General features: G+C 45.9%; 1 protein-coding gene across 1 annotated transcript; it reads right to left on the bottom strand.

Moving 5' to 3' along the window:
• Positions 1-42,810: 42,810 nt before the first annotated feature.
• Positions 42,811-53,776, bottom strand: Thoc3 (THO complex subunit 3). Its single transcript, XM_075969605.1, has 6 exons — positions 53,431-53,776; positions 52,513-52,669; positions 50,914-51,118; positions 46,308-46,469; positions 46,116-46,216; positions 42,811-43,863 (listed from the first exon to the last, which is right to left on the bottom strand). Exons 1-6 carry the CDS (start codon positions 53,695-53,697, stop codon positions 43,700-43,702), a joined length of 1,056 nt encoding a protein of 351 aa, XP_075825720.1. The 5' UTR covers positions 53,698-53,776; the 3' UTR covers positions 42,811-43,699.
• Between the last annotated feature and the right edge of the window lie 11,422 nt (positions 53,777-65,198).

The following is a 65,198-nucleotide window of genomic DNA, read 5'->3' as shown; positions in this document are numbered from 1 at the left end:
GTGTATTTATTTGGGAGCTGGGTAGTGGGCCCCCAAAGAGTTTAAAAAAAAAACTACATAGACTCATGAGCCTAAATAAACCTTATGTCTTTCTGAGTTTCCTGTCTCAGGTATCCCAGCATAGAAACAGAAAATAGAACAAGCCAATGACGAGGAAGGAATCACAACAAGCTATGGGCATATTGGGCTTGACAGGAAAGAGGGGCTACATCTCCAAAGAGCTTCAGGGGGTGTTCAATACACTCCAGGAGTAACATGGGGCTGGGATTTGAGAGTATGGTCCAGGAGATGTCAGAAATATACTATACAAGACCAGAACCCCTCTCTCCACACAGGCACACCAGCATCTAGCATTGCATCCAGGATCAAAGAGCATCCCCTCCCCAAGATTTTCAATAGGGCACACTTGGAAGTTCAGCAATGGCCCTTCTCTTCCAGAGCTGGCAGCAGGCAATGCTGTTATGGAACTCTCTCAGAGCAACAGAGCAGAAAGGAAGACTAAAAATACAGAAGATGTCTGTCTTGGTACATCCAGAATTCTATAATAGAATGCAGTCATCCCTCCATTTGCTAGGGTGGGAGGGTCCAGAACCCCCACGGATGCTAATCTGAACATGGCAGGGACTCATACACACAATGGCATGGGCATGTGCGTGTAACCTATGCACCTCTCCCTGAGTACTGTAAATTGTTTCTAGATAACTTAAAGCCCCTGGCATCATGAAACGGTCTGCAACAGTTATACTCTATTCTTTGGGGGATAATGACAAGAAAAGTCTGTGCGTGTTCTATTTTCAACCCAAGGTTAGTAAAATCCACACATATAGAACTCACAGATATGGAGGGCCGATGGTATGTGGTAGTTTGGAGACCGCTGGGTGGAACCATGGGGCCAGGACACCCCTGTGAGCTGGGCCAAGGCACTCCCTTATCAGATCCACAATAGGGCTTTGAGTTTCCCATTCCCTAGTTACCTGAGTCACCATAGAGGAGGATGGGGGGGACTGCTTGGATGGAATCCCCAGCAGCCAGATTTGAGCTCAGTGTGAGGAATGGCATCCTCTTACCACCAAGCTGCTCAGAGGCAGTGTTACCGTCTCGGGACCAGAGAAGGCAGGGATTTAGGAAGTACAAAGAAGTCTCTCAGTAGTCCAAGACTTTAGGATCCTTCAGATCCAAGAATCCTAGAGCCATAAGAAACCCACTATCCCTCCATGAGTCTCTGCTTCTCCATAAAATGGCAGCAGAAAGATGCACCTGCGACTTTGGCGTCTGGAAAGAGGCATTGCACGCGGGAAGCTGAGCAGACGCGGCTTTATTATTCAGGAGCCACAGTGCTGATTAGCCTCTCTACCGAAGCGACAGAAACTCACAGTGCGGCAACTGGCCTGCTCAAGGGGACAAGGCTGGAGCAGCTCATCTTGACAAATGGCTTTTGTTTACCCACGACTGTCAAACGCTCCACGGTGTGCGACTAATCACCTAAAAATAACAGCACATATGTTCCCTCTGTGGAGTGTTCCTTGTTAACATGGGCCGTGGGTGCTGGGGAATGGGGTGAAGACAGTTTGCACCCTCTGAGACAAGCATGAAGACTCTCTTCTTGCAACTCACAACCCTGTAAGAGCTTCCCAAGGATCTAGTACCCATCTTCCTGCCCCCCACACCCATCCTGCCCTCCAGCCCCATCAGTGCCACACAAACCCATCCTCTCTTTTGCCTTCCTGTCCCTGAACCCCAGCCACTGTCCTGGGCCATGCCTCCTCATGTGGTAGCAGGGCTGCTGTCACAGTCCAGTCCCCTTGCAGCCCTTCAAATGCTCTCTCCTTCAGAGGATCTTTGTAACAGAGATCTACTGTGTCAGCCTCCAGAGCAGAAGCCCCAGGGCTCCCTGTTCTTAAGGTTATACCAGTCTCCCTTTTGTGATGATATTTTGTTCATGATGTAACAAATAAAGCTTGCCTGAAGATTGGAGTGCAGAGCTAAGTCACTAGTTAGCCATAGAGGCCAGGCAGTGGTGACACACACCTTTAATCCCAGCACTTGGAGGACAGAGGCAGATGGATCTCTGTGAGTTTAAGGCCTCCTAGGGCTTCACGAGATTGATCTAGTCTAAAAGAGAAACAGAGTCAGGCAGTGATGGCTCACACCTCTAATCTCAGTACTTGGGAATTGCATTCCTTTGATCTCAGCACTAGAGAGGTGGAGACAGGAGAGGATATGGCCGGGCCAAGAGAGGAATATAAAGTGGGAAGAGACGAGATGGGAGCCCACCCCATTCAAGCTGGGCACTCAGTCTGAGAATTTGTGGAGACAGGATCTTGCCCACTTTGATCTGAGGATTCAGTAGAAGTAAAAGGTCTCTCTAGTGGCTGGCTCCTTTACTTCTCTGATCTTTCAGCATTTACCCCAATATCTGACTCTGGTATTTTATTATTAAGACCAATTAGAATTCAGCTACACTCTCCATAGCACGTTGGAAGAGCAGGCCATCGTCAGTGGTGTCCCACAGCAACTTAGCGCACCAGACTCTCAGAGTCTTGGTTGTTGGTGATAGACCCACACTCATCTGTCTATGCAACTCCACGGTGTCCTCAGCCAGGTGCCCTGCTCTCGGTGACATTTGTCCTGTTGACCAGCTCCAGCCAGGACCATGACCACAGCTCTCCACTGTATGTCACCTCCTGTGATCTCAACAGTGACATGTACACAGGAGCTTCTCCTTGTGATCTTTCCAGTTGTTCAAGTCAGAAGCCTTGGAGTCTTCCTTGTCCCCCTTTTCCCTCCCAACCCACAACTGACCCGTTAACACACGGGCTCAGATCTGTCTTCACCACATCCAGCTTCTAGAGCATCTCTTTGGTGCTGCCACCATTTCTTATCCCCAAAGTAAGAAAACAGGTTTCTGTCTTTGCTCGGTGATCTGTTCAAGACAGAGTTCCCACAGGATAGCTGCGAAGCTGCTCACTCCCCTTCCACTCTTTGCCCCACATCTTCCAGCACCTTCCATCTCAGAACAAAGCCAAAGTTTCAAAATTAGGAAGAAAATAAAAAGCAGGATACCCAGTTAAATTTGAACTTTGAAGATATTATGTTAAGAGAAATAAGGGAGACAAGTATTACATAAGCATATCACATTTATATGAGGAATCTGAAAATGTCAAAAAGAGAAAAGCAGAGTAAAATCTTAGAGTTTATCAGGGATGAGCCCAGCGTGGTGGCATGTGCCTTTAATCCAGCACTCAGGAGGCAGAGGCTAGTGAGTCTCAAGTTCAAGGCCAGCCTGGTCTATAGAAAGAGTTAAAGGACAACAGGGATACACAGAGAAATCAGTCAGAAAGAGAGATGGATGGGTAGGTGGGTGGGTGGGTGGGTAGGTGGGTGGATGAATTGATGAAAACTTTTCCCAGGGCTAGAGTTGGTAGGAGGACTGAGGAGGTGCTGGCCAATGTTGGTAGCTATAGTTACTAACAATATGTTGTATACTTCAAACTTGCTGAGTCTTTTTTAAATGCTCCCCGCAGAAGGATGATGGTGGGTGGCACAGGCGTAGACCACTAGAATCCCTGGGAAGTGACTGGGGCTAGCTGGAAAGCCACTACTCTTTGTGTTACAGTAAACAAAGAACAACGTCTTTAGAAGCAGAATAAAAAGAGGTCAGAGGCCATCCCAGTGGCTCAGCCTTAGGCAGAGAGTGCTCTGATCCCAGCCCAGGGGCTCAGCCTCAACCAGAGAGTCCCTGCTCCCAAAAGCAAGTGAGGGCAACTGCGAACGCTTGGAAGCTCCTCTGAGACAAAGCAGGAACAGGGGCTGTTGTAGGGCTTCTCTGAGTACGAAGTTGCAAACTCTTCCATGTTCATACCACAAACCCGTTCCAAAGACAGACAAGTCACACGATCAGGTCATCACAACATTAGTCCCACACCACTTTTCTGTATTAGCTCCTCGTTCCTGCGATAATACCTGATGGAAGCAACTTAAGGAAGAGAGGGTTAGTTTGGGCTCACAGTTTGAGGGCGCACAGTCCATCACGGCTACAGGATCATAAGGTAGCTGGTCACATTGTAAACACAGTCGGGAAACAGAAAGAGATGAATGCTGGGCTCAGATCTCTTTCTCCCTTCTATTATGTCTCAGGCCCCAGCCGATGGGGTTGTGCTGCCCACATTTAAGGGGGGGTCTTCCCACTTTAATCACCCTCATCTGTACACCTCAACTCTCACACAGGCATGCCCAGAGGCTTGTCTTCTCAGTGAGTCTAGAACTCATCAAGCTGACAGCCCACACTAGCCATCCCAGATACAAGGGATTCCCACTAGAAATGAAATGAGTGCTCACTCTTAAGTACAGTCCTTGAAGTCGTAGTTCAAGCAATAAAATAAGAGAAAGAAATCAAATGGATATAAGCAGGAAAGCCATCGTATTTGCAGGTGATATGCTCCTGCATAGAAGAGACTCTCAGAACTCATCAACAATTTCAGCAAAACATCAGGACATGAAGTCAACAGGAAAACATCAATCCTATTAGTATGCAGTGTGCCTACATACAGATAGCAAACATGCTGAGAAAGAATTTAGCCAAATAACCCATTCACAATAGCTTCAAAAATACCTAGGAATAAAAATAACTGAAGAACCAGGTATGGGGGACACATGCCTTTAATCCCAGCACTCAAATGGATCTCTGTGGGTTCGAGGATGGCCTGTTTCACCTAGTGAGTTCCAGAACAGTCAGAGCTATATCGTGAAACCCTATTTCAAACAAACACAGAGAAGTAAAAGAAATCAAGAATAAAAATCTTTAAATACTGAATAATGTGAAGGTGACACCAGGATATGAAAAGAACATCCATGCTCATAGATGGCCAGAACTACGGTAGGGAAAATGGCTGTACTGCCTAAAGAGATCTAAAGGATAAATGCAAGCCCCATCAAAATTCCAATGCCATTCTTCACAGAAGTAAAAAAATATAATCTAAAATCCATATGGTAGCACAAAGCAGCCCAGATACCCAAAGCAATCCTGATTTTAAAAAATAAAAACAAAAACAATGCTGTAAGGATCACCATGCCTGGTATCAGTTATACCACAAATCCACAGTCACAAAACCAGACCTGCAGATCGACAGAACAGAGCGGTGTGCCCAGAATTAACACACACAGCAACGTCACCTGAGCTTTTCTTACAGAGACTCCAAGACCATATTTTGAAGAAAATACAGCCTCTTCAGCAAATGATTCTGCAGAAGCTGGACATCCAGTGTAGAAGAATGAAGCTAGGGCTCTATGTATCACGGTTTACAGAAACCAAGTCAACAATGGAACAAAGACATTAATCTCAGACCCGAAACCCTGAGAACTGTCAAAGGGACATGTCAGGGGGAATACCACAAGATGTAAGCATAGGCAAGGACTTCCTGAAGAGGACTGAGTGGCTCAGGATGTAATGCCGTCAGCTGGGAAATGAGATTACATGAAATTAAAGGGCTTTCCATGGCAATGAAACCGTTAATTGAATTAAGAGACAGCCTAGGGGCCGATGCCTGCAGGGGACAAAGGCACTTGCTTCCGAAGCCTGGCAACCTGATCCCTCGGATCCACATAAAGGTGGTAGAAGAAACCAACTCTACAAAGTTGTTCTCCAATCGCTACCTACGTGCTGTGGCACACATGCCCCCACACAGACCATGCACACACACAACAAAAGAGAAGGAGATGCCTACAGAATGGAAAGAAAAATCCCTGCTGGCTATGTATCTGACAGATTATTAATATCTGGAACATATAATAGACTTTTAAAAACCTAAATACCAAAAAAAAAACCTCGATCAATAAATGAGCCAATGGAGTGAACAGACAGTTCTCCAAACACAAAGTACAAATGACGATGGAGCATATGGAAAAAATGTTCAGCATCCTTAGTCATCGGGAAACACAAATTAATATTCTGTGACTACTCAAGAGTCAGAATAGCCAGTATGAAAGAAGCAACAACAGCACAGGCTGGTGAGACTGCAGGGGGAAAGGGTCCCCTATACCCTGCTATTGCGATTTTGGGATTCAGTATGGAGGTTCCTCAAAGAATCGAAATAGAATTACTCTATGATCCTGTTACATCATTGCTAGGAGCACATGGCTCGCAAACAAAGACAGGAGATAGGCTCACACCAGGATCCAATTCAAAGGTACGCCCCTTGTTGACCTCCAGCTAGGCCCTGCCTCCATCACCACCTCCCAAGAGCATCATGTGCTGGGGACCAAGTGTTCAACACATAACACTTAGGAGGGAAACTGTAACATTCACCCATCCTGGTTGACACCTCTCCACAGCATCTAAGACAACAGGCGCATCGGCCACATTCCCTGAAGGAAAATAAAGGTGACAGCTGTGCAGGTGTTCATCAGGGCCAGGAGGCAAGGCATCTGAAAGAGCACCTTGAGAAAATCCCTTCTTATCCTATGGTCTAGTAATTTTCTTCCCCTATGCTAACTTCCTCCCAAGAGCACGGTGTCACATCCTCCTGATCCCCAGGGTCTAGCCTAGCTGTCACATGGCAGGTTCTCAGTGTGTGGGTCATCCAATGGAACCTGATGCCTAAGCTTCCCTGCAGGGGGCCAGTGTGAGTCTCTTGTCTCTGAAGGTAAGGAGAGTTGATGTGTAGGACCATCGGGATGGCTCTCAGGTAAAGGCACTTGCTGCAAAAGCTGGCAACCTGAGTCAGTCTCCAGAAGCCATGTCTAGGTGGAAGGAGAAAACCAACTTCAAGTTGGCACTCACCGTCACACCTTTGTTACGGCAGGCATGCTTCCACACACATCATACAAACATACACAACAATCATAACCTTTAAGTCAGGCGATGGTGGTGCACACCTTTAATCCCAGCACTCGGGAGGCAGAGTCAGGTGGATCTCTGTGAATTCGAGGCCAGCCTGGTCTACAGAGCGAGTTCCAGGACAGACTTCAATGCTACACAGAGCAACCCTGTCTCAAAACAGCAACAACAATAATAATAATCCTTTTAAACAACCCAAGAGTTGTTTAGCTCTACTGGATAAAGAATGATGAATGACAAATGAAAGCCAGGTGGTGGTGGCGCACACCTTTAATCCCAGCACTCGGGAGGCAGATCTCAGAGTTCAAGGCCAGCCTGGTCTACAAGAGCTAGATCCAGGATAGGCTCCAAAGCTACAGAGAAACCCTGTCTTGAAAAAAAAAAGATGCATGGAAAGAAGGAAAGCAAGCCAGTCCTCTCCTCTGGTACATGCTCTACAAAGGATGTCACCCCCATGGTCCTCAATGGCCCCAAGAAGCAGCTGTTACTACTGTATTACACATTCCCAGCCCAGAAGAGCAAGCAGAAGCCCAGGAGGACCAGAAGCCTTCTGAAGGACACTGTGGAAGGCAGAAGAGCAAAGGCAGACTCTGTCCCAAACCATCCAGGCCCAAGGCCATGACACAACACTGCTCCTCTAAGCCGCCTATTCCGAGGAGACCTATGGGGGAGTTTTATTTCCTGGATTCATTTCCATAATGGCCCCATATTCTACATGGCCCCCAGAGGAACCAACCAGTCAGCAGTGTGAGTCCCTTTTCCATGTTGGAGAGGTTCCTAGTCCATTGAGAAGCTGGCACGGGGAGACTTCCTAAAATACAGAGTAAGGAGAGATTCTGGATTTCCACCCAAGGTTCTGAGGGACAAACCAGTCGACACCAGTTAGCACAGGAGGACAGTCTCTGCCTAAGCTCCAGTTGCTCTGAATCTCTCTTCTGTCCAGGCACCTTAGAGGCTATAGTTACACCGTCTCCTCTCTGCCTCTTACAACTGTTTCTTGGCCCATACCGGTTCTTCATGCAGCCCTCCATAGGCGCCTACTCTGAAGCACTTCTTTTGTCTCAAGAAAAAAAAAATGTTATCTGAATGTCATTCTGTACTAATGAGTCTACCCCACTTGGTCCCAGCTGGAGCAGCTAATGTCTGCTGATTAATTAGTAGAGCTCTCTGGGAGGCAAGAAGGGGAACAGGAGGGGCAGGCAGAAATGAAGAGATGAGCGTTTGCAGACCAGAATAGGTTCCTCTGCCCACCAGCCATCCACACCCCCACTCCACCCGTCCTCAAACCTGCAACCGGCTATGGAGAAGAAACTTGAAAAAAACGCCCCTCTTCGGTCGCTTCCTGTCCACAGTCCAGGAGAAGTGAGACACTTGGCTGCTGCCCCCAAATGCAGAGGGATGGGCCAGAGGCGAGCACAGGGCAGACACAGAGAGATCTGGGTCCCAGCTCTTCCCAGTTCTGCCCAAGGCAAATCTCTCTCTGGTCTCCCCAGCCTCATTTCCCCTACCTATAAAACAGGAACAAGCCAAAGTGTGGTAGTGCACACCTGCAATCCCTGCCCCTATCATGAGTTCCAGGCCAGTCTGAGCTCCATAGTGAGAACTTGTCAAAAGCAATAAATAAATTCAAATCTTTTTTTTTTTTAAAGAACAAAACTACCCCAGTACAAAAAGTTGGAAGCTCTCTGGAATGACAATATGGCTCCCAGTCCCAGATCTCCCGTTGCTGAGTGTGGCATCATTTGCCAAGCTACACAAAGTGGGGTTGCAGGGGAGCCTGAGCACAGTCAGGCAGCTACATTATAGTCAGCCAAGCTCCCATTATAGTCAGGGGGAACTACTGCTACTGTATCCGGAAACAATCAACGGATTAAGCAAAGTGTATGACTCAACTTACCTGGGTCCCTAAAAGGAGGCAGAGCAAATGGTGTAGTCCAGGAAATGGCCCTACTGAAACATCTTCTGTACTGTTCTGATCGAGGGTTAGCCAAGGCTCGTAGTGAGGGATTTCTTGGTCTCATGTCACACAGTTAACAGCTGAGCTGGGAGCTGAACACAGAAAATACCTGCCTCAAAACACAGACCCTTTCTTCCTGCTGCAATCCCTGCACAGTGAGTGTTTCAGTTTGATTTGTTGCAGCCCTGAGCCTGCAGGCATTGCATCCTAGCTCTGCATGATCAGGGAAGCCCCTGTGCCGTCACTAATCACTCTTTTCTCTCTCTCTCTCTCTCTCTCTCTCTCTTTTCTTTCTTTCTTTCCTTTTTTTTCTTTTCTTTTTTTCTTTTTTCTTTTGGTTTTTCAAGACTGGGTTTCTCTGTAACTTTGGAGCCTGTCCTGGAACTAGCTCTTGTAGACCCGACTGGCCTCGAACTCACAGAGATCCACCTGCCTCTGCCTCCCGGGTGCTGGGATTAAAGGCGTGTGCCACTACTGCCCGGATCACTAATCACTTTTAAAGGCTTGTCATAATCCCCTTCCTACTGTGGTGCAGAACAAAGGGGGCTAAGAAAGGGGCTGTATACAGGGCCACTATGGCCCATGTGAGCAGTAGCTAGCTCATTCTGGCACTTGCGTGGTTTAGTTTAATATTCCACATTTGGTCATTCACTCAGCAGGCATTCAGTGAGCCTAAAGCTCTGTGTTCTGGGATTACAGCAGGACACAGAACACACAGGGTGGCACTCCTGCCTTCCTGTCTCTAGGACAAAACAGGCAGCTGATAAGCAGGTTCAAAGGTCAGAAAGGCCAATGAGCAGGATGGGGGCAGTGGACAATGAGACTCCTTCATAATGTACGGAAGGCTCTCTGGTCAGGTGACATTAGAGGCTTAGATGTAAAGAAGTAAGGAGATCACCGTGATGTTCAAGGGCAAGTATTCAAGACAAGGAAACAGGGTGTTCGAGGGCCCTGTCTTATCTGTTTAGGTTGCTGTAACAAAATACCATCAAAGGATAGTTCATTGACTTAATCCATTTTGTGCTACTATAACAGTTTGCTACAGTGTCTTAAAGTTTCTATTGCTGAGAAGAGATACCATGACCATGGCAGCTCTTATAAAGAAAAGCATTTAACTGGGTGGCTCACTTACAGTTCAGAGGTTTAGTTCATTACCATCATGGTGGAATACGGCAGCGTGCAGGCAGACATGGTGCTAAAGCAGAGAGTCCTACATCTTGACATGCAGGCAACAGGAACTGAACTGAGTGGCCACATGAGTGAAGCTTGAGCAAATGAGACCTCAAAGCCCACCCCCACAGTGACACACTTCCTCCAACAAGGCCACCACACCTATTCCAACAAAGCCAGCCCTCCTAATAGTGCCACTTCCTTTGGAGGCCATTTTCTTTCAAACCACCACATATAGGCTAGGTCATTTATAAAGAAAAGGTTAATTCTTTCAGTTCTAAGGCCCAGGCTTTCCCACAGCACCAACCCCATCGTACAGGAAGGTATAAAGACAAAGGAGTGTGGGGATGCGAGGGAGGAAGGATGGAGAGAGGTTACTGAATTCATCTTTTCATCAGGACCCCAGTCTTGAAGCAAAAGCATTAAACAAACTATTGAGGAGGACAGAGCCCTTCTATCTAGCCCCATTAGACATCTCATCTCCCAGGACTACTGCACTGGGTGGGGGATGATCTTCAGCACACAGACTGGAAGATGCATCCAAGCATAGTACTTATGAACAGAAATGTATTGTTGACACTAACTATATTAATGAGGACCCCCTATAGCCTTTGCCTACCAAAGGCACCACCCCCTAACCCTGTCACCTTGGAGACTAGTGTTCAGCACGTAGCTTTAGAGGGTGGGGATGCTGTAAATCTCAGGCTGCAGCAGACCCTGAGGCTGGAGTGTTCCCGGGTTGTTCAAGAAATAATAAAAGGGGCTAGAGACATGGCTCAGAAGTCAAAAACAATGGTTGCTCTTTCAGAGGATCCAGGTTTGATTCCCAGCATCACACAGTGGCTAACAACTGTCTCCAACTCCAGTTCCATGAAATCCAGTGCCTTCCTCTGTCCTCCTGAATAGGCAATGCACACAAATGGTGCACAGACACACATGCAGGTAAAATAACCATATGTATTAAATGAAAATAACTAATTTTTTAAAAAATTTTAAAAGAAAAAGCAAAGAGGCCAATGGACTGGGGTAAGGGAAGAGAGAGGGGAAGGGGCATGACTGAGAGAGCAGATGGTGTGGGATTGGAAGCATTTGGCTTATTATTTACTTGTTTATATTATTTGCATTTCCTCACCCAACAATTTCCTGTTTCTGCCTAGAGAAAACCCAGACTCACTGGTATGGTACTCAAAGCCCTTTTGAATGGCTTCCCTCAGGCTGACCCTGAGCAGGTGTTTGGTATCCATCTGCTAGGCACTAGACTCCCCCAGGGAATGCTGGGGAAATAACAGTGTACAAAAGTCCCCCATCCTTGCCCTTCTACTATCTCACCAAGACAAACATGAACCAGGTAAGTGAAAAAGTAAGTGTGGTGGCTGAAGAGATGGCTCAGAGCTTAGATCACTAACTGCTCTTCCAGAGGACCTGGGTTCAATCCCCAGCATCCACATGGCAGCTTACAAGACTGTAACTCCAGTTCCAGGGGTTCTGGTCATGTCATCTGGCCTCCTTGGGCATCAGGTATGCATGTGGTGCCCAAAAATACATGCAGGCAAAACACTCATATGCATAAAATAAAAATAAATAAATCTATAAAAGTATAGTCCCCCTCCACAGCTGCATGCTCCCCATTCAGAAAAGACTCTGGGTCTGTATTGCACATGTCGAGATCCCTTTGTGCTTGTCCTTTTGTCCTCTGAACCATGTAATACAAGTTCTTACACGGCATGTTAGACATTGTTAGTCATCTAGAGATGATGCCAAGAAATAAAGCCTAGCAGGACAGCAGCTCAGGAGCAGAGCCCTCGCCTGAAGCTGTGGATTTGATCCCCAGCACCACTACGATAAAACATGGAAGGGCCGTGGGCATTCTCCCTTGGTATTGGCAAGGAATCTAGGAAACAATCCTATGTGGATAACAAGGGCCAACCATTGCTACCATGTGGTAACTGCTGGGGTAAAACACTATGGTTAGTAGCAGCCCCAACTGCTCTGGAATAGGGGTGAGTGATGAAGACCCTGATGAGTAGGTATGGGAGCTGAATCCCAAGAAAGATCCCAGGAAGAGGTGGACAATGACCCAGCTTAGCAGACAACGCGGGAGACAGTTGCAAGAGAGAGACAGGAGCTCAGCTTATTTTACCATCTAAGCCATGCCGGCACTTAGGACTCTGACGCTCGGGCCTTTGCAAGGCTTGGCTGCCAGGGCAGCAGCTCCTGACTTTTCGCTTGACTGTTCTAGCCCAGCCTGCTCCCAGGTGGGCATCTAAACAGAGCCAGCGAGGCACTTAGCAAACAGGCAGCGCCTGCTTGGCTGCACACTAGGTAAACAGGACTCTGCCCCGCACCTGCAGCCCGCAGCTGCACATGGATAAATATTTGCCTACAGATCTGTCTTGCCTAATGAGTGTTTGAGTATCTGCCAGGCAGGCCTGGCTCAAGAGAGCTGGCAGGCAGGGGCCAGTTCTGGGGGGACCCAGTGCCTCATTATCTAGCCCCACCCCCGGGTTCAGGATCCAGACCTTGGAGAACCACAGCAAGGGCCACAGACAGGGTACCCTCAAAGGCTTTCCAAGCTCTTCAGTAGGTTCAGGAACCCTCATACCAGCCAGCCCATGTACAAAGAATGATTCTGAGAAAGACACAGGGAAGTAACCAGCAGTGCCTTCCCTTCTCTTCTCCTCCTCCTCCTAAAAGCAATACATATGTACATTCTAGGAATAAATTAATCCCGTATCAGTTGGTTACAAATAACTGGCATGTTCCCCTTGAGCCTTTGGAATTTTTGCACTTCATGTATTATTAATATTAGGTTTCAAAAGACTGTGTAAGGTAATATATGCTCACACAATTGAAAATCAAGTTGTAAAGATTTCTTTAAAGATTTATTTTAATTTTTAATGAGTGGAAGGGGTACGGATGTGCGTGTGTGAGTTCAGGAACCAGCAGAGTCCAGAAGAGGGCATCCCCAGAACTGAATTCACAGGTGGCAGAACCTGGGTCGCCCGCAAGAGCAGCCCTTTCTCTTAACCAGTGGGCCCTCTCTGCAGCCTGGAAGAAGACTAATTAGTTGAAAAATTAAAGTCCCCTGGCCCCCTAGTCCTACTTCCCAGCTTCATCTTAGCTTTGGAAAGAAACATTTAATTTCCGTCTCAACGTTAATAGCACCGTATCCCCTCAACACCTTCCCACCCTTAGCATCCTGGGCGGCCTCTTTCTTTTCAGTGGTTGGAATTGATTTCGTGGTTTGGATATCCCGGTATTGATAAAGACAGTTTCCTTTCAGTGGGTAACTGGGACTGGTACTTTTGCTATGACAAATACTTCCTGCCCATTTACATCTACTTACCTCTGTGCAGATTCATCAAAGTCTATTTGTAGAGTAAGTTCTAAGCGAGAGGCTACGTGTGTGTCTCCTGCGCTTGAAGAGTCATGTAGCGATGCTCTGAAAAGGTTAGTGCGCATTACTCTCCTACGTCCAGCAGCCTGTGAACAATTTCCCCACTCCCAGATACCCTTTACTGCACTCACTGGTGACAGCATCTGCCCTTCTTGTAGTCTTAGTGACATTAAATACCTGTTAATGTCTGGTCTGTACATCCCACTTCCACAAGCTCGTTCATCACACTCTGCCTGGGTTTTGGGGTGTATTTTTTTGGTTTTTTTTTATGTAAAAGTATTTCTTTCCATTTCAGTAATACTTCAGGAGCAACTCAGTTTTTGGTGGATGTTGGGTTCTGCACTCCCCAGGGAGTTTCAAAGAGTATCTGGGCTCTGATGGGGTTAGATGTGATTCGGAGCTCCTGTGTGGGTCTTTCCTGGGGGAGTCACAAGCTGATGGGGCCTCCCTCCTATCATCAGAAACAACAAAGAACAACAGTCAGAGACTTCCGCCCCTTGATGAGAAAATGACGGCAGTATGTATAAGTCAGATTCAAGTGTCAGAAAAGTCAACCAAAACTGGCAACAACAACAACAACAAAACAAAAGAAAAAAAGGAACTGTACTGGTTCAGTGGGCATGGCTGAATCCAGGTACTCAAACACCAAACACAAACGCCAAACACAGGTACTCAAAAACTAGGCGCTCGCTCTGTCTACGGGCATCTTCAGCTCAGCTTCCCACTGCTGCCTTTGTTTGCAATCTAGATGTGCTAGAATAGCCCCAGAAGCTAGAGGCCCAGGGAGTTGCAACAAAGATGCTGGGACTGCTGGGGTTTGATCCAGTCTGCATCACATGTCCATCACAAATCTAATCAAGGAGAGTTGGGTAACACATTATACAAATTAGGCAGGGCGGGAGCTGAGCGATGAAGACAAGACTTACATGAAGCATGTGTACCTGAAAAGGGAGATGGGAAAATTCAACAGCCCTTGCCAAATGGAAGCTACAGATGTTGGAGTCGGCTCTAGCCTTGCCTCCTCTCTGTGGCCCCAGACAAATCACCTCCCTTGGGACCCAAAGATCCCCCATCTGTAAAGTCTGACTCAAAGTCATTCGCTGATTCTGGAACCTTCTGAAAACAGAAGAATGTTCTATATTTTAATAAATAATAGAAGAAACCCAATACAGAACAAATAAAGAGCTCTGTTGTATTGAAATTTTTATACTATTTGCTTAACCTAGTATTAACTGGGAAGGGTCAGAGTATGTTGCCATACAAGCTCCAACATTTCAGTCTATTAACAAATAAAGACTGGCTTCTTGCTGCTCACCAGCCAGTGCTTCTCAGAGAACTATGGCAGCTCTCCCCTATCTCCCCAACCAGTCACCCTGAGTCCCACCCTCCCCCCACTTTTATTCTACCATAGTAAAGACCTATCCTCTATGGAAGGGGAAGAAAGAACATTCACTGTAGCCCACACCCCAGCTGGACCTCAGCATCTGTCATATGTCTCAATTCACATGCCAGGGACTCTGGGAAAGGTAACCCCTGGTGAAGAAAAATGACCCATTTTTGGTACCTTTGCCATAAAGTATGTACCATTGGTTTCTTATAGGTTGTATCAGTCTGCTTCCTGCTGTGAGGACGGAATCCCTGTAATGATCAGCGGTTGAGAAGGAAAGGTCTAGTTCAGTTCACAGTTTTGAAGGCTTCAGGCTAACTCACTTAGCCCCATTGCTTTGAAACCATGGTGGAACATACGGGAAGGGAGGCTGGTTCACCTCGCAGGATCCATTTATCAGAGACAGAAGGAGGAGAGACCAGAATCCTAATCCCTCTGCAGAGTACATGTCAATGACCTAACTTCCTCTTAGCAGGACCCATCTCCCAAAGGATCTACCACTTCCTAGGAGTATCAAAGACCAGAAACCAAGCCCTCGGTATGTGGGCATTGAGAGGATATTTCCTAGCAGTATCACAGACTGGAAACCAAGCCCTCAGCATGTGGATGTTGAGAGAATATTTAAGAACCAAACCATGATATGGGTCAATCACAGAGTACAAGGAGAACTGCTGATGGATAAAAAGAATAAGGAATCAGCTGTGGGTGACAGATGTGTTGTATGACATCACTCTGCAGCCCAGAGCCAATGTTTTTAGGCTGCAAAACTTTCAAGTATTTTTAGCAGGCAAATATTTCTAAAACTTCCAGTTTGCCAAAGAATAGGAATTAAGAATGCTGAGTTGCCGGGTGGTGGTGGTGCACACCTTTAATCCCAGTGCTTGAGAGACAGAGGCAGGCAGATCTCTGAGTTCAAGGCCAGCCTGATCTGAAGAGCAAGTTCTAGCCAGGACTGCACAAAGAAACCCTGTCTCAAAAAAAAAAAAAAAAAGAAAAGAAAAGAAAAGACGCTAAGAGTATTCAAAGCTGGGTTTGTTTGCAATTTCAGGATTCTCTTTAATTATGCACATATAACAGAAAAAACTTTAGGGAGAAGAAACTATGTTGGCTGCTGCCAAAATACTCAATGTCAGCACATGACATGTTTAATGGGTCTTGCTTTGTATTCTAGTATCACTATTGCTATATAACAAACTATTAAACATAATTAACGGTGGTGCTTAGGAATCTGTTTGGAGGTTCTAGTAGGACAGCACAGCCAGTGGAATACTCCTGACAGACAACCACTCCTCCTCTCTTCAGGGAAAGTCTTCCTCTTGGACTGTGCACCGACTTCAGGAGACAGCCACATCAGCCAGCCACATCAGCTAAATCAATGCTGGCGGTCAATGGGGTGGCGGATATCACAACCAGCACACCCTCAGACCCATTAAGTGATTGGTGTTTAATCTTAACTCTTAATTCGACTGAGAGCCTTCTGTGAGAGAACAACGCCCACTTCTGGGTTTGGCTGCGAGGGGGTTTCCACAGACAATTAGACAATGAGGACCCACACCTGATCAACACTCGGGTGCGTGGATGAGTTTGATTGGGAAGTGGTAGCACTCTGGAAGGCTGGGCCTGGCTGGAGGAAGGGAGTCGCTGAACGTGCACATGCGAAGGGTACAGTTTGGGTTCTGTGCCCTACACTCCTTCCTAGAGCCATGTGGTCAACAGTCTCCTTCATTACATGCTGCTCCTTCAAACGGTGCTGAGAACTCTGAAATCATGGGTCAGAATCAACCCTCTCCTCTTTAAATTATTTCAAACATCTGTCATAGCAACAAAAAGCCTAACAGGTATTTGGCTCAGATAATAGGGATTCTGGTATGCCATCAACTGACCACAGGATTGGGGGCATGCAGTGAGGTCTGATCCAGAAAACAGAATGGAACAGGAAGAGACAGGGGTTCTACAATTCTCCCTCGAGGGCAAGACCCTAGTCTACTAGGAGTAGAAAAACTATCATAGGGAGTTGAAAGGTTGTAACAATAGACTACGGGTGAGAGCTGCCAGACTGGTGGATTTTCTCCTATGATTAAAGAATTACAAGGCAGGAAATGTGCTTGGAGCAAAGAAAAAGCTAAACTTATTAGCAACTGGGGTAGACTCCTTGAACAGGGGAGGGGCTCTCCGAGCGAGAGTCCAGTGGAGGGAACTTGGCCTGAAGATTTTATTGCCTTTTCAGAGTCCTCTCCCATGGGTTTTCCCCTCTATGCTGGTAGGCTTGTAGGAATTGCTAGGGCTGAGTACCTCATCAATTTATTGACTCCATCCATTTCCAGCCCCACCCCAACTATCCATAATCACAAAAGTTAACCTCTGATCCGATCCTTATTTCCCCAACCCAGTCAAACCTGGAACTAACTGAAATGATGGTCCCTCCTGGAGAAATGAACCTTTGCCTGCAGAAAACCCAAGTATCAGTTGACAGACTGGAGTGGGGCCATGCAGTCCATCACTTTACAGAGTTACATCTTTTCCTTGGTCTAGTGTATCCAACAAGGTCTTGCTCTGCTTTCCCTGATACAATCTTAACGCACCCATGAGCCCTCACCATTTCAATTTACCCCAACAAACTTATACGGTGGCTCCCTTTCTGTTCCCAGGAACGGCCACTTATCATCTGTGTTGGGTGGGGCTATCTGACAGATGGTGCCATTTCTGGATCCACCCAGGGCTACAGTTAACCTTCTCCCTAAAGATGGAGTCAAAGCTGCTTGTAAAATGGAGTCTCCTAGGACAGCAGTAGGCGTCCTGGAAAACTATGGTTTGTTCAGTGTGGAGTCACTTAGAGTGGAGCCTAGACTAAGATCAATACTTCCCTTTTACGGACCACAGAGAGCCCTTTGTCTTCACTTACCTGTTATGTCACTTTTCCCATTGGCTGGATCTTCCTCCTGGATACCCTGTGGCTGCCTCCCTTCATCTGGTCTCTGGTTAAATGACCATCAGAGAAGCCTCTCTGACCAAGTGATACCAAAAAAAAAAAATAGTTGAGCCTCACCCATGGAGCACCATGTCGTCCTTATTCCATCCTTCTCAGAGCATCTCTCAGCCCCTGCATACTCTATCATATTCTCAGAGCATCTGTTAGCCCCTGCATACTCTGTCATCTCAGAGCATCCACCAGCCCCCTGCATACTCTATCATCTTCTTCTCAGAGCATCCATCAGCCCCCTGCATACTCTATCATATTCTCAGAGCATCCATCAGCCCCCTGCACACTCTATCATCTTCTTCTCAGAGCATCCATCAGCCCCCTGCACACTCTATCATCTTCTTCTCAGAGCATCCATCAGCCCCCTGCACACTCTATCATCTTCTTCTCAGAGCATCCATCAGCCCCCTGCACACTCTATCATCTTCTCAGAGCATCCGTCAGCCCCCTGCATACTCTATCATCTTCCCAGAGCATCTGTCAGCCCCCTGCATACTCTATCATCTTCTTCCCAGAGCATCTGTCAGCCCCCTGCATACTCTATCATCTTCCCAGAGCATCTGTCAGCCCCCTGCATAGTCTATCATCCATTTTCTGTCTTTGTGTCTTTGCAAAAATAAAAACTAATGACAGTGCGGACCTGGTTTACATCATTGCAGTATCTTCAGCACCTTGAGCAATGGCTGGATCATATGCCAAGAATCCAAAGAGCACTTGTCAAATAAATGAATCCCACTTTATAAATGAGGAAATAATAAAGTTAGTAATAGAGCCATGACCCCTATGAAAACCTGGTATGAGATTGACTCTTCCTCTCATCTGGGAGGCAGTGTAGGGGACTTCAAGACAGTGGCTTTGGAACCAGAAAGAACTCTGCTTATATCAGTAGTGCCTTGACAAGTTGGAATCATTGACCCTTTGAGAATCTGCTGAGAGTTCAGGGCACTCTTCAAAATGCAGTGGAGAGCAAGCCTAATGTGTTCATCTTTAAAGTGCCGAGGACTTCTTGGTGCCTTTGCTGGGCTCCCAGATGCTGCCTTTGCTCATCCCTCTGGGCCTCACATCTGCTCTGAAGTAGGGCTGATCAGTTCAGCCAGTGTTGACTGCAGGATCCCCCAAGACTAACATGAACCTTCGGTGCTCAAGTATCCTCCAGATCCATTTCCCCTTCCCTGCCTGACCCGTGTGGCCATATGGGAAACAGATGCTGGAGACCTGGGTCCCAAGCTTGCCCACCCTCACCCCAGCTTGCTGGACTCTCAGACTCTTCCTGTCTGAATATTAAAGGCTCTGCAAGGAAAATGGGATTATTGCTCATTAGTGGAATAATTAGAGAAATAATTCAATTTCAGAATTTCAGCAAGAAAGAAAGAGAAAGAGAGAAGGAAAGAGGGAGGAAGGGAGAGAGGGAGGGAGGGAGGGAGGGAGGGAGGGAGGGAGGGAGGGAGGGAAGAAGGAAGGAAGAGAAAGAAGTGTTCTGCAGATGTAAACCTAAGGAGGTCAAGGATAATGAAGGTCCAATCCCACAACACACAGGCCTATTACAAAGTCTCCTTCTGTGTGTGCGGCTTCTTCCTTCCATTGTACTGCAGTCCCAGCAAGAGCCAGTTTTGTCTCCTGCCAGCCTTGCCCCAAGGGAGCTCTGTCGCCCAGAACACCTTCACCTGCAGTGAAGAACTGCATTGTTAGCCCACGCAGTTTCTGTTTTAATTATATACCAACATTTTAAAAAATGAAATGAGAGAATACACAAGGCAAACTGAGGTTTTTAACCTATCTTAGAAAACTCAATCTACACCCAAAGTTCAAGGTCCCGCATCTCGGAAGAGCCAGAATTACACACGAGCCCTGTTCTTATTTCCCTGAGACCTTCAACATCACCCCCAGCTCCCACAATCTCCACAGGTCCTATTCTTACCTGCTCCTCTGCCCACATGTTCCATGTAGTCTGGAATCAGTAGACCTGGGAGAGAGGCCCCTGTTTATATTACCAAATACTGCCTGGAGCCCCCTCTGCAAGCACCACGGTCTTCTGCCCAGGAGGGACCTCTGTGATGGAGGTGTTACCATTCCCCCATTATAGTGTGAACAAGTAGGTCCCCAGGAGAACAAAGGTGAAAAGGAGGAGACTGGGGAGACAGGGCCCTCATCCAAGACTACAAAGGTAATAAAAAGTGAATTTGAGACTCAGCCCTAAATTCCTGCTAATTAGAGACAAGGTTAAATGTCTAGCAAGTGATTTCCCTTATTTAAAGTGGCATTCATTATAACTACATTCTACTACAAAGACTGGGTCAATGGGTCTGTTTTCGAATCTGCACTCTGCTGAGTACTGATAGCTAAACTTTACCTCATCTGATTTTACATCTCTACAATAATGCCAAAAATTCTTTCTTCACTGGATTATTTCCTAATCCTTTGTTTAATTATGTAGAAAATGCTACCCTGGCTGGGCGGTGGTGGCGCACGCCTTTAATCCCAGCACTCAGGAGGCAGAGGCAGGCGGATCTCTGTGAGTTCGAGACCAGCCTGGTCTACAAGAGCTAGTTCCAGCTTCAAAACCACAGAGAAACCCTGTCTCGAAAAAAAAAAAAATGAAAATGCTACCCTGACCCAGGAACGAAGGCCAGGACATAATGCATTAATCCCAAATATTCAAGGAGAAAGACCACTAACCCAAATCATCATGGCCAAATTAATAAAAAACAGTCAATTAATCGAAGCAAGCTTTTTTATTTCTGTGCATGGGCTGACTCTCCCTAAGGTGGGGTTGAAGAAGTCAGCATTGGACACGGGGAAGATAAGGTTTTTATAGCTCAGGGGAAAGGGTTTTCCAAATAGGGGATTTGGTGGGCAAAATGGATGCGGTTATAGAAGCAGAACATAGCAAGGTGGTCATAACAAGGTAGCCATAACTACCTTTTGAAGCAACAGTAGGGTTTCAAGGGCATCGCCTAATCCTTGAGAAACAGGGGTTTAATCGTAAACAAGAATGAGCTCGTAGTTTGTTCTTACTATAAGATGGCTTCATTAACCCTTAGAAACAGGAATCAGCGGATCTTTTTGTTTGCGTATCTACTCATTAAAAACACCAAAGAAGCTGTTAAGAGGCATGAAACAGCAGTTTCTAAGACACTGACCATGAGGCTACAGAGGGCAGTGGTCTCTGAGAAACGTGAAATAAACAAGATGAAATCTGTGGCTACCCCAACAATATTGAGAGAGATTCCAGGCCACGGCCCAGAAAGGGGGAGCTGAAGCAGATCCCAGCAGATACCAGAAGTCAAGGAGCCAGACCCAGACAGCGAGGATCCCCACGTTAGAGAACAGACAACAGAAGGCTTCCCAGCACAGCAAGCAGGCCAGATGAGCTGGTGCAGACAGGGAGAGGACTGGGTCTGAGAAAGCTGAAGGAATTGCTCTCTGACATTTTCACAGGGATAGATACAGGACTTGGTGCCGCCAGTCAGACAGTAGAGGCTAGAACTTCATGGCGCATCAAACGGAGCACCCCGAGGGTCTTTCTTGAGTTATAGGGAATCATTCCCCAGAGACAAAACACTGCCCCCAACAAATCACAGAAGCGGGACTCAACAAGATCAAACTGTTTCCAAATAACTTGACTTCATTCCAGAGCAGGGATTAACAGGAACACAGACATTTCCAACAGTAACAAGATGTGTCCCATCTGCTATCCAACCAAAGACTATCAAGAAATACAAAGAGTAAGAATAAACCGCAAGAAGGAGTATAAGCCACGAATTGGAACTGAAAACTGACACAGATGCCAGAGTTAGTAAATGAGGGCATTAAAACAGCTAGGATGACTATAATCTATATAGTCAAAGAGTTAGGCAGCTATCTGAGCTAAAAATGAAAAACAGGGGAAAAAAGGACTTCTGAAGCTAAAAACTATACGGAGGCGTTTATAAAAAGTAGTGAGTGCCACGTGCACCACAGATTTGTAGACAAGGCACAGGCAGTCTGCTGTGTACACAACCCAAGTCAAGGAGATGAGCGCTAATATTCAAAGAAACAATAAAAAATTTTCTAAAGACGATAAAATGTGAATACCTTAAAGGCAGTCAAAGAAAAAGGGCACCTGGCCCTGCGAGCTTCAATAGCATAGACATCATGTCGGAAATAACACGGTGGAGAAGATGGTGGAACGGACCCGTCAAACAACCGCCAGTGTGGAAATCTTTTACATGGTGAGGATGTTTTTACAGTCAAAGAGAAGATGTTCAAGCGCTGAAGAATGCAGTGACCGTCAAACCCACGGGGGCCTAGGAAACGTTAGCAAAGGGCTGGAGACCGTTCAGTGGTGAAGAGCATTGGCTGCTCTTATAGAGGGCCTGGGTTCGGTTCCCAGCACCCGCATGGCAGCTTACAATCATCCGTAGCTCCAGTCTCAGGAGATCTGGTGTCCTATCCTGGACTCTGTACACTGATACACATATAGGCAAAACACCCACACCCATTAAATATATGTGTGTGTATGTATATATATACTCACACATGTGTGTGTGTATACATACATATATATGTTTTATGGGACAGGGTTTCTCTGTAGCTTTTGGAGCCTGTTCTGGAATCAGCTCTTATAGACCAGGTTAGCCTCGAACTCACAGAGATCCACCTGCCTCTGCCTCCCAAGTGCTGGGATTAAAGGCATGTACCACCACTGCCTGGCTAATTAATATTTTTAAGTGGTAACAGAAGCCCTTCAGGTAAAGGAAAACCATACTTACGTAGAAATCCAGAACTACACAAAGGAGCAGAAAGCACAAAAAAAAAAAACCAGAACCATGTCAGTGACTGTGTAAGATTTTCCTCCTGGTCCTTTGGAGCTTTTGTAAAACTCCAGAACATGTATATGAAAGAGTGCCAGGCATGGTTACGTGTATCTTTAATCTCGGCACTTGGGAAGCTGAGGGAGGAGGGCTGTGTGTAGCAGATCAGGTTGTGAGACCTAGGTACAGACCAAGTGCTGCCCTGTCTGAAAAAGAAGCAGTGGTCAGGGAGGTCACCTGCTTCCGCGCTGTCTCTACTTCAATCTGTGTATTTTCCTCTGACCACTACATGTATTAACCTTGAGGTCTTCAATCCACTTGGAGTTGCCTTTTGTGTAGATGGAGGTCTCCGCTGCATACTGCCAGGTGTAGATACTCGGCGTCCATATTTCCCTGTTGGAGAGGCTGTCTTCTCAAATGGTTGTGGTGGTTGTTGTCTTTGTCAAAACTCAGCTGGCTGTAGCTGTGTGGCTTGTATTAGGCCTTCTTGTCAGTTGATCTATTTGTCTGGCTTCGTATCTGTTCACTAACTCCAGCATCATTCCTTTTGCTCAGCATTGCTTTTGCTACCCGGGATGGTTCATGCTTCCATATGAATTTTAGGGTTTTTTTTTAATTTCTACATGAAATCTTATTGGAATTTTGATGACGATTGTACTGGGTGTATAGATCATTTCAGTAAGTTGGCCATTTTCACAACATTAATTCTCCCAAACTATGAGTATGAGAGGCCTTTCCAACTTCTAGTGTCTTCTTCAATATCTTGAGTGTTGTAAAGGGTTCAGTGTAGAGGTCTTTCGCTTCCTTCATAGATTTACTCCAAAGTATTTCTGAAGCAATCGTGCATCTCTAGGGTACACCATCACTTGTAAAGGAAGTTTCCTTCCACAACCAGCTGACAACAGTGATCGATGGACAGAGGGGCAAATTCTTAGGAGGCAGTTTGACAGGCAGGCACATGATGCCCATCTAATAAAGCATGATAATTGTTTCCCTCCTGGGGGCTATGGCTTCCCCAGACCTAGGTTGGTCCCCCTGGCTTATAGTACTAGAACTGAGCTCCCAGTCTATGGAGCGGACTTTAAATTCAAACAGAAAGCTGCTGGTTGAATCGAAAACCGTCTACGTCATTGCTGCAGATAGAGTCACGTCTTGGTTGGCATTTGATAGTGTTCTACACAGGGGCCACAGCCAAGCAGGAGTGCTGGAAATTCTCCACCCACACCCTGCGAAGTAGCTTCAGCATGAGGAAAGCCAGCAGTAGGGAGAGAGCCTCAGTTCAGTCCCACCCTGGTTTCTGTATCTTGTAACCAATGTATTACAACAACTGGAGCAAGAAGGTTTTATTCTCTAGTTCTAGCATGTAACCAAAGCATTGACAACAACCCCTTATCGGGCTTCTGGGGCCTCTCCAGCCAACCTCTCATAGGGAGGCAGCCTGTCTCTGGCATTGGGATTTTTTTTTTATTTGACAGACTTAAGGCTTTTGAGAGTGTCTCTCCCCCCAAACATGTGGGATAACCTTTTTTAAAATTGTACTGGATTTTTAAACTGCCTTTTAAAAAATTTATATAAATCTGTAAGACATTCAAAGGTTACTGTTATGTAATAAGGCTTTTTTTTTTTTTTTTTTTTTTTTTTACAGAGAGTGGGCAGAATCTCTGAAGGGCACAATCTTCCATTCCAAGTAAGTACCAACTGGTCTTCAACTAAGGGGATACCAAAAAGCAAACACTAGAGAGACCCAACAAAGCATGAAACATTCACACCACTTTTGCCAATTCTTTCACCAAAAGAGCAGTGTTGGGTATGGGGGCATGTTGCCAGGCTCCGCTCTGTCTACGCTATAATCTACTGACATTTTCCTTGAGCTGCCTGCCCTCCTCATCCCGCGAGCTGCCCTTGCCACAGGGCTGCTGTGCGCCCCTTTGCTCTAACAGTGTCAGCAGGGCCAGCTTGTACTGTTTGATCCGGCTCAGGCCCAAGGGCTGGCCTGGGCCTTCCACACCTACCGCTGGAGCTGGCTCCTTTGTTCTGGCAGCCTTTCCATCAGCCACACCTGGCTGCCGAAAGGGCCCCGGCCAGGGCGAACAGTCTCCGGCCAGGGCGAACAGTCTCTCCCCGCCCCCATATATTTTACACCACAGTCTCTGGGGGAGATAATTGTCCATCCCTAGAACTGGTTTACTCTTTCCTTATATAAACTGTTGCTCAGGGTTTAAAAGCTTCCGGGAAGTCAGTAGCACAGCACTTGGCTTTCTGCTGAATTTCTTCTCGAGATAATCCAGCTCCATTCAGACCTCCCACGTTTGGAACACTTGGACAGGCCAGCCTCTCCGTTTCATTTTTATTGTGGCCCTTCGATTGTCTTTACACTTTATGAACCCTGCATACTTTTAGATCGAAGCCATTCAGCTCTATTGGAGTTTCTCTGAGCTCGTAAAGACAATAGCATACCACCGGGGTCAGCAAAGTCACCAAAGCCTTAAATAAACCATTCCTGAGGTCTCTGCTGAATTAGGCTCTGTTTCAATTCTCCTGTAAACTGAGTATCAAGCACCTCCTCTCTCAGATCCAAGGCTCTCAGTACCAACTGTCCTTCCTTTATTGTCTTCCCACCCCTGATATTCACAGGGACCTCAGCAGGTGATAACCAAGGATCCCTAATGGCTCTTACGGGTCAATCCATCAAAGATTAATTTTCTTCCTATTGCTTTAGTGCTGTAGTCTTCATCTCAAAGAGGGCTGAGTGGTTACGCTGCTGTTCCTGTACTGCCCAGCACTCAGAGTGACCTCATCCGCTCCCATGGCCCACAGCCTTCTGAGCCAGGCTGTGACAGTATCTTTCGTTATTGTTTAAAGACTTTCTCAACTTAAGCTATGGTGAGACAGAGCACTCCCTGGCTCTTGCATCAGGCAATGTTTAGGATCTCCGTGTGTGTATTGGATTGTGGATTTTCCTTTTCTCTCTACTAATGGGAAAGTGCTTCCCTTTTCCTGTATCTTCTACAACTTTTAGCTTGCTTCCTTTTTCCTTGCTGTCCGACTCCTCCCATAGATTCCAGCTCTTAAGATTAATCTGATTTACGTTCTCTTTGCCTTTATGGTCCCAAGTCATAAGAGTCAAGCCAACCCTTCTACCTCATCCTCCTTTTTTCTTTCATTTCCTTTTCCATTAGAAGCAAGCATTGAGGCTGTTGTGTGTCCTTTCCCCGACTGTGATTTCTCCTCTATACAACCAGGCTCTCTCTGGGAAGACGGCTGAGCCTCAGCTGCATGCCCGCCTGCCCAAAGCAGGGCTTGTACACCTGATACCTCAGCCTGCTTACAGCCTGTCTCCTGTGTGTGTGTTTTGGAGACTTTAACACATTCTTTAATGTATAGCACATGTTGGCGGGGCCTCCCTGCATTCGAGAGGTAGATGCCACTCATGGAGGTAGCAGCATGCCACTTATATCAAGTAAAGGAAGATGGGCACCCTGGGATTCTGCCATACCTGTGCCTCGTTCTCGGATGTCTCAGACTTAGTGGCATGTCCTGTCACCCATCCCAAGGATCATGTGACTGCCATTGCAAGGAGGTGCTCTCCCCCATACTTCACGGATTTCCCTTGTGGCCTCCCTCACTCAGATTAACGTCAGTTGCAAGTCTCAGATCCTACTGTAGGAGCCATACGACCGCTCCTTCCCAACCCTTTTCTTGTTGTCGTTCTGTCTGCCTCTGTAGGTGTCATTTATGCTCAGAATGAAGTAAACAAACATCGTCTCACCTCAGAGAGGAAAATAACAACAGACCGGGTAACACCGGCACTGAAATCCACCCTGGAAACCAGTAAGTTTACTGAGGTTGCTTACACGAACATAGGTAATTCAGAGGCTGTGGCATCACTGAAAGTTCAACCCAGCATGGATGATAGTCATTAAAGCTGCACCTCTAGAGCCCTCTGTATGATGTGCAAGAAGCTCAACCGGTCACGGTCTCCCTCTCCTCAGCAGTCCTGACTGCTAATATAACCTTGGGAAGCAGGGACCTTGTGCATCTGGTAAGTTTCAGAGACTTTTGAATTGTTTACTTTCTAATGACTTTTTCTTTATTATTTATTATACACACAGTGTTTTATTGTATACACAGTGTCCAGCCTCCATGTATGCCTGCAGGCCAGAAGAGGGCACCAGATCTCATTACAGATGGGCAACCACGGTGCTGGGACTTGAACTCAGGACCTCTGAAAGAGCAGTCAGTGCTCTTAACCTCTGAGCCATCTCTCCAGCCCTGAATTGTTTACTTTCTGATCTCAACAGGTCTCCCTGCCAGACAATGTTTCAACCTTAGGAAATAGCTACATAACAGAACAATATTGCTTTAGTTGAAGTGTTTATGGGTTAAGAAAAATACCCAGTAGGTGGTGGTAGCTCAAGCCTTTATTCCCAGCCCTGGGGAGGCAGAGACAGGAGGATCCTGGTGAGTTCAAAGGCCAGTCAGGTCTACAGAGTGAGTTCCAGACAGCCAAGGCTACACTGAGAAACTTTGTCTCAAAAAAACAAAAAGAAAAGAAAAAGTATCCATCTTTCTATATTCATCCCATCAGCTGTGCTCCTTTCCAGAACTCTGAATAATACAAATACTCTTCACCCAGCCCTCTAATATCAACAACAGACATAACTACTGAATAATACAAATACTCTTCACCCAGCCCTCTAATATCAACAACAGACATAACTATGGTACAATCATCAAAGCCCTTACTGTTTTACACCTCCTTCTACTCCTTTCTCTAGACTGACCATGGCTCACCAGGGCTCTCCCCAGAGACTCTAGACTCCAGCCTCCACGCCTGCTACCGTTCTGGGTCCCATGATCCTCTCTGTTCCACCTCAGCATCTTCACAGACACCGCCCCCATGCTGCAGAAGCTTCGAGTCTTATAACCAACTGCCTCCTAGTTCCCACCTCATTGCATCCACAGGTACCTAAAGCCAAGTATGTTCATTGTTCCCACCCATAAAAACCCTTTCCTCCTGTGGTCTCTAAGCCAAGGGCACTGCCTGTCTGTCGCATTTCAAGGTCTGTTGACTTTCTCTCCACAGTTTCTAAAACCCCACCTCCAGGCCCCAGCTCTACAGCGAAGATGTGGTGATGTCAATTCTCCCCGGGGCTATTAGAGCAGGCTTTAAATACTCCTACTACTCCCAGGTTCTCTCCCATCCTACCACCAGGAGCAATCCTTCTAAATGCTCACTGACCTATGTCCCAGCCTGCTGAGAGCCCTGCAGTGGTTCCCAGATACCCACAGGGCAGCATTCTGGCTCCAAGTCTGGGCTCCCAAGTCCTCCTTTGACAATGTTTCTCAACTATTAACCAGATAGGTCACTCCCTAAGTCATCAGATGACATTAAATTCCTCCCCCTCCCAGTCCACCAGATGCTCTGCCTTTCCCATTGTTCCCTCAACCTAGAAGTTTCTTTCTGGTCATTACCGTTGGGAATTCCCACCCAAGAAGCGACTCTTTTCACCTGGTTGAATAAGCCTTCTCAGGTCCCCTTCTTGTATAAAGAGCCCCATCTACATACACATCCTTAAATACAGTTTTCTCTACAAATCCCCCCGTGAAAGGTGAACGCCTAAGAGAAAAGGTTGTTATTTAATGTGCTTGTCTCCCCAGTCCAGGGAGGACTTGGGGCTGGAGATACAATGATAGCTGGATGATTGGCTAACACAATAAATACATGTACTAATGGAGAGACAGAAGAAGAAGTAGACAGACGGAAATAGGAGCAGATCGTGCACCGTGAGGTCAACAGATGACTGAAAAGACACTGGTGGTTCGTGGGGGAATGAGTGGGTGGATGGAGAGAAGAAGGAAGGTGTTGAGGGAGAGAGGAAAGGACCCAGAAGGATGGAGGGGAGGGAAAGGGAAGGAGGGAGGGAGGGGAAAGGGAGGAAGAGGGAGTTTCTAAAACTTGAAGAACAGAGATAATCTCTTCAACTGTTTCCGTGACGCCCCACATGAAGCCTGAGCTTGTACTAGCAGATGGTGGAGTGAATGAATGATGAAAACCCCAGGCGACAGTAAGGCTTTCAGACTAAGAAGACCTGATCTCTGTTCTCAGGTTTCCTGCAAGGCCCTGGCAGTGTAAACAAGCATTTCTAATTTCCTCTGTATAAAATGAACCATCTGAATTGTGTAGTTTTCCCCCAATCACTCTGGTTCACCAGTTTGAAGCTGTCCAATCCTAGGACAACGTGGCGAGAAGAAGGGCCACACTGAGCAATGTATGCGTACTTACAATTTGTCCTAGTACAGAGCTGATCCCAGATCTCTGCCAGCAACAGAGAAGAATTAGCACATTCCAGATGACTGGCTGGCGAGAAGCCTTGTGGTGGCAATAAAAGACAAGCTGATGACAGAGCCCGAGGGGACCGAACACTGACACATACTACAGGGCTGTCCACCCCACGGAAAAGGGAAGGAGCGCAGGATCAAAGCCCCGGAGGCCCACCATTGCTGGGCAAGTGTGTCCTTTATCCAGAAAGGCTGGGTTTTGTTCCCAGAGCATGTTTCTGCCCTGATATATTGGTACCTGGACTTCTGTTGTGCTCAGGACTAGATACTGCGCTAAAACCCATCCATTACTAGTTACTGTCTGGAGTCCGGATATGCCCAGCAAGGGCTATGGGGCACACATGCAGGTCCCAGATAGACATCACCTCATCACCTTCTCCTAACAGCACTGTGAGGTAGGAGTGACAATCTTCATTTCAAAGAAGAAAAATGATGGAACTGATAAGGGCAGGCTTAGGTTCTGAACCAAGCACCACTGACGTCTGCCTATGATGGCTGCCGTGTCTGTTGGTAGCTGCTGATCATACAATGATTCAGAGATGTTGGGGTTTGTGCCACAACAAATGACAGTGATGCCTCCCAGAGATCAGGCCCTCTGCGAAGTGTTTTCATGCTGCCTTAAGCTGGCAACGGGAGTGATCATTCTCACCTTGCAACTGCGACACTGAGACTCGGATGGTAGGCGAAAAGTCCCAGGTGATAAACAGTAGAACTGAGTCCCAATCCAGAGAGCACCACCCACAGTGGGCCGGGTCCTCCCAGTTCAATCATTAATCAAGAAAATGCCCCACAGATTTGTCCACAGGCCAACCTTATGAGGGGATTTCCTCGACTGGCATTCCCTCTGCCAGGTATGTCTAGGCTGGCATCAAGTTGACAAAACCTAACCATCGACATACACAGGACTTCCATGAACACTGATCAGCACCCATGTTTGGCTTCAGCTGTTATGGTTTGGAAATATTCCCATAGGCTCATGTTTTGACAGCTTGGTCCCCAGCTGGGGGTATGGTGGGAGATGGTGGAAAGGTGGAATAGGAGGCAGAGCCGGGTCAGGATCCGGTCACTGGGGCAAGTGTTTGAAGGTTATACTGAGTTGTAGGGCCATCGCTCGTCACCAGGAGGTGGACAACTCAGTCCTCGACCTCTGCCATGTTGTTCTGTGTCACCTCAGGCCCAGAAATAGACTCAGCATGACCATGGACAGAAACCTCTGAAGCCATGAGCCAAAGTACTCTTTCCTCCTACAAACTGCCCTCAAATTTGACACAGATGTGGAATGCCGAACTGAAACAGCACTGAGTCCTGAGGACAGAGTCCGAAGGGAGATCCCTTGTGTGTCAAGTGCCTGGTTCCTCCCTACAGAGGAACAAAAGCTCAGAATCAAAGGTCTACTACCCTGATGGAGACGGCTGTACAGCCATGATGGCTGGCCTATGAGGAAGCTGGTCACAGTTCAGCCATGGACAAGAAGCAGAGGGAAATAAGTGCTGGCTCTCATCTGGCCTCTCCCTTTTCAGTCAGGGTGATCCCAGTCCACAAGATGGCCCCACCCACATTCAAATTGGGTCTTCTCTGTTAAACCGGTAAAAACAAAAAACAAATAAAAACACCTCAGAGAGAAGTGAGGTAGGGGTGTCTCTGGTGGGTGACTCAGGGTCAATGTCAAACCCAAGCAATCCAATGTTGGATCCATGCTTTTAAGTGACACCCACCCACACTGTGGGACCCAGAGTTCCCAAGAAGTGGGAGGTATGTTTGGCGATAGCCCTGGTTTTCTCCTTCCTAACAGTTAGTGTCCATTTACTCGCTCTGGGAAGAGTCTCAATAGAAGTGAAATGGACGAGTCCCAATACTTTAAAAAAGAAAAAGCTGAAACTTTGGAGTCAGGCACGCTGGTTGGAATACCTGCTTGGACCATCTTTGGGCCCTATGCATCTTACTAAAGCTTCCTATTAGTCTTGACTGTCAACTTGACTTCATTTACAATCACCAAGGAGACTCTCTGGGTACCTGTGTGAGGGGTAACTGAGAAAGTACGCTGTACCTTTAAGGAGCTCAGGGCTGACTCAGTGGTTAAGGGCACTGACTGCTCTTTTAGAGAAATCAGGTTCAATTCCCAGCACTCACATGGCGGCTCACAGCTGTCTGTAACTCCAATTCCAGGGGCCCTGACACCCTCATGCAGGCAAAACACCAATGCACATAAAATAAAAAATAATATAATATATATATATATATATATATATATATATATATATATATATATATATAAAAGAAATTCTTGGAAAAAAATTTAATGTACTTTTAATGTGGGGGCACCATCCTGTGGGCTGGGCGGGGGAGTCACAGCCCGACTAAAGAGGGAAAGGGAGAAGGCCAGATGAACACCGGCACTCAACACCCTCCACTTCTTGTCTGTGGGCACTGTGACCAGCTGCCACATTCTCTGGCCGCCATCCACGCCGGTGCATCCATGGGCTGCACCCACAAGCCATGAGCTAAAGATAAACCCAATAAGACGTCTCTAAGTTATGCTTTTCTCTCTCTTTTTTTTTCTGTGCATTTGGGTTCAGCCATAAAAAAATTAACTAATACAATCCCTCAAGCCCCACTTTCTTTGGGGCTGGAAGAGATAATATGTAAAACTCACAGACGGGGTTTTCAGAGCACCTTGCAGAGGGGTGCGCATCTCTATGTGAGGCTGTCTACAGATATGGGGTCTGGAGGTCAACCCCGGTGTGGTTCCTTGGGTCCTATCCACGTTGTTTTTCCAGACAAGTTGCCCTCTCTTAGACAGGGTTTTTCTGTAGCTCTGGAACCTGTGCTCCTTAGACCAGGCTGGCCTGGAACTCACAGAGATCTGTCAGGCTTGCTCCATCATGGCCTGGAGAAAGGGTCCCTCTTAATGGCCTCAAGTATGCAGATTTGGTTGGCTGGTCAGTGAACCCAGGGGGTCCACCTGTCTCTGCCTCCAGGGCACTAAATACAACCACGCTGAGCTTTTTTCCACATATTCTGGGGAACAAACCGAACAAACCGGAGTCTTTGCTATTGCATGGCAAGCACTTTACCCACAGAACTATCTGCCCGGGCACTTCTTGTGGATGTTACAGGATAAATCAATATACTGTGCTTGGCATGAGCTGTAGCTCCAAAACCTATGAAGGTACTTCTGTAGTCTTTCTTCCCCTCCTCACACTTCATGACCTTGGAAGGAAAACCATCTCTGAAATGTTCCAGTCAGTTGTTGAGTGGGCCCCTAGAAACGCTGCTCCAGGGCAGCCTTCAAAATGGATTAAGGATCAGTGGCTTACTTTAATACGCTACACACAAGATCAAAGAGTGCAGGGAAGAGCTGGGAAGCAGGGAGGGTGCAAGATGGAGCAGACCGCAAGTAGTTGGCAGAGCTGCAGGGAGCAGGCCCGCTTTCCATACAGCCTGTCTTCCAAAATTAAAACGCACACTTCACCTGCTACTGACCCCTGGCGTAAGGCAAGCGGGAACTCTGAGTGTTTTCCAAAAGCAACAGTACGTGCACAGCGGGGGAAAAAGGCTGGGCTATCCGAGGCAGGTGCACAGTCCAGACAAAGCTCCACAACAGGGAATAAAGGCTGAAAGCATAGACAGCCCCACTGCACCCTGGAGCAGTTTCCGCCTTGCCTCTGCTGCCCTCTAGCGGTCACACGGGGACCCAACAGACCCGAGGGAGGATCCCTGAGCTTTGAACCTGAAAACCACATCCCCTGTTCTCCTTCAGCCTCTAGCCTAGGTCCCTTTCTCCTTGGACTCTGCTACAGCCTCCCCAGGAGTACCAATAAGATAACAAACAGCCTCCTGCTGCTGGACGCTTGCCTGCAGGACCTGCTCAGGAGTCACAAGCAACCCAGAATTCTTACAACTTTCTTTGAAACTAGGTAGAATCTTGTTTACAGAGGAGGAACCTGAGGCTCCCAAAGGTTAGGGAGAAGGCCAAGGCTGCATATGTGTGGAAGACCTGCAGTGTAATTTGTCTTCATGCTGGAGCTGTGTCCTTGCACAGCAGCAGCAACGTTTCCTGGACAGTGCTGGGGATTTAAACTTGGAGACTCGGTTACTAGCTGATGGTGAGATTAGACAGCGGTAAAAATTAGGAGGCAGAGCCTAGTCAGAAGAAGTAGTTCACTGGGGCAGGCCCTTAAAGAGGATATTTCCATCTCCATCCCCTGTTTCCTTCAGTCCCTTCTCCTCCTTCCTCTCCCTCCCTCAGCTGAAGTAAACATTTCCTTTTTAAGTTCCACTGTAAAACTCCGGGGCCAGACCTAACAGCGGGGCCTAAGCCTCTTCAGCAGCTTCTCTGAGCTGCACGCTCTGCAGCAGCCTCCAGCATTTCTTCCTTCTGATCTGCGAGTCTCTGCACTACCCCAGGTGGTCTTTCTAACACAGAACTTCCGACTGCTTAAAGACCAGCAAGGCACTCAAGCTGACCCCTTAGCTCAACCACTGGCCCCTTCACAGCCAGCCAAAAGTGCTTCTCCGTCACCCCTCCTCCCCTTCTGCCAGAGAGAAGCTGGGCTGGAGCAGAGAGTCTAACAGAGGGGGTGCCTTCGGTGTTGTGTGAGAGCCCCAGGGTTGAACACATAGGAGAACATTCACACCTCACGGGTGGAAAAGCCCCTACTTAGGGATGTTGGAGTTTGCAAAACAAAATCCTGACGCCATGTGGCATTGCAGCCCAGGTGCTTTCAAGCCAAATAAGCCAAAATGATTACAACGAATTACAAGTCGAGTCAGGGTTGCACGCCTGAGGATGTCCAGACACCGATAGGGCTCACAGAGCCCCAATGCACAAATCTCATTCCGGACCTCCCTTGCTGTGAGCCACATAGGGAGCGCCCAGAGTCTGCAGATGAACAGGTAGTCCAGGAACAGGATGTATTACACAGGGGCTTCTTACTGTTAGGGCCAGAAAAATGTTATAGGACCATGGGTGTCTTATGGTTTCTATCCCTGTGAAGAGGCACCATGACCACGGCAACTCTTATAAAGCAAACGTTTAATTGGAATGGCTCACAGTTTCAGAGGTTCAGTCCATTATCATCATGATGGGGAGCATGGCAGCATGCAAGCAGGTGTGGTATTGGAGGAACAGCTGAGTGTCCTACAGCTTGCAGGCAACAGGAAGTGGACTGACACTGAGTGGTATCCTGAGCACAGGAAACCTCAAAGCCCGCCCCCACAGTGACACACTTCTTCCAACAAGGCCATACCCATTCCAACAAAGCCACACCTCCTAATAGTGCCACTCCCTATGAGATTATGGGGGCCAATTACATTCAAACTACCACAATGGGCATAAACTATATAAAATAGGAATACAAATATAAAACACTAAAAATAAAACAAATTTATTTATGTATGTATTTATTTATTATGTAGCGATGACTGGCCTGCCTCTGCCTCCCAAACACTGTGATTAAAGGTGTGAGTCATGACACCCAGCTAAGAGCGTTTTTTTAATGTTGGGAGGCGTTTTTTGGTGTATTCCTGTGCCTGGTGCCTGAGGAGGCCAGAAGATGGCATTGAATCCCTGGAACTGTAGGAATAGATAATTGTGAGCTGTCGTGTAGGTGCTGGGATTTGAACCTGGGTCCTCTGGAAGAGCTCAAACCCACTAAACCCCAAAAAATTTATTTAAAAATTTTTTTGGCATACATATGTTATCATTTATTAAAAACTAAAGCAAGGCCAGGTGGTGGTGGTGCACACCTTTAATCCTAGTACTTGGAGGCAGAGACAGGTGCATCTCTGTGAGTTCAAGGACAGCCTGTTCTAAAGAGCCAAGTTCTAGGACAGCCAAGGCTAAACAGAGAAACCCTGTCGAGAGAGAGAGAGAGAGAGAGAGAGAGAGAGAGAGAGAGAGAGAGAGAGACTAAAGAGAATTTTCATACCATTGCACTGTTTATTTTGTATAAAGAATAAAATATTAGCTGAAATTGTAGGCTATTTTCCATTTTTTACAGAGTTGATATTTTCATTTAAAATGGTCAATACTGAGAGCATCATTTCACATACTCAGTACAAAATGACCAAAATACATTTAGAAATTGTTGTAAACTCTATTCTAATTCAAAGTCAAAATTCATTTATTGATTTTTAATGAAATAAGTGAGAAAGTCAATAGCGATTTTTAAAATGAAATGTTCTAACACATATAATTCAAAGATAGACTAATATGATGCTTACATGCTGAGAAATATTAGAAAACATTGAAATCTTTGTTCTCCATAATTAAATCATCTCATTTAAGAGCATAAAACTTTGCCTGTACCATAAAAATTCATAACGAGCATAAGTCTCAAATCTGAGCTGTGATATGTGAGGACCAATCGTTGGCACTGTGTAGCAAGACAGTACACAACACAAAATGTACAGTTGTATGTTAAAAAAAAAAAGGAAAAGGAAGGAAGGAAGGAAGGAAGGAAGGAAGGAAGGAAGGAAGGAAGAGCGAGCTTCCATCTTCCATATCTTTTTATGTGTGGCTGCAACCAGAACAGGTAACTCATACTTAGGGTGGGTCTTGCCAGCTCAAACAAATCCAGTCAAGAAACCCCCTCACAGGTGTGCCCAGCTGCTTGGGTTTTAATGGATTACAGATGGGGTCAGGTTGACAACCAAGATTAGCCATCACAACCATGACCACACTGAATTATAACCATTTCTGTGCCAGCCCAGGAGCTCCTGAGATGGAGACTATTGATCTTCACATCTGAATCCTTAGTGCTCGGGTTGGCACCGGATAGGTATCGAGGCTGAATGGACTCGCGGGCCTTCACCTGTCTTTTGTCTTCAGCTCACCAAGCCAAACTTCACTTTCCTCTGGATACACAGTGAGCGCATTGGCATCTTCCCTGCAGAGAACCACATGAATCCCGAAGTCGACAGGAAAACCCCTACAGTTCCCGAGCTTTTTTATCTATGCCACTGTTAGGGCTCATCTACTTGAAGCTGGATTTGTGGTCCAAGGCAGAGTCATAACACAGCGGAAGGAACATGGGCTTCAAAGCAATGTACTGATCCTGGATCCTGGACACAACCCTAACCTCTTACCTAATGGATACCACTGGCTGCTTTATCACGCTTCCCCCCCCCCCCCCCCCCGTACGAGCCCAGCCGAGAGAACTCAGACACTTTCTAGCCGTCCGCAACAAAGACAGTGAGAATGTTTAAGGCTGAGCAAGCCCTGCAGCTGCCAGGCTGGAGATGACGCCGCCCATCACAGATACTCCAGAAAAAACTGCTCCAAACAGCATCCCAGGCCGTATCACCTGCAGCATCTCATTCTAGGAAGAACACTTTTCAAGTTGGCTCTAATCCCCATTCTGGGTGAAGTTGAGGCCAAGTTCTAGTTGCCTGCTCAGGGCATCACAGGGTGTTCTGACTCTTGCTCCATCTGCCCCACTCCCTGCCTGGTGTCCCTCCAGTGACATTAACAGCAGAGTAGGAAGATGCCTGTGTTTACCGCAGCACGGCAGCTGCTGATGGCGTGGTGACCAAGCATACACAGGCGATTCTGTTACTAGGGCACTGTTATCTGGGTGACTTTTTCACTCGGTCCTCTTTCCCTACATTACAAGAGCTGAAGATATTAGGTGTCTTTAAATCACTATGGGTCCAGTTGGCAATAATTTCAAACATTAAAAACAAAAAGTAAATCTTAACTACTAACTAAACAGTTTTGAATATATTATTCTTTTAAAAAGTCTGAGGGAGAGGGAACTGGGATTGGTATGTAAAATGAGAAAAAAAACTGTTTTAAAAAATATAAATAAATACATAAAGTCTATGGTGAATTCAATGACAGTGCCCCCACAGGCGTGGCCCCCAGTTGGTGGTCCTGTTTGGGAGGCTGAGGAACCTTCAGAAGGCTGGAAGGACTGTTAGGGATGGCTTTGAGTCTATAGCCTTGCCCCATATCCACTACACTCTCTGCTGTGTTTGTCACTGAAAATGCAATGCTCAGCTGCCCGCTCTGGCTGCCTGCTGCCGTCCTTCCCCAGCCATTCAGGGCTCTCTCCCTGTGGAACCATAGGCCAAATCTTCTGTAAGTTGGTTACGGCATTTTATCACAGCAATAAAAAGTAACTAATGCAGTGTTAAGGCTGTGTGAAGAGATACTGAGAAGCACTAAATGTCCATTTACAAATCCCTTCCCACTCCACACCATCCTTATTAAAGCCTACACTAGACTTTGTTTAGGTGATGGGCCCAGGCCATAATAAAAGCTCTTCTTACGGCAGCTAAGTCTACACAGCATGAGCACAGCCTAGCATGTGCTATACTTGCACATGCTATGATGTTATACTTGCACGTGCTATGATGCTATACCTGCATGAGCTATACCTGCATTGCTATAATGCTATACCTGCATGTGCTATGTTATATCTGCATGTGCTATACCTGTATTGCTATAATGCTATACCTGCATGTGCTATGTTATACCTGCATGTGCTATACCTGTACTGCTATAATGCTATACCTGCACGTGCTATGATGCTATACCTGCATGAGCTATACCTGCATTGCTATGATGCTATACCTGCACGTGCTATGATGCTATACCTGCATGAGCTATACCTGCATTGCTATAATGCTATACCTGCATGTGCTATGTTATACCTGCATGTGCTATACCTGTACTGCTATAATGCTATACCTGCATGTGCTATGATGCTATACCTGCATGAGCTATACCTGCATTGCTATGATGCTATACCTGCACGTGCTATGATGCTATACCTGCATGAGCTATACCTGCATTGCTATAATGCTATACCTGCATGTACTATGTTATACCTGCATGTGCTATACCTGTATTGCTATAATGCTATACCTGCATGTGCTATGATGCTATACCTGCACATGTTATGATGCTTTACCTGCATGTGTTATACCTGCATTGCTATGATGCTATACCTGTATTGCTATACCTGCACAACTAAAAGAGCTTTTTAACAAACATCTATAATATGCCAGGCATTTTAATGCCAACATACTCCACCCCAGATACTTTGCTATATTAACACTCTAAGGTTCAGTGGAAGAGCACAGTCCAGTGTGTGAGAGGCTCTGGGTTTGATCTCTAGCACTATAAAAAAAATTTAAAGGATAGTCTTAGTTAGGCTCCTATCACTGTGATAAAGACTATGACCAAAAGCAACTTGTGGGGGAAAGGGTTGAATTGGCTTACATACCCTGGGTCACAACCCACTGAGGGAAGCCCAGGAACCTGGAGGCAGGAACTGACACGCAGAGACCATGGACAAAGACTGCTTTCTGGTTTGCTTTGGTGGCCTGATAAAACACCCAGAACCACCAGCTCAGGGGTAGCACCGCCCAATGAGTTGTGTTGCAGAATTGTATTTTAAGAGGTATTACATTCATTTATGCTGTGGAATATTTGTTTACTGATATAAAGATGCATTCTATTCTTTATTTTTTTTCCTTTGGGTTCTTCAAGACAGGGTTTCTCTATGTAACTTTAGAGCCTGTCCTGAAACTCGCTCTGTAGACCAGGCTGGCCTCAAACTCACAGAGATCCACCTGTCTCTGCCTCCGAGTGCTGGGATTAAAGGCGTGCGCCACCACCCAGTGTGTTGCATTCTTTTATGTTGCATTTGTTTAGCTGTGAGGCTGTGTTACTTTGCCTGTGTAGAACACCTGATTGGCCTAATAAAGAGCTGAACAGTCAATAGCTAGGCAGGAGAAGGAATAGGTGGGGCTGGCAGACAGAGAATAAATAAGAGAAATCTGGGAAGAAAAAATCAAGGATTGAGAAAAGAGAGGAGGATATCAGGGGCCAGCCACCTAAATAAACTGCAAGCCACGGAGTAAAAAGTAAAGGTATATAGGATAGAGAAAGATAAAAGCCCAAAGGCAAAAGGTAGATGGGTTAATTTATGAAAAGCTGGCTAGAAATAAGCCAAGCTAAGGCTAGACATTCATAAGTAGGAATAAGTCTCTGTGTATTTATCTGGGCACTGAGTGGTGGGCCCCCAAAGAGCAGAATAAAAAGTACAGTTGGGCCCCCATCAATCACCAACCAAGAAAATGCCACACAGGTTTTCCCACAGGTCAATCATATAGACATTTGCTCAATAAAGTTTACTTCATTCCAAATCACTTATGCCAAGTTGACATAAATATAGACAGCACAAGCCGGGTGTTGGAGGCACACACCTTTAATCCCAGCACTAGGGAGACAGAGGCTGGCAGATCTCTGAGTTCGAGGCCAGCCTGGTCTACAGATAGAGTTCCAGGACAGCCAAGGATATACAGGGAAACCTTGTCTCAAAAAATCAAAATCAATAATAATAATAGCCAGCACAGAGAACAAAATCATGAAGGTGAAGTAACTTGTCCAGATTCCTCCAGAAAAAATTTGAGCCCAGGTCCCCATCTCTTCCTGCTCACCCAGTACCCTACCAACCCAGGACCTGACACTCCCACGTCCCTCCCCACCCAATCCTCTCCCCACTCCACCTGACCATCTTCTCCACCACAGGACACCTTGCTGTGCTGCCACCTGCAGTACCCTCCCTCAGGTGGCCTCTGCTGCACATGTGACCCAACTGTACTCAAGACCTCTCCTTCCCCCACATCTACCCCTCCTAGGTGCTCCAGCCACCTGGAGCTTTGCCCTCCTCCCTCATACCACCCACTGGCACACAGCATTGAGTTGCACATGCAAACCCCTCACAGACCCAAGCTGGCTGAAAGCAAACAGTCCCTCTGCCATGTCAATGTGCCACCTGCTGGGCCGGGTGCGATGGCTGAGCCTTCTCCATAGCACCCACCACCCGCTGGGCTGGGTGTGATGGCTGAGCCTTCTCCATAGCACCCACCCCTGGGTGATTAAGGCGGCCCATTCAGCTGTGGGAGGACCAAACAAGCTGAGGGGCAGGAGGGACAAGGTCTCTGCAGCCAGCCCCTGTGCTCACTGGGAGCTGCCCCACCTCGCTCTAGGGAAGAGAGTTATGAAGCATAACTTTCCCTCACTTCCCTGTACTCTCAGCCCGCGGGAAGGGAACTCATTAGTCCATAGCTTCATGATCAAAGTGGTTCCGCTCCATCATGACTGGCAGGTTCAGAGTAAGAGATGTCACATGGACCGTGCCAGTGTCAGGGGGAAAAGGCAACAGCTCATGTGCACATACTGAGTCTGCAGTGAGCTCCAGTGTGTGGTTTCCCAGCTACCTGATCTTTGAGACGGTGTACCTTTCTACTCTGTGAGGGTCGACAGTCCATGGTTTGTTCTTTCCAGGATTAAGTCTCTGGGAATGGACTCTGCCCTTCAGAGAGTTAAGGGACTCAAGGACATACCTAACACTTGTTATATTTATATATTTTGTGTTTTATCTGCAAGTATATATGTGTGCCACATGTGCAGTGTCTGTGGAAGCCAGAGATGTTGTGAGCACCCTGGAACTGGAGTTACAGAGTCGTGAGCTGCCACGTGGGCGCTCTGCATGGCATCAAGTGCTCTTAGCTACCGAGCCATCCCTCCAGCCTCTCCCTACCACTCTTTAAACTGAGTGCATCACACTATACTCCAGCCAGTTCCTAACAGGCACAGGGCATTTGGACACACACGGGCCTTTCAGGGATTGGTGTTTCCCGCCTCCCTTCTACTATGCCACAGCTGTCTCCTGGTGAGCAGTGCTGACCCTCACCAGGCTCGGCCTGTTCTTCTGATCCACTTCTCTGTCCTTGGGGATACCAATGTATGACCAGGACTCCCAGCCCTTCCTGTTTATCCTCTCTGCCAGAACTCTACCAACCCTTGTCCTTGCATAGATTAGAGGCAGGACAAAGCCTCCTCACACAGCCACCTCACACGATCTTACCAGGTAGCAAGGGGGATCCCCCCCACACATCCCCAACATATCCATCATAGCACAGGGCTGCTACAGAAGTACTGCAGGCCTGGCTGGCCTGAAACTCTGCACAGACTAGGCTGGCCTCTGCCTCCTACGTGCTAGGGTTAAAGGTGGGAGCCACTATGCCCAGATAAAAGTTCCTTCCCTTTAGCTTTTTTGTTTCCTTCAGGCCAATACCATGATAGATCAGGGAATAGTAAATCCCAGTTTTAACTTGCCAACTAAAATCCAGTCCTTAGACCACTAGCTTCCCACTAGCTCTGTACTACAGAATGCACTCAAACCATGGGAAGCATGTCATGCATGTGACACCAAAACTTCCTAGGTTCTAGGAAGTTCAAGCGCTGTGCAAAGACTGCCACTAGGGGGAGCTCTTCTCGAGTGGACTAGTGTAGGTGACAGCTAATCTCTAAGAAATAAGCAGTGTGCACCACACTTTAGACAAACTGAGAGAGAAAGACTCCCACACAGATGAGGGGAAAATCAATTGCACAAACCCTCAACATCCTTTCCCAGTGCGAAGGGAAACAGCTAAGTACAGTAGTGGTCACAGGAATTAGAAAACAGGAAAAGAGTGCCCACAAGAACACCAGCGACATGAACACCACTGGCAAGGAAGGTTGGCAGGCTGCTGGGAAGCTGAAGAAACAACACCCAGCCCAGGACTGGGAGCAGCAGGTCATCTCACTAACCTGGGACGGCAGTCAAGGTTTTAGGACCAAGGCCTCCTTCCTGTGAAACATGAAGGACAATCTTCAGAAACAAAGTTAAGGTTTGCATGGCCTTCCAACAGACCTGGATCTGAACATAATCCCGTTGTGACTAGCAGTGAGTTACCTATAATTCCCAAGACAAGAAAGCCAAAAATACTCTCCTCAGAAGGCAGTAAGAACTGGTAACAGCCAAAATGCTCATCATCCCAGACACAGGGAAGGCTGTAACTAAAAATGTCTTTAAGACTTAAGTCAGGCACATATCTGTAACCCCAGCACTCGGGAGACTGAGGCAGGGGGACTGCTTTGAATTAGAGGCCACCCTGGTGAGTACCAGTTCAGGCAGGGTTACACTGCCCAGCCCTGGCAAGCACTGCTCCTAAGAAGCTAGGCATAATGAAGCAAAATGAGCTAGAAAAGACCAATTATTAAATGTTGATTTGTTGACTTAGTGAGGCACTCACAGCACGGTTTGTACTGCCTGCTCGCCAAGCATGACTTCACTTAACTCCCCGGAACAGAAGGACCTGGTCAAGGCTGAAACAACGGAGCGTTGACCCTAACAACCTGCCTGCCAGTACGCTTCTGTAAAATCTCCATTGCTTCTTCACACTGAGAATGCAAACTGGACCCAGGCCTGAGGCTTTCAGAAGCTGGCCTGGCTTCCGTCCACTCTCACTGGTATCAGAGTGCTTATTCCAGAAAGATCCCTACAACAGATGTGCTATCTGCCTGTAATAGTAGCACTTGGGATGTTGAGAACTTGTGTCAAAAACAAAGAATAGCACACTGACTTACCTCCATCTCCTGTTTGCTGCCAGGAAGTTCAAAGTCATTTAAATTAAGTCATCCATGTAGGTCCTCACTTTTCATATATTTCCTTTTTTAAAAAATTCCTTTTTATGTATGTGCGCTGGTGTTTTGCCTGCATGTCTATATGAGGGTGTTAGACACCCTGGAGCTGAAAATACAGTTGCAGGAATTGAACCAGGGTCCTTTGGAAGAGCAGTCTCTTAATCTGAACCATCTCTCTGGTATTTGCATTTTTCTCAATCTGATTTTGTATGTTTCTGTTTTACAATGTTTCTCTATGTTTGCCCTAATTTATTATGTACAAAATCAGGTAGAAGGAGGTCAGACACACACACACACCATGTAATTAAAGTACTACTGCAGCCCAGCACTACAGTTCAGAGTTCTTGGTTAGAATGTTACACAGGATTATAAACTCTACCTCTCAGACTTAAAAACAAAACAAAATTTAAAAACTTCAGCAGCTGACTGGAATAAAAATAGTAACATCATAACTTTAGAAGCATTATAATAAAAATCAGTTTTATTAAATGCTCAATTCTTTAAATTATTTTTAAAATCCCATCCCTGTCCTGCCTTCTCTCTAAATAAGCACTGCCTAAGTTGTGCTCAGCAAACTCTGCCATCGATCTCAAACCCGGAACAGGGCTCCCAGAGGGGACGTGTGCTGGTCACGTGATGGCTAACCTTGGGTATCAGCTCGACTGCACCTGGAAATCACTGAACCCACCCAGCAGGGCACATCTCAGAGATTTCTCTTGATCATTTGAGGTCGGAAGACCTGCCCTAAATCCAGGCCACACATTCTGTTGGCACCCGACACCCTAAAAAAGGACATGGAGAAAGGAAGATTTTGCTTTTTGCTTTTTGCCTGCTTGTTCTCACTCTCGTTGCCAAGTTCATCTATCCTGTTGCTGAGACATTTCTTTGCTGGTATTAGAACCTACTTCCTCAGGACTCCAGTGTAGGCTGAAGATCAGAAGCTCTCTAGGGATCCCTCTGGACTCTAGCACCAGAATAGACATACACATACACACATACACACACACACACACACAAAATCAGTTCTGTTCCCATAGAGAACCCTAAAATGGATCAGGACCCACACTTGCATAGCCCTCATTAGCTTACTGGCAATCGGGGAGGGATGGAAACAGCTAACACAAAACACCAAAAACAAAAACCAGGAAAAGAGGCTGGACAGGGTGGGGAATGTAGCTAAGTAGTTAGCACCTGCTTAGCCCTGTAAAGGTCAGTTCTAGTCTCAGAACCACAGAGAGCATTAGGGATGCAGTCCAACCACAGCGTTGTAATCTACGACAATTTATAAACACTCAGAGTGCCCACAAAGTCCAGAGAACAGCAGACTGCACAAAGGAAGGTCTCCGCCGCTCTCAGGAGTCATTCGGGAGCCCAAACAGCTTCACAGTGCCAGCTTCCCGACTGCTGTCATATTTGCCATCTTTGTCATCGCAGGCAAAGGCCAACAGAGGCCTCTTGGGGTGCCAAGCCACGGTGAAAGTCGGGGACTCACACTGCACCTCCCACAGCTTGTCCCCTACAGAAATCAATATAAAGAATGTTATTTTTTTAATAACTTATTTAATTTTATGTCCATTGGAGTGAGGGTGTGAAATTCCCTGGAACTGAGCTACAGACAGCTGTGAGCTGCCATGTGGGTGCTGGGAATGTTTGAAACCGGGCCGTCTGGAAGCCTGGGCTCTTAACCCCGAGCCATCTCTCCAGTCCCCATAAGGAATATGATTAAGCAGCACATTCATTAAGTCCTCACAGAGAATACAAAGCATAGAGATGTCACACACAGGTAGGTGACAGGCTCTATACTCCCCGGAAGAACAATGGACAGCTATCATTGGCACCTTATACAGACTGACCTTCACCGAATCAAGCTGCCCAGTAAGGCAGCTTTTTTTTTTTTTTTTTTTTTTTGGTTTTTTCGAGACAGGGTTTCTCTGTAGCATTTTCTTAACTAGTGATTGACAGGTAAGGGCCCTGCTCAATTTGGGTGGGGCCATCCATGGGTTGGTAGTCCTGGGTTCTATAAGAAAGTAGGCTGAGAAAGTTACAAACAACAAGCCAGTAAGCAGCACCCCTCTGTGGCGTCTGCATCAGCTCCCACCTCCAGGTCCCTGCCCTGTTTGAGTTGCTGTCCTGACTCCCTTTGATGACGATGTGGGAATAAACCCCAAATCGCTTTGGTCATGGTGTTTCATCACAGCAACAGCAACCCTAACTAGGATAAATACCCCAGTGATTTACTGCAGAGCTTAATCACCAGATGACATACAATCCAAGCCACCAGCTCAAACAGACTACTGCAAATTGTGTGGTGTGTCAGAAATAATTCTATTAAAATAAATTCTATTCTATACATTATCAGGAATAAAATAAAAACTTATTCTTACCTTGTTTCAACCTACCAAAAATAGGAGTTATTTACTCCAATAAAAATACAGACAGAAAAAAAAGACTGAAAAGAAATGTACAAAAAATTAGCAATAGTTATCTCTAAATTATGGACCTAAAAATGTGAAACTGGCAAAGTAGCTCATCAGATACCAGCGTTTACTAAACAAAGCTGGTGATCTGGGCTCCACCCACTATCAGTAACTGTTCTGTAGACCTATATAACCAAGGTCACATGAAAACTCTCAAGCAACTGTACCGGCCCCCTTTGGGCCACAGCTGGAGAAAGTTTAAGAAGCCTGCCCTAAAGGCCCTGCATTGCTGAGTGGTTGGCTACGCTCACCCAAGATTAAAAGCCTTTATCTCTTTAACACACAGGCCCACTATCCTCTCAAAGTACTTTACATACCGCAGATGGTTCAATTAGGACTGTGAGGCCAGTCTGCATTGTCAACAACCCGTGAAGGGGGTCTCCCTGAACTTCAGTCCAGAGGAGGCATGCCTGGGAGGGGCTTTCTTAACTGAGTTCCCTGAGGTGGGAAGACCCCCTGGAATGTGAGTTTTGGGGGCTGGCCCCTGGACTGAACGGAGGAAGGGAAGCTGAGCACAGATGGCTGGCTCTCTGCTCTTGGTCATGATGTAATATGTTCTGTCTGGCTCCCGCCGTGACGGTCTGTAACTAACTGTGAGCCAGAACATCCTTTCTTTAGGAAGCTGCTTTCATAAGAGTGTTTTATCACAGCTACAGGGAAAAACCAAGACAGATTATCACAACTTGGTGAGAATCATGCAAAATGCAACAGAAAGGTGAACACTCCATGCTTTCTCGCATTTGGGGTGCTAGATTTTACAAATACATAAAAGCATGTATTTACAAACTACTTCAAAGTAGAAGCAAAACTGGGGAGCACAGAAAACTGACAGGAGAAACCAGAAGCGGGGAGGGCAGTAGGGCTTGGGAAAAAATGCACACAAATGCCCAGCTCTTTGTCTCTTATTTAAAAAGCTTTTTGCCCAAACATGATTGTGTATCACTTTAATCCCAGCACTCAGGAAGCAGAAACAGATGAATCTCTGTAAGTTCAAGGCCAGCCTCATCTATATCAGGAGTTCCAGGCCAGTTAGAGCTACAAAGTTAGACCTGTCTCAGAAAAATACACTTTTATAATGAAGAACTAATAAATGCAAAGCCACTTCCCTTCAAACCTGGCACCTCTTCCTGTGCTTTCATCCCATCGCTGTGTGAAACTGACAGTCATATCAACAAACTGGTCTCAAGACAAGTCCATGTCGGATAAGCTGGTGAAGTAGCATGGTGCAGAGCTGAAACATGCCAACAAAGGCCTGAGGCCAGGTATCAGACACAAGGTCTCACAGAGTTACCTGTCTCCACTTCAGCTATGTCAATGAAATGGTCCTCTGAGGCCGACGCCAGCATTTTCCCATCGTGGCTAAAACTCAGGGTCCTCACCGGCCAATCCAGCCTATGAGAAAACGAACAGAAACATCAGAATTGCCCCAAGGGAGGCAGGAACAGTTAGTTTACCCGACAGGAAAGGCGGCAGAGCTCCTTACCTAGAGAAGCACCGCACGCACACTAACTCATCGACATCCCAGAGGCTGACCAAGGCGTCTGCACTTCCTGTGGCGAAGTATTTCCCCATAGGGTCAAACTTGATACAGATGCAGTTAGAAGGATGGGCATTGATGGACTGCACAGGCTTTAGTTCAGGGTAGCTGACAAACAAGACACACAGCCATCAATGTGCAGAAAGGGACCGTGGCACTAAAACACCAAAAGAAAAAAAAAACTTCCCTAAAAGAAAGATTTGCTCAAGCCACTAAATGAGCACAACACAGGCCTAAGAGAACCTATACCATTTAACATCAAGATAAACTGGTGAGGTTACTGGACTTCCCAGAAAACCACATCACCTCTGGGCTTTCTGAGAGCACCACTTTATAGCAGAAATAAAAAAGTAAGAGTAGCACACCCAAGACACAGAAGAAAAAAATGAAGCCAGGACTGTTATACCTAGCAAAACTATCCAATACAAGAAATACAAAGAAAGCACAGTAAAGTATGTAGTAATATGGACGGCGGCGGCAGGGTTGCGTCCCCAAACACCCCAGCCGCCTGTCCGGCTCTGCCCGGCTAGCTTATGCCCCAAATAATTACACGGACACTGTATTCTTTTATAAACTGCTTGGCCCTTAGCTCTAGCCCTTACTGGCTAATTCTGATATCCCAATCAACCCATCTCTAACAATCTGTGAGCACCGGTCTTACCGGGAAGATTCTAGCCTAAGTCCATCCTGGGTTGGAGCTGGGGCATGGTGTGCGTCTTCCCTGGAGCAGGTAGCATGGCGTCTCTCCTGCGTCTGCTCCGGAGAGCAGAGCTGTGGAGTCTGACCTCACTTCCTCTTCCTCCCAGCCTTCCCTTCTGTTTACTCCACCCACCTAAGGGTGGGCCTATCAAATGGGCCTAGCAGTTTCTTTATTGCTTAAACAATGAAATCAACAGATTGATATATGACACTCCCACATCACTTCCCCTTTTTCTGTTTAAACAAAAAAAGGAAGGCTTTAACCTTAACATAGCAAAATTACATATAACAAAACAGGTATCAAGTAAAAGTTACATCAGAAACATTTATACATATAACAAAATTGACCTTAAATCTCTATAAATAAAGCAAAATCTATACTAATGCAAATTATTCATACCTATATCATATCCCCCTTTAAATGTAAAAGAACGTTTATAAACCATATTTGGGAACACGGGCGCAGTTTTTTCTCTCCAAACTGCTTCCTGCTGAATGGGGGCGTCGTTAATTAGGTCTTTCTTGGTATAACCTGTGTGCTAGTTTCATCTCAGTTGGCAGTTGAGCAAAGCAATTTTCTGAAGATGTTCACAGCAAACCTTCAGGAGGACGTGGTCCATCATACCAAATCGGAATAGAAGAAATCCATAGAGTCTCATCCTCTGTGAAAACAAAAGAAGACTCTCTCCAAAGCATCATATCCTTAGACCCAAATTCTGAAATCGTAATACCCTTATATCCATTCTGGTTTAGCTTGGCAGCCCAGGTAATGAAATGTCTCTCTGTACTTAGCTCCTTCACAGTCAAAAATTTTAAAGAAAACACAATGTACATAATCCAGACTCTCTGTGAATTTTCCATCTTTACGCGGCTTATTTTTATTTATATCTATAACTATCTGTACTCTGTCTCTTTAAAGACTTTACTTTTACTTTTTTCTTTTTAAACCATTAACTTTATTCTCTATATTCTTTTTCTTCTCTCTCCCAAGCCAACGTACATTCATCCAACAGTGTGACTCATTTATTGGTCTGAATCTGTCCTATTGTGAATCTGCAATTTTTTACTATCCAGGAGCACTTTTGATTTGCGCCTTTAAATCATTAGGCGCTTAAGAATCTAATCTGAGACATTCCTAGATTAAGTTTTTGTTTTTTTTTGAGAGCATATCTTTGACCTGGAATAACCCTGTAGACCAGGCTGTCTTTGAACTCTCAGAGATCCGCCTGTCTCTGCCTCCCAGGCATTGGGATTAAAGGTGTTTACTACTACACCTTGAACTCACAGAGATCTGTTCGTCTCTGCCTTCTAGGCACTGGGATTAAAGGCGTGTGCTACCACACCTTGAAGTCACAGAGGTCTAACTCCCTCTGCCTCCCAAGTGTTGGGATTAAAGGTGTGTACACACAACAACTCTCTTCCTTTTTTTGTTTTTCGCTTTAAGAACTTCAACTTTCAGCTTGCATATATTTTTAACACACTTTAAACCATTCAGAAATTTTCTCTGTCTTTGAATCTCTCTTTACTGTATATCTCTCTTTTTCTGACCACATGAGTCTTTAATTTAGCAAGCAATATTAGTAGGACTAAAGGCGTGGCTTTGCCGGCTGGATCCAGCCCATTCCTTAGCTTTCCAGCCTCATGGCTGATGTACAGGCTGCAGCCATGTTTATAGCATTTCAAGGTCCCTGCCAGCCAGCGAGCTACAACAGACAACACTCAAGTCCTCTCTCTGTAGCCGGCCCTCCTGCCTCAAACAGTCAGAGTTTGCCCTGGCAGGATGGCCCAGAAAGCCGGCATTTTAAAACAACACAGGTTTGTTCCTGCTGCTGAGTCAGGAAAATTTCAAAATGGAGGACGTACCATTTTGTGCTAGCTCTGGGGCTACCAGGTAGGAGCGGCACTCAGCACTTTAATTCTGAGACTGAGCGTGCAACACAGAAATTCTTTTCATCCAAGTAACATCCAAATCTGACACGCAGAGCACTGCGCAGTCTGAAAACACGTCTCTGTATGGCGGCGGCAGGAATCCGCCATGCTCTTCCGCCTGCCTAAGCCTGATTCTGCCTTCTGCCCAGGAGCAGGCGGGAAGCTCTGAGTCATCATCACAGTCCCAGAGCACTCTCCTTCAGATCCCAAGCGGGAACACAAACATAAAGCCAGAGTTTGCACTGGCGGCACAGCCCCAGGAAGCCACTCTTTGAAATGACACAGCGTTTTTTCTGCTGCTGTTGCCGAATCAGGAAATCTCTCTACATCACGCCACCAACAAACAGCAAAAATCTGTGTTAAACTCTCTCTCCCTTATTTTTAAGCCTTCTCAAGTTTTTTGTGGACTCAGTTAGCCACACATCTGGGCGTCATTTGTAGTAGTAGGGGGGCGAGCAGGGTTGCGTCCCCAAACACCCCAGCCGCCTGTCCGGCTCTGCCCGGCTAGCTTATGCCCCAAATAATTACACGGACACTGTATTCTTTTATAAACTGCTTGGCCCTTAGCTCTAGCCCTTACTGGCTAATTCTGATATCCCAATCAACCCATCTCTAACAATCTGTGAGCACCGGTCTTACCGGGAAGATTCTAGCCTAAGTCCATCCTGGGTTGGAGCTGGGGCATGGTGTGCGTCTTCCCTGGAGCAGGTAGCATGGCGTCTCTCCTGCGTCTGCTCCGGAGAGCAGAGCTGTGGAGTCTGACCTCACTTCCTCTTCCTCCCAGCCTTCCCTTCTGTTTACTCCACCCACCTAAGGGTGGGCCTATCAAATGGGCCTAGCAGTTTCTTTATTGCTTAAACAATGAAATCAACAGATTGATATATGACACTCCCACATCAAAAGTACCTACAGGTTTACAAACATATCACTCCTTCAGTATGATGACTTCTGTTCTGTTTAACTTGGGATGCACAGCAAACTCCACCCACTCCACCACAGCATCTACGCCCCTCTGTCTTGCATGACTCACTGATATAACTGATACAGCCATAGACCCTATGGAGCTGAATTTTAGTGCCATGTTTTCAATTACTTATAGAACAAATATTTACTGATATCCCACCATTAAGACAGGCGTTAGGTTAGGCAACAACAATTCAGTGGAAAACAAGACAAGCACAGCCTTTCCACCATGAAAATGCTAGTATAATGAGACAGAGATAAATAAAACACACACTATAATATAGAATTAGAAAGTGCATAAGATACACTAAAACCCTCCTCTTATCTCAGAGAGAAATCAGGATAGAAGGATGGGAGTTTATAAAGCAAGTTTGAGGACAGCCAGAGCTGTTACACAGAGAAACCCGTCTCATAAAATAAGAAAAAAAAAAGAGGAAAAAAATGGATAGAAGTGACTTGGCTAGAGGGAAAATAATATTTGAGCTGAAATTTGAAGGGAGTCAATTAGCCACAATTCAAGGTACATTAAGTCCCTGGGCCAGCAATCTGATAATTAACTGAATCTTTACAAACTCAGTCCCCTGTCAGTCAAATAGGATGATACAATTGATACCAGTAAGAACTCAATAAAATCCAGACTATCTGCTTCAAATGTGCCTAAAAGAAACTAGGATTTTTTTTCTTTGTTTATTTTTTGAGACAGCAGGCTTTCTCTGTGTAACAGCCCTGGCTGTCCTGGAACTCACACTGTAGACCAAGCTGGCCTCAAACTCACCTGCCTCTGCCTCTGCCTCCTAAGTGCTGGGATTAAAGGCATGCACTACCACTAACTGGCTGAAACTAGAATTTTTAAATATTCTTCTTCAGGTCTTTTAAGGTAGGCTCACACCTAACTCATCTCTGTACCTGACATAGCACCCATGCAGAGGTATGACAGTCCCGCTCAGCCAGAACCCCTCACCTGAGAATGTTGATACAGCCATTGCCATTGGTCAGGAAAAACATGTTATTATCATTATTCCAGGAGATTTCGTTGACCTCAAACTTGAACTGCTCTTCTGCTTTGGAACGGTGCGTCTTGGCATCAATAAAGGTCACAACGTCATCCTTGTTGCCCACAGCAATGGTCTGCCCATCGGGACTCCAGCAGATATTAATGTTCTCCCCTGGGAACCCAGACACAGTCCGTCACCAACATCACCCTTGCCCAGCCTCCTCCAGAAGCTTATTCTGCTATCCTGGAAAGAAGATCAGAGCTATCTTCAGTGCTCACATCACCAGGTCAATGGATGGAAGCGCCCACTGGCCAAATGGTAACTGTGAGTCTCAGCATTTGTCTAAAGCACCACACCATGCCACTCCCAGGTACCATTCTTGTCGTCAAGAGCCAGGCATCATCGTACACTGAACACATGAAGTTAAAATGTTCAACTTCATTGAATCAAAAATGCCTTTTTTTCACACTTTACTATCTATAGTGCATTTTTTTTTTTTTTGGTTTTTCAAGACAGGGTTTCTCTGTGGCTTTGGAGCCTGTTCTGGAACTAGCTCTGTAGACCAGAGCTGGTCTCGAACTCACAGAGATCCGCCTGCCTCTGCCTCCCGAGTGCTGGGATTAAAGGCGTGCGCCACCACCGCCCGGCTATAGTGCATTTTAAAATCTATCAGAATTTGTTGTGGGAGCTGGGTGGTGGTGGCACACGCCTCTAACTCCAGCACTCGGGGGGCAGAAGCAGGCAGATGTCTGAGAGAACAGCCTGGTCTACAGAATGAGTTCCAGGACAGGCTCAAAAAGCTACAGAGAAACCCTGTCTTGAAAAACAAAGAGCACTTGTTTTCCAGGAGACCCCAGTTAAATTACCAGCACCCACAGTTCATAACCAGCTGTAAGTTCACTTAGAGGGGATAAGACACTTTCTTCGGGCATCTGTACAAATGTGGTACACATACTTGAAAATGAAAAAATATAGCCAGGTGGTGGTGGCGCACACCTTTAATCCCAGCATTCTTGGGAGGAAGCGGCAGGTGGATCTCTTTGAGTTCAATGTCAGCCTGGTCTACAAAAGCTAGTTCCAAGACAGGCTCCAAAGCTAAAGAGAAACCCTACCTCAAAAAAACAAATAATAATAATAACAAAATGCTTCTGAAAGAAAATTTTAAATGACCTCTTGGAGTCAATTATGATAGCTCAAGATTTACAGGATACTATATGACATGAACAGTGTTTAAATGTCATGTACAACTTTTCAATCGCTTCTTCAAAACCAAGACGATCGGAGTTTTAGCCATTCTAACCTGCCAGAACCTCCCGAATTCTTCATGCCTTCGCACATGCTATCCCTTTTTGTATTGTTTCGACTGCTTGCCCTCTCACTCCGACCAGGAATTTCTACAGATAATCAAAAGTACTCAAATTCTATTCTTCCTTGTCTCCTCCAGGCAGACCTACGTATCCATCCTGATAACCCACGATGTAGAGCACTAGCTACAAAGAACATAGTAAATGGTTGCTGACAATTACCCTAGCTTTCCCACCTAAAGCTCCTCGTTCCAAGGTTACCTTTGGTATTCACGGTGGCAATGCATTTTGTAGTCCTCACATCCCAGATGCGAATGGTTTTATCTCCAGATGCCGTGACAAAGAGGTCAGGGTTGCTTGGATGCCAGCAAAGCTGGTCCACGCTATCTCCATGTCCCCGGTAGTTGTTTTCTTTGACCTGAAAAGAACCCAGATGCCACTTCACACAGATGTACATGCCTCCACCTGCAACCTAGCTTAATCCAGCACTTTTCGAAACTTCCGCCCCTGTGAACTGCTCTGAGCTTCGACACTCGCCCTTACTCTTGCCCTTCCTGCCCTCCCTATTTTCTTTTCTACCACCACCATCATCCCAATCCACCTGTCCATTCCCAAAGTCTGTGTTATCATTTTCTTTTTTTTTTAAATATTTTTGTCTTATGTGCATTGGTGTTTTGCCTGCATATATGTCTGTGTGATGATGCCGGATCCGATGGAACTGGAGTTAAAGACAGTTGTGGGCTGCCATGTGGGAGATGGAAACGGAACCCAGGTCTTCTGGAAGAGGCAGCTAGTGCTCTTAACCGCTGAGCCATCTCTCCAACCCCGTGCTATCATGTTCAGATAAAACCTCCTCGACACCCTTAGGGATTCTACCACTCCATCAATTCCCAGCCACTCCCCGTCAGGGATTCCTTCCCAGGGCTCTTGGAGACCCTCACCACTCCCAGCCAATTGATTCAACTTCCCTAGCTCACAATCCTTTCGCCACACCTCTTTACTGCCACTAGGTTCATACTCAGCTCTCCTCCAGGCGGCCTCACCCCACTCGTTCCCCCCAACTCTTCCAGCCCCATCACACTCTTCCTCATCACCACCACCGACAGGTCACGCTCCTCTCCATTCCTCTGCCCCCTCCTGCAACCTCTTCCCGGCCAGAGCTAAGCCCTACAAGCTCACCAGTCGGTCCTTCTCCAGCAAGAACACGCTGGCAGTCTTGTCGAAGGACCCCGAGGCCAAGCGACGGCCGTCGCAGCTCCAGGCCACCGAATGCACCTTGGCACTGTGCGCCGGGAACTCGCGCGTCTTGCTGTGGCCTCGGAACAATTCCTGCATCCCAAGCACGTAGCGAGACGGACCACTGCTCATAGAGCACCAGGCCACCATCGAACCGGGACCGGTTTGCGGGGGCGGCGGGGGCCCGAGAATCGACGTGGGTACCGCCATGCCTCCCTTAATGCCGCCCTCAGCAAAGACTGTGTACCGGCAGCTAGACAACTGGGCCTGGCGCCGCTGCTGCGCGCATGCGCACGGAAGAACGCTGCGTCCCTCGGCGCAGGCGCGTCTTACCTGGGGGAGGGCAGGACTACAAATCCCAGTATGCAACGGGCATCCACGTTCCCTTTTGGAATAGCAATGATTGTTCCCTAAACTTGCTTCGTTTGGAAGAGTTCAACTTTTTTAATGGTCTTCTTACCTGTTTTTCTAGTCTTGCTTATTCGAAGAAGAGAACCAAGATTAAAGCCTCCAGTTTACCTATCAGTAAGATAACTTTTTTACTTTTTGTTTTTCCAAGGCAGGGTTTCTCTCTGTAGCCCTGGCTGTCCTGGAACTCACTCTGAAGTCCAGGCTGGCCTCGAACAGAGATCCGCTTGCCTCTTCCTCCCCAGTGCTAGGATTAAAGGTGTGCAACCACCATCACCAGGCTAAAAATATCCTTTTTCTTGTGTTGTTTTTTTCACTACAAAACCCTCTTCCCTCCCCTAAAGTAGGAGGCCATTGCTAGTACTCGCTCCAGGAGAAACGTTAGCTGTTTGTAAATGTAAGGAATTGATAAGAGGCGTGGGTTTGTTGATTTGGGTTGGGCAAGGTTGCTTGGATGATTTGGGGTTTGGTTTGTTTGGAGGTTTTGTTTTGTCTTTTGGTCTTGGTTTTTAGAATATATTGCTCATGCATGATAGCAAATTTTTTTTTAAAAGGGTGAAAAGTAAAATGAACGTTTGTGTATGCCACATGCACATCTCAGATCCTTATGTCGCTCATAAAACAAAAAGTTTCTCAAAAAAAAATCCAGCTGAAAGAATCAGTAGTGAGCTCCCGGGATGAGAAGAGAAGAGCTGCAAGCTCAGGATAGGGAGGATAGGGCCATGAAAGGAATATGCTCAACACATAATATATACGTGTGTGAAAACGCCCGTATGCAGCCAACTGTGGTATCGCAGGCTTGTAACCCCAGGACTGGGGAAACAGGGGCAGGCAGAGCCCCAGTACTCACTGGCCAGCTGTCTAGCTTCCTTGGCAAACTCCACGTTAGTGAGAAACCCTGTCTCCAAACAAAACTATCAACATGCCTAAGGACTGACCTCCATGGACTGCACATACACACAGATGTGCACCCACAAAGGCACAAACATGTACCCATATGTACATATATATGCAATCTTTTTTTTTTTTTGGCTTTTTATGACAGGGTTTATCTGTGTAGCTTTGGAGCCTGTCCTGAAATTCACTCTGTAGATCAGGCTGGTCTTGAACTCAGAGATCCACCTGTCTCTTCCAAGTGCTGGGATTAAAGGTGTGCTCCATCACATAAAAGAAATAAAAAGAAAATAGAGGAGGTGGAGAGATGGTTCTGTGGTTGAGAGCACTTGCTGTACTAGCAGAGGATGGGTGTTCTCTCTCCAGCACCCATAAAGTGGCCCACAACTCTTGGTAACTCCAATTCCAAGAGAGCTCCCTCTCTGGCCTCCACTGGCACCAGGCTCCCATGCAAAAAACACTTATTTACATGGGATTAAATATTTTTTTAATAGTGGGGGAAAAAAACAAAGCGGCCTTGCAGAGGCAAGGCGAGCGGAGCGTCTTAGCAAGGTTTATAGCAGGATGCAGCGTTCCTTAGATAATTCTCTCTTTCATAGATATATACAGACTTTCAATTGTTTGGGGATTGTTTTTCGTCTTTCTTTTTTTCCTTGAGAAAGGGACTTGCAGTTAGTTAGGTCGGGTTAGCTCACTAGACAGCCAGAACTGACCTTGAACTTCTGTTCACCCTCCCTGCCTTTCTCCCCCACTGCTGGGATCCTGAGCAGGTATTACCACTGCACGCCAGGAGGGCATTTCCTGTGGGGATATACAGATGTCTCTTCTTCAAGGGTGAGTTTTAAATTATAGAGCTATATAATCCTTTATTCTCTTGTTTCCTTAATCAATTTATTCTCACAACAATGTGGCAGTGAATATCTTTATACAAACTTGTGAGTGCCACACTTTATTGGGGCAATTTTGCCAAAACAGTTGACGAGGAGTTTCTAAGAATGTGTCCAGCCATGTGAGGAAATACGGGTCCTGAATAATAAATGAAGCCACATGTGCATGGAGCGCCTGCTTCCACGTTCTCTTTCCGGTCTCATTGCAATCAGACGTGTTTGGAAACTGCAGGGATTTTATAGAAAATAAAGTGCCAATGAAGTCACTGAGTCTTCAGGTTGAAAAGTATCTGCTACCTGATTTTTTCCTCTTTACCGTTCTTTTTCAAATATTTTTATGATTACATATTTTTATATTTTTGCATCCTTCTGTGTTGGAGGCAAAGTGGCCTACTCTAAGTCACAGGACTAACATACGACAAAGCAAAGTATTCTTTCTGTTTGGTTGGTTAGTTGTTTGGTTGTTTTGTTGGTTGGTTGGTTTTTCAAGAAGGGGTTTCTCTGTGTAGCCCTGATTGTCCTGGAATTCACTCTATGGACCAGCAGGCTGGTTTCCAACTCACAGAGATCTGCCTGTCTCTGCCTCCTCCCAAATGCTGGGATTAAAGGTGTACACCACCACCGCCTGCCTGGGTTTTTTCTTCCTAGACTGTTGGGAAAAAAATAGACAGTCTGCTTAAACAACAGGGGGTACTGTGAGACAAGTTATCAGGAATATAATTATAGATGTGTTGTTCACAAGTTAAAAACTTCAGGCAAAGAAATACGACTGTCCCATAGAAGACAGCCTCAGTGTGGGAACAATTTGTTCCTTGGGGAAGCCTTGGGGGGGTGTGGTTTTGTATTTCAGCACGAGTCATGTGGGTGTACTGTAACACGGAGTATGGAGGTATCTTGCATCTACTGCTTCATCTTTAGAAGCTGTTCCCCAGCTGTAAGAATCTTTATAACGATAGGGCTTAAGGACACCCGTTGAAGGGTTAACCTGTTAGGTTAGCAATATCCTGGACAGGTTTACACACAGGAGCAAGACAAGCACCCAACACACTTTCAGCATTTAACTTCTCCTTTGGACAGAAGTCAGCAGTGTTTACAATATGAGCTAATCTTACCCAGATGTTAGAATGAAAACATTATCATAGGGAATTTACTTCTGTTTATGTCTGTCCTAGACTTGGGTAGTTGTCTTAGGTAGGGTTTCTACTGCTGCAGTGAAACGCCATGACCATTTAAAGCAAATTGGGGGGGTCTATTTGACTTACACTTCCATATCACACTGTTCATCGAAGGAAGTCAAGATAGGAACTCAAGTGGCAGAGACCTGGAAGGAGGAGCTGATGCAGAGGCCATGGAAGGGTGTTGCTTACTGGCTTGCTCCTCATGGCTTGTTCAGCCAGCTTTCTTGTAGAACCAAGACCACTAGCCCAGGGATGGGAACAACCACAATGGACCAGGCCCTCCCCCATCAATAACTGATTAAGAAAATAAAATGCCCTACAGGGCTTGCCTATAACCTGATTTGTTTGTTTGTTTGTTTGTTCTATCTTTGTCTCTATGTATAGGTTTTCTCTATGTATCCCTGGCTGTTCCTGAAACTAGCTCTATAGACCCAGCTAGCCTCGAACTCACAGAGATCCACCAGCCTCTGCTTCCTGAGTGCTGGGATTAAAGGTGTGCACCACCTCCGCTACTAAAGCCTTATCTTATGGGGGCATTTTCTTTTTTTGGGGGGGGGGCATTTTCTTAATTGAGGCTCCTTCCTCTCAGATGGCTTAGCTTGTGTCGCGTTGACCTAAAGCCATCCAGCACAGTAGTCAATGCAGAGAAGACATAGTAGGAAGGGGAGCCAGCTTTGATAATACTTGGGAATTTTTGTGTCTTATCTGGAAATTGTGGACCTGGATCCACCTCTGGAACCCAGCCAGGTGAGTTTAACCTTTAAAGGATCCTCTGAATGAGTGATAGTTGCCAGAATCGGAGGACCTCAGAGGCTGTGGTCTTCCTTGCTTCCCTCCAGATCCCCTCTCTCTTCTGAGGTAGAGTGTGGAGGAGCTGCTGGCAGTCATCCCAGGTAGGTTGGTGAATGGAAAACTTGGTCTCTAGAACAGACATTCAACCTTGGGTTTGTCAGAGAGGGAGGGGTTTGGAAATGGGGACAATAATCCATAAATGGAGCCAGCTGCAGGAGAGGTGTCACCATCACCTGTGGCTTCCCTTAGAGGAGAGGGACCAAGAACCCAGAGGGGCTGGGTCCTATGAGGACAAGTCAGGAGAGAGAAACCCTGAACACAACCAAGAGCAGGGAGGTAGGGCATAGGGGGACCCACTATGGGTATGGGAAGGACTAAAGGTAGAGTCAGGAGCAGTAGCTTCAGGAGTCACGGGCAGGGGATAGATAGGGTGGCAGCAGAAACTCAGGGTCAGGGTTCTCAAGCAGTATGGGGGACTTATTCTTCCACATTGCTAAGACCTTCTGGATACCATGTTTATGGTCTCCAGCAGCCAGAAAGGTTGTGTTCCTAGGATGTCTAGCCATGCTCGAATGTAGAGAAACTACTCTGGGTGCCCAGCTCTTGCTGGACTAAACCCTGGCAGCAACTTCGATGTTGAGCAACCTGGCTCATGCTGTTAGATGTTGCAGATGTTGGCATCTGGCCAACACACACTGAAAGCTGGACAATGGAGTTCCCTTGGAGAAGTGGACTCAAACTTGGATTCCCCTGTTTTGAAACCTAATTTAAAGTTTTGTAATGTTCATTACAAGGGGAAGGTTGAAAGCATCAGTGAGGTTCGGTTCCCCAAGTCTGCCTAAAACTGGAGATGATCAATGGGAGCAGAGAAGTACAGGCAAGGGACAGAGACAATGAAGATAAAACTAACAAGCCAGGCATTGGTGGCACACACCTTTAATCCTAGAATTCAGTGGTGATGGCGCTAGCCTTTAGTCCTAGCATTCAGCGGTGGTGGTGGTACACACCTTTAATCCCAGCACTTGGGAAGCAGAGGCAGGTGGATCTCTGAGTTTGAGGCCAGCCTGGTCTACAGAGCAAGTTCCAGAATAGCCAGGGCTACACAGAGAAACCCTGTCTTGGGGGTAAAAAACACACCCAAAACAAACCCAAAACCAATGGACACAGGACACAGATTAGGGTGTGTGGTGGCATACCAGCCACATACCAGACTCATTTTTCCCACAAGTTCCCTGATTGGTGCCCCAGACTGGCCAGAAGTAAAAAACCCAGGCCTCTCTCTCTTTCTCCTCTCCTCTCCTCTCCTCTCCTCCCCTCCCCTCCCCTCCCCTCCCCTCCCTCCCTCCCTCCCTGCCCCTCTCTCTCTCTCTCTCTCTCTCTCTCTCTCTCTCTCTCTCTCTGACAGTTTCTTTGTAGCTTTGGAGCCTGTCCTGGAAGCTCACCTCGAACTCGAAGAGATCCGCCTGTCTCTGCCTCCTGAGTCCTGGAATTAAAGGCATACGCAACCACCGCCTGGCTATCCAGGTTTCTCTTACCTCCAAAGGTCCCAGATACAAGTATGCAGATGGACTCCCTCCAAAAGTTTTAAGGGGCAAGTTGGTGGGGGGATAGTCTGTTCGTGGGACTGAGGAATGTCCTCAGTGGTCTCCACTAGGACCAGGAACCCTTGCCTAGAAGGAGCAATACCTCAGGTATTGGGGTTTTCTTCCCAGGGATCTCAGTGGTACCCCAAATGTTACAGGAAACTGAAGAGAGACCGCCCGAGAGGCCTGAACTAGTCAAGTGACATGAAGCCTTTACTTTCCACCAGCAGAGCTGTCCCCTATAGAGTAGAAGGAAACAGCTCTGACCTCCAATTTTCTTGAGCTTTTACAGGCAAAAACCATAATTGTGTCACTTACTTAGAAAGGCAGCTGTGGGCATCTGCAGGAAGCAAGCGAGTGCTGTTTACAGAAGCAGAAAGATGGCAGTTCAGGGTCAGGCTGTTCTCATAACCTTGAGGTCAGGGACACGCTGTGTAGAAATGTATGGCTGGTCTACAGGACCAGTTTACCCAAGATTTTAGCACTTAAAGTTTTTCTGAAGAATGCTTTCATGAGATGGGTGTTAACTATAGTTCAGCAACCCGCTACAGTTTTGATGGTAAAGCCCGGATTTTGCTGGAGACACCAAGACGCTAGAGATGCCTGAGCTATGGGATATCTGGCTAGGAGAGCTGCAAACCGGGTGTGGAGCCAGTCCGTGAGAGAGAAGTGTGTTGCAGGGAGCAAAGCTGGAAGGAGTTGGGGATCTAGAGTTTGCCCTGCTGGGTTCTGGCTTGCTTTGGTCCAGCGTTTCCTATCGTTCCCCCCTTTGCTTCCTTTGGGAATGATTATATATATTCTGTGCCATTGAATATTGAAGGTATGTACCTTAATGTTTGCTTTTATAAGAGGGTTACAGTTAAGAGATTGCCTTGAGTCTCAGAAGAGGCTTGTACTTTTAAACTTTTGAGACCGTGATAGACTATGGGGACTCTTGAAGTTATACTAAATGCATTCCTGTGTTATGATGTAGTTACAAGCCTATGGGGGCCAGGGAGTAGAATGTGGTGGTTTGAATAGGAATGGCCCCAAAGACTCATTTATTTCAATATTTGGTTTCCTGTTGGTAGACTATTTAGGAAGGATTAGGAGATGAGGTCTTGTTGGATAAGATGTGTCACTGGGAGTGAGCTTTGGGGTTTCAAAAACCTGTACCAAGCCCAGTCTTCCCCCCTCCTCTCCCTGCTGCTTTCAAACCAGGATACGAGCTCTCAGTGCCGTGCCTGCCAGCCCGCTTCTGTGCTCTGCACCATGATGGTAAAGGACTAACCCCCTAAAACTGCAAGCAAGCACCAATTAAATGTCCCCTCATAGCACTTGAACAGTAATTAAGACGGAAATACTAAATGTCCATTTGTGAATCCCTTCCCACTCCACACCATCCTTATTAAAGCCTACGCTAGACTCTTTTTCTATCTCTTTGTTCAGGTGATGGGCCCAGGCCATAGTGAAAGCCCTTCTTACAGCAGCAAAGTGCTTTACCTGCACATGCTATGATGTTATACCTGCATGTGCTATGATGCTTTACCTGCATGTGCTATGATGCTATACCTGCATGTGCTATGATGCTATACCTGCATGTGCTATGATGCTATACCTGCACGTGCAATGATGCTATACCTGCACATGCTATGATGCTATACCTGCACGTGTTATGATGCTATACCTGAAGGCGTAAGTCATAAACAATGCCACACCAGTTTGGAATTATGATTAATAGGGTGGTATTTATTTAAAGGGGAAAAAACTTACAGATCACCGTCAGCCCTCTGCGCAACCAGGAAGGAAGTCTAGTTGCCGGCGGAGCAGGAAGTGAAGAGAGAGAGGAGAGGGAAGTGGCCGCTTTTTTAAAGGGAGAGAGACCACGCCCCAAGGGGCTGGTATCTCAGCGGTGATAGGCTGGAGGAGTGGGAGGACCTCCTGTAACACCTCCCCCTTTTGTTTAAATAAGAGAGTTCTAAACCTACTATGAAATTATATACAATAAGTACAAATATCCTATTCTAACTAGCTTAGGTCTTGTATAATAAATAACTTGGCCAAGTCATGAAAGAAAAGTAACTACATCTATATAGTCTTCAACCCCATCGAAGATCTGAGAAGGGAAATAATGTTACTTGGTTAATTAGGAAGTTCAGTAAAACAACTTCCAAAACATGCAACAAATCACAGAGACAACTAGCTACCTAGGCAATCACCCAAAGTCACATTAGCAGCGTTGAAGCAACCAACTTTGGCTAAGGCCTAACATAACTGACATACCATTTTCAAAGGCAAGCAACTTTTCAAAACTATCTTACCCTGTCTTGGCAGGATAAGACAGCCCTGTTTTATCCATTGATGCATGCTCTGTATCTTTGTCAGTGGTTGAGGTATGGGCATTTCTTTGCCCCAAGACCAGTTCTGCCAAAAAGAAAGGCTCCAGGTGGAGTGTCTTTGGTGCTCAACATTCTCTCGGGAATAGAGTGGTGTTGCCAGGAGCAATTGTGTCTCTCTACCACAAAACTCTGAGTTAGATTAAAGGCCATTTTCTACAGCTCTTTGAAGAAGTTGAAGATTATCTATCTATACTGAGTATAATCTCTATATATCTAAAGAACCTGATTAGTCTAATTATAAATGACAAACTTAGATGACTATTAGTCTATATAATTCTCAATATCTATCTAACTTAAAGACTAAGACAATAAACAACTGTGAAACAAATGAGGACAATGACCTCCAAATATAAACAATGTACAAATATACATTGCAGTAGGTAAATATATATCAATACACAAACATTATATAAGAATCTTAATCAGAGGTAGAAATGTACACTGCAATATGGTAAATATATACAATATATATATCAATACAATATATGTCAATACATAAAAATGTTTTAAACAGAGGTAGAAACATGCATGCATACAATAGTCAATATAATTTAACTTTGTATCAATATACAAGAATCTATACCAATATATTTGTCTAAAAACAGTAACTCACAATTACAAATCTATTATCCCATCATCCCTCTTTTTTTTTTTCAAAATGATCCCTGAGCTTATAAAATTCCTCCCCCAACCCTCAATCGTATACTAATTACAATCAACCCCTAAATGATGTCCCTAAACCCAAGGGCAAACTTTATTGGGAGAGGGGACGTCGTCCTCTAGAATTACTTCCAGCTGTCATGGGGGCGACGTTCTTTCTGGGGGATCCTGTGAAAGTAAAATGATGGTTAAATTTCAAGATCAATGTCTTTTAAAATTGCCAATAGTCTCTGAGTATTTTGTGCAGGTCTGGCCAAAATGTTGTATAAGATGTGCACCATTTCAGCTAACCAAGTTGGAACTGTCTTGTGCAGCTGGTACCCAAAGCAGGTCTTGTAGTAGCGCTATCAGTATCATGATGTCATATCAACAAGGTGGAGTTGTTGTTATGGGGCCCCATCTTCTTCCTGGAAACTTCAAATGTCACTTCAGGAAAAACTCATTGTTCATTATGAAAAACTTAAACATTAATCGTATAGACATATATAGACATATATATTCAATGAAGGACATGATAGATATATTCAATGAAAGGTATGATAGATATGAAGAAAAGCAAAGATGTTTTCTAAACTCATATTTCTTTCTGTCCCACATCATGGCTCTTGACATGAGACAGAAACTCCAGAAACTCTGGGTTCTTCTCTTACTAACAGGCTTGGAATTGGAGAGGGACTGAGCCAGAGTCCAACTTCAAAACCAGCTTTATAAATTTAGAAATATGGTTTAATATTACTTACACAACCCATTCAGTTTTCTTGATATTTCCTATTGGGCAGGTATTTTTCCATCTGTCAGTATCCAAACATCCAGGGTCCCTTGAATTTCTCAAAGATGAGTGTTTTCCTGTGGAGATAAGAACAGAACCCTGCCCCCATTCTATATGTTTTTCTTACCACCTGTATGAATATCATCATTGTGGATGAGTTGTCATTTCTCCTTTCCAAGAGGTTTCTCCTCTTCAAATCGAAACTTTATTAATTTTGATGGTATCCACAATTTTTCTTCTCCTGTGGAAACAAGAGCAAAACCCCTTCCCCAACGTAGCATATCTCCTGGCTTCCACTGAGAGGTCAGCACATCTTTGAAATAAATCGGTTGATTTAGTTCAGCAGACTTTTCCATTATCCAATGTCTTTCTGCTGCTGTCGTTTCTTTCTCATTAGCGTTAAGAAAATTCAAGGTTAATAAAGCATTATGTAATCTATTTCTGGGGGTATTTTCAGTCCCTTTCTGTTTGTTCAGCATATCCTTTATAGTACGATTTGATCTTTCTATAACTGCCTGACCTGTAGGATTATTGGGTATACCTGCAATGTGTTTTATATTATAATAATCAAAAAAGCATTTCATTTTCTTAGATACATATGCTGGACCATTATCTGTCTTTATTTGCGCAGGTATACCCATGATGGCCATAACTTCCAATAAATGTGTGATTACTGAATCAGCCTTTTCTGAGCTCAGGGCAGTAGCCCATTGAAAACCTGAATACGTGTCTATGGTGTGGTGTACATATTTTAATTTACCAAATTCCATAAAGTGGAACACATCCATCTGCCAGATTTCATTTCTCTTAGTACCCTTTGGATTACTCCCTGCAGGCAACGGTGTTTGATTATAGAAAGAACAAGTAGGACATCTCTTTGTAATGTCCTTAGCTTGTTGCCAAGTAATGGAAAATTCTTTCTTTAGGCCTTTACTATTGATATGATGCTTCTTATGAGATTCTGAGGCCTGCAACACACTTCCAATCAATAATTGATCAATCTCAGCGTTGCCTTGAGCTAGAGGACCAGGCAGACCTGTATGGGAACGGATGTGTGTTATGTATATCGGACAAAGCCTGTTCCTGATTATGTCTTGTACCTGGATAAACAATGAAGTCAACTCTGTGTCATCTGGTATAAATTCAGCGGTTTCAATATGCAAGATAACTCTTTCTGCATATTGTGAATCTGTAACTATATTAAGAGGTTCTTTAAAATCCCTTAGCACCATAAGAATGGCATATAATTCTGCCTTCTGGACAGAATTATAAGGGCTTTGTTCCACCTTACTCAATTCATCTGACTTGTAACCTGCTTTCCCTGATTTATTTGCATCAGTATAGAACGTACGGCCTCCAGTTATTGGAGCATCACGTACAATTCTAGGAAGAATCCAAGAAGTTCTTTTTATAAGGTTAAGTCTACCACTTTTGGGATAGTTGCTGTTAATTTCTCCCAAAAAATTAGCACAAGCTCTTTGCCACGGTTCATTGTCTTCCCATAACTTTTTTATTTCTTCAGTAGTAAAAGGCACTATAATTTGTCAGAATTAAGTATAGGGTATGCCGCTAAAACCTTCGGTAAGCCAGTTCTAATAGCTGGTGTTGGCATTGTATCCTGTCCTTGTGCCTTATTACTCTGTTCACCAGCTCCAATCATTTCTTCAATCATTTCAAGTCTTCTTATTATTGTCTTTATTATTGTCTCTTTTGAATCCTGAATCTCCTGACCTGCATGAGTTTCTAGTAAAGATTGTATGGTTCTTAGGAGTGCCATGATCTTCCTAAATGATAAAATATTCAAAAGAATACTGAAACCTAGTAACCAGTAAATTAAGTTATCCGCATAGTCATATAAACCTTGCATGATATAACCCATTGTATTGGTAACCAGAACGGTAAAATTCGCGTTGGAAACGAAAACTGCCATATTACCTATTATCCAGCAGGTGGCGCTGGTGCCAAGTCTCGACGAAAACAGGGTTCTGTTTCAGAGTCCGCCTAGTATTTGTTAAAAACTGGAAAATGTAAGTTGCTCAACAAAGTAAATGTAATTAAATCAATTCCAGAGATGGAACCAGAAACCAGAATCCAGGGGTAGAGAAGAGCAACATGGAAGCCGCTTATGCCTCCACGTGACAGAGTCACCCTGAGGGGTTGCA

Source organism: Microtus pennsylvanicus, chromosome 4, assembly GCF_037038515.1.
Source record: "Microtus pennsylvanicus isolate mMicPen1 chromosome 4, mMicPen1.hap1, whole genome shotgun sequence".
Taxonomy (NCBI): domain Eukaryota; kingdom Metazoa; phylum Chordata; class Mammalia; order Rodentia; family Cricetidae; genus Microtus; species Microtus pennsylvanicus.
The sequence above is the reverse complement of the archived record's forward strand: the minus strand, read 5'-3'. Positions and strand labels throughout refer to the sequence as shown.

Excerpts from the sequence above, each read along its gene's own strand:
- Thoc3 (XM_075969605.1), bottom strand. The coding sequence starts at position 53,697 with ATGGCGGTACCCACGTCGATTCTCGGGCCCCCGCCGCCCCCGCAAACC. Across the intron at positions 51,119-52,512 it reads TGCCACCGTGAATACCAAAG|GGGAGAACATTAATATCTGC; the intron begins GTAACCTTGGAA and ends CTGGGTTCCCAG. Across the intron at positions 46,217-46,307 it reads TGCGTGCGGTGCTTCTCTAG|GCTGGATTGGCCGGTGAGGA; the intron begins GTAAGGAGCTCT and ends GTTTTCTCATAG.